General features: G+C 45.6%; 4 protein-coding genes across 4 annotated transcripts in view; 3 read left to right on the top strand and 1 right to left on the bottom strand.

Moving 5' to 3' along the window:
• Positions 1–600: 600 nt before the first annotated feature.
• On the top strand, positions 601–24,089 carry plcg1 (phospholipase C, gamma 1). Its single transcript, XM_084187867.1, has 33 exons — positions 601–891; positions 1,658–1,951; positions 6,007–6,159; positions 6,540–6,633; positions 6,758–6,805; positions 7,495–7,579; positions 7,698–7,781; positions 7,990–8,012; positions 8,098–8,167; positions 8,349–8,450; positions 8,883–9,001; positions 9,891–9,976; positions 15,276–15,396; positions 15,585–15,753; positions 15,920–16,042; positions 16,522–16,623; positions 17,000–17,187; positions 17,483–17,683; positions 17,788–17,907; positions 18,890–19,070; positions 19,208–19,285; positions 19,403–19,506; positions 19,674–19,767; positions 19,967–20,036; positions 20,422–20,585; positions 20,741–20,837; positions 20,925–21,149; positions 21,391–21,539; positions 22,058–22,172; positions 22,572–22,733; positions 22,908–22,996; positions 23,401–23,678; positions 23,825–24,089. The coding sequence occupies exons 2-33, from the start codon at positions 1,735–1,737 to the stop codon at positions 23,865–23,867; spliced, it is 3,954 nt and encodes a 1,317-aa protein (XP_084043993.1). The 5' UTR covers positions 601–891; positions 1,658–1,734; the 3' UTR covers positions 23,868–24,089.
• Positions 24,090–26,766: 2,677 nt separating this feature from the next.
• LOC311149826 (zinc fingers and homeoboxes protein 3-like) lies at positions 26,767–40,253 on the bottom strand. The gene is made up of 7 exons (XM_084187055.1): positions 40,034–40,253; positions 32,490–33,432; positions 32,202–32,321; positions 29,827–31,629; positions 28,753–29,637; positions 27,977–28,268; positions 26,767–27,794 (listed from the first exon to the last, which is right to left on the bottom strand). Exons 2-7 carry the CDS (start codon positions 33,276–33,278, stop codon positions 27,784–27,786), a joined length of 3,900 nt encoding a protein of 1,299 aa, XP_084043181.1. The 5' UTR covers positions 33,279–33,432; positions 40,034–40,253; the 3' UTR covers positions 26,767–27,783.
• A 2,219-nt stretch (positions 40,254–42,472) lies between these two features.
• Positions 42,473–46,017, top strand: rab5if (RAB5 interacting factor). Its single transcript, XM_084186783.1, has 4 exons — positions 42,473–42,783; positions 43,619–43,722; positions 44,004–44,133; positions 44,488–46,017. Exons 1-4 carry the CDS (start codon positions 42,676–42,678, stop codon positions 44,527–44,529), a joined length of 384 nt encoding a protein of 127 aa, XP_084042909.1. The 5' UTR covers positions 42,473–42,675; the 3' UTR covers positions 44,530–46,017.
• A 13,881-nt stretch (positions 46,018–59,898) lies between these two features.
• The window catches only part of dhx35 (DEAH-box helicase 35), a 20,515-nt gene continuing 10,006 nt past the window's right edge, over positions 59,899–70,407 (top strand). Inside the window, exons 1-11 of the mRNA XM_084187237.1 lie at positions 59,899–60,051; positions 60,694–60,821; positions 61,109–61,201; positions 61,762–61,839; positions 62,049–62,153; positions 62,262–62,323; positions 62,462–62,531; positions 63,060–63,119; positions 63,634–63,746; positions 64,195–64,291; positions 64,368–64,526. Of these exons, the coding sequence (XP_084043363.1) occupies positions 59,991–60,051; positions 60,694–60,821; positions 61,109–61,201; positions 61,762–61,839; positions 62,049–62,153; positions 62,262–62,323; positions 62,462–62,531; positions 63,060–63,119; positions 63,634–63,746; positions 64,195–64,291; positions 64,368–64,526 (1,026 nt within the window). The 5' untranslated portion in view covers positions 59,899–59,990. The remainder of the gene's footprint in view (positions 60,052–60,693; positions 60,822–61,108; positions 61,202–61,761; positions 61,840–62,048; positions 62,154–62,261; positions 62,324–62,461; positions 62,532–63,059; positions 63,120–63,633; positions 63,747–64,194; positions 64,292–64,367; positions 64,527–70,407) is intronic.

A 70,407-nucleotide genomic window follows, 5' to 3' on the forward strand; every position in this document is an offset into this window, starting at 1 on the left:
CTTTGCGAGGCATTGACAAACCTCCCTGGTCTTTGTGTTTTAATCTGTGTTTGAAATTCACTGCTCAACTAAGGGATCTTACATATACTTGTATGTGTGGGGTACAGAGATGAGGTCGTCATTCAAAAGTCATGTTAAACACTATTATTGCACACCGAGTGAGTCCATGCAAATTATGCGACTTGTTAAGCAAATGTTTACTCCTGAATTTATTTAGGCTTGGCATAACAAAGGGGTTGAATACTTATTGACTCAATACATATTTTATGAATTTGTAAAAATGTGTAAATACATCATTCCACTTTGATATTATGGGGTATTGTGTGTAGGCAGGCCAGTGACACAAAATCTCAATTTAATCAATTTAAAATTCAGGCTGTAACAACAAAATGTGGAAAAAGTCAAGGGGTGTGAATACTTTCTGACGGCACTTTTAGTTCTCACTGACACTGACCAAAGGCGCGCAGTAATTAGCTATGGTTAGTTAGCCTTCTTCTAGTAAACAGATAATTATGAAACAAAGTAGACTGAGGGGTGGAAAAGTAAGAGCTGTATCTTTAAGAGGCCGATCTATCTGATGCTTTGTTGTACAGACGGGTCGGATGGGGGAAGGGCCCAAACCGTGCATGAGACCGACAAAACTTGCTTATGGCTCTCTCCGTCGATGGGGAACTGTGACAGGACTCAAAAGGAAAAGGGATCTTTCTGCTCACGACTGAAGAGCACGTACACTGTTGGGACCACAATGATATAATCACGAAAAAGGGGAAGACGGGAGGACAGCCGAAGTTGGACCGGCGGAGATGAGCGGGGCCGTGATTGCGGCGATATACCGAGGTGTTGTTCTGCTATTGTTGCGCTGCTCGCGTGTTCCAGTTGGATTTTGAGACGGTAAGACGAAGGATACTAGAAAGGTGACCTAAAATAAAGGCTATGGGGATAGCTAACTGGGTTTGTCTGCGGTGAAATCAGCCATACTTCCTTGGCCGAACAACTGCCCACCACCCTCGCCTTTAGGAAAATGTAGCACGGAATTCCTTGCCTCGCAGTGTATCCGTTCTCCTTTCGCAACGAATGCTATTTTGTATTGGGTGATTTTTTTATTTATTTTTTGCTTGTTACAAAAAGAGCAGAATCGGGGCCCATGGAAATAAACTTTATGGGTAGCTTGGGAAGGAAATAAACAGATTCCATTTAGCTAGTAGGCCAGTTTCAGAGGGTTCAAATCTATCTAATCTACTTAAATGTGCCGCGGATTACAGTTAACCTGTGGATTTCCATTTATTATCTTTGTGAGAAAAGTATTCTAAAATGATGTGAATCAGCATGTATATTCCCATTCCTAGTGTGTGATCAGCTATAGCCGATTGGTGCACATCTGTCATTTTCTCAGTCCAGCACCTGTAGGCCTACTGCACAAAATATGTAGGATCATAGCACAGACTATTGCACAACATATGTCTCAAATAGCATAGGTTTAGGCTTAGGCCTAGACCTAATAACAGGTTTAGGCTTAGGCCTAGACCTAAACTCACCTAGCCTTGTGATTTAGATTGAGCCATCTTTCTAGCAGTAAGGCAATATGCAAGTTTGACAGACCAAATAGATTATCAACTCCTGAGAATAGGTTTTCATGGGTTTTCCCCCTCTTCTGTAGGTATCCCTGTCTCTGTCTAGCCCCGGGCTGTGGAGATTGTTCTGAAAGGAAAAGGACAACAAACGGGGGAAGTGAACATGGCTGGGACCTCGGGCTTCTTTTCCAACGGACCCATTCCGTGGATTGAGAGTGACACCGAGATGAACAATCTTTACCGGGATCTGGAGTTGGGGACTGTGTTGACTCTGTTTTACTCCAAAAAGTCCCAGCGACCTGAGAGAAGGACATTTCAGGTCAAACTTGAGACGAGGACAATTATCTGGACCCGAGGCACGGATAAAATAGAGGGAGAAAGTGAGTATGGCTCGCACATTCGAAAACGTGTGCAATGCATAGGCTGCATGATATTCGGTTTCATCCAATGAATACAATTTAGGCCTATCTGTGTAAAAAATATTGGGTAACTGTGATCATCACGCTGTCACAACTGGTCGTCACTGTCGCACAGCACAGGTTCTGAACGAAAGAATACGATGCCAAACTGGTCTGTTTACCCGCTGTCATAAATATAAATGTTTTTACAAAACAACAAAGCTGTCTGAGACGCACGAGTGTCACACAATAACAAAGAACTTGCTATACCATTTTGTCCCGTAGCTTGTGATTAGACGTGTACAATTACGTAATTGCGTATTTGTTACTACTATTATGAAGCTATTCTGGGATTTGAAGCAAATCCAGAAAGTGGGGCCTATAGTTTATTGAAACAACCTTATTTGGCCATATACTTTCTACATGGCCTACAGCATGTAGACTACATAAACTTTTGTCCCAGTGATAAATAAAGTGTAGAAACACATGCTAGATAGAAGAGTGTCAAATTCATCACAGGCCCTGTGTGTTTTCGTGAAGGGAGCCTTGTGCGTGCGCCGCTCACTCTTAACGGTGTCCCGGGTAGCAGGATGCATCTCGCACAGCTGTACTCTGCTCCGGATGCAGCCAAGGCGAAAGCAAAAAAAGTTTAAACGATTCCCTCCACACACACACTTACCTATGGTTGTCCTCTGTTATGCGTGCCTTTCTTTGTTTGCTTAAATCCATACTTAAAAAAAAAATACATGAAACGTTAATCAAATAGCTACAACCAACAACTGACTGTTTACTTGAGATTCAATTTGCACAGCCCATAACATTTTATTAAAACGTATGGATTTCAGCAAACAAAGGCACGCACGCAACTATAAACATAGGTAAACGGTAAGGGTTTTACATTTTTTTTAAGTATCGACTTATAGCAACTTGAAGGAGTGGGAGGTTCATTTCCAAAACTTCAGTCAGTGCTCAACTCCGTAGAGGAGATTAGGTACTTGAGAACGTCGTCATATGATATCCTACTCATTGCCAGTGAGATGATATTGGCGAATGCGTCTCCTTAAAAATAGCATGGATCGTTTTTACTGGAAGTGTGGGATCATTTGGGAAAGAAGCAGCGCCATGTTAGTATTCCGACCTATCGACGGGGAGATCATTGGGCCTCTATCACATCACCACTGACTCAGCGTTATTGATGCCTGCTGGTTGCCTCCTAGAGAGGCAATCAAGATGATGTCCAATTACCTGCTGTAGGCCTGTGTAGATAATTGTCCCTAGTAAATTATCAAATTTAATTTCCTTATTTAGGGACACTAAATCTGACATGGGAATTTAATACAAATCAAATTGTATTTGACACATGTCCCGAATACAACAGGTGTAGTCTTTACCGTGAAATGCTTACTTACAGCCCATTCCCAACAATGCATAGTTAAAAAGTATGAAAAGATTAGAAAATAAGAAAAAAAAATGAAATAGTAACATAAGAAAATAACAATAACAAGGCTATTTACAAGGAGTACCTGTACCTAGTCAATGTGTCAATACCTCCTTAGTGATTGGTGTGCTTTTGGTCACCTGATAAACATTAGGAATATAATAGGTGATGTAGTAGCATATTAATTGGGACTGGTGAACAGCAGTTCACTTATTTGATGTACACTGACCTCACAGGAGTGAAGTACTAACAGACTACATCACTTTTTTGGTGGGTCAATAACCTATCAAACCCTACCTCAGCCGCCCCACCCTGCCTCCCCTTGAGTGCATCTCAAGCGAAGACCACAGCTTATGTCTAAGTGCACCGCGACAGTTCTAGACGGGTCAGACAGAGACCCAAAACTTCAGTGTGGCTGAGACGGTCCTTTCCCAAACACACATCAAGCACGTGATGCTTCACCTCATCTCAAACCCACCAGACCTGTGTGTGTGTGCCTTAATCAAACCACAGTCATAGCTTGCATCAACACATAAACATCTGGCTTTTGGTGTAGTAGTAGGCAGTATGTCTTTCTACTCTCAGCCAGCCAGGAACATACAGTAAATATGGCTACTTGACAATCTAAACTCTTGTTTGAACAGATGCTACTGGTATTTCTTAACATGTCGCTTGTATGTTATAAGACTTGCTGGTTTAGCTAGTATCACTAAGACTGAAATCCCAGTGTTGGCAGAATGTAGTCCGAGCACTGGCTGAGTGTGACCTGAGAATGTGGACAACATAGGTTCTCATTTGTGCTGACAAGCCTGAAGGCAGCAAGAGTGAATCGAGACATGCAGGGCCCAGTTCTTGCCCCAGACAACTCCATGCCGTTGTTTAGTAAACACAAATCGGTCCCAAGCCACTGCGTAAACAACACTGAGCGAAGCCATTGGAGAGCTATTTTAGAGTCTGTAAGGATCATGCTTATTAGAATCCCACTAATGGAAAGAGGGTTTACTAGACATGAATACAGGTGTTGATGAGTTGGCTACATCAGTGACTTCACACAACAGCATCAGAGACCCAGTAACTGCAGACATACAGTGGTGGCTGGCCTGGTTCCATTCTGTGTCCTTTCTTATAGTTATAGTAACCGTCACTTTGGATAAGATCTTCTGCTAAATGACTACAATGTATGTCTTGTGGTGAGATTCTTTAGATAAATGCTGAAACCGTCTCGGATTTGAGCGAGAGGTGTGTGTGTGTTCCGGAAAATGCACCTGCACACCTCTTTGGAAACTGTCTGTCAGACACTAAATGTAGGCCTATGACATGTCTTTTGATTAGGATTTTCCATCCTTTCAGTACACAAGTCTAATAAAAAAGGACAACCTCTGCAATACCACAGTTAAATATATTCTACATCATGGGGACTGTGCATTGACCAATTAGTTAGTTTAAAGTTCAACAGCTCTGTTCTAATACTTCAGTGTAGTTTGTTATCCTCCCAAGATTCACCCTCAAACGTGCATATTATCCCTAAAGTAAACAAAGGTAGTTGTGCGGCAATGAGAGAAAGGTTAAGAGGGTAGAGGGGGGAGAGAGTAGAGGGAGAGGCAGGGGAGTAAAGTGAAGAGTGAACAGGCAGAGAGGGAGAGAAGTGTTGGTATGTTAGTCAGGATGCCTCCTCTCCTCTCCCTGTGTAAGGTCACACCTTTGGCTAGCTCTTATTTCCTGGAGCTCCACAATAACTCTGCAAATATTTAGACTGACTTACATGTTCTCTCGAATATCAACCTGTCAGATTCACTTAGTCTCAACCGAAGTCGGCTGCATAGATGCACGTGATGCAAAGTAGATGTGGGTGTGTGTAAGATTCTTCGAGATGAAGGTGGGTACATACATGGACACACACAAACACACACACACACACACAGTGTAGGCGGCAGAGCAGCACAGGATGTGTGGTTCAGGCAGGAAGAGGAGCAGGAGCAGAGCTATGAGAAACTGTTGTGTGTGTGTGTGTGAATATCTTATCACCTAACTAACTGCACCAGGACAATCAGTGGACCTCAAAAAGCTGACACTAACAAAATACCACTTTGCTACTCTGTCCATAACTTCAACTCTCCATATGCTTTACAGCTCATTCTTCTGTCCAAATCAGAACTTAAGATGCACATTCATACTGTAACTAGATGTCTTGCACAAATCTCCCATTGATATGATCTACGACGAAGTTCAAGGTATGCAGTATATGCCCTGAAACATGCACTGTATTGGGCTATTCAGATCCGGTTTCTGTTCATTAGCATTTGATCACCATCTGCAAGGCAAAGAAGGAAAGCTCTTGTCTCTCTGTGTGGGGCCCTTATAGTGAGCAGATGTGTGTGTGTGTGTGTGTGTAGCTTGAGGTTGTGGTTCTTTGAAGGTCTGTTACAACACTATGGCTAGAAAGCAGTGTCTTAGTATGCCATGCATTTGTAGCCCTCTGCTCTGCTTGACAATGTGCAAACCAAATTGTGATTGGTGGATACTGTTTAGCTAACAGTAACAGACTGTTTCATGTTTGAGTGACCTGGCTGACCCCTGTATCTGTCCCCCCCTCCTCCAGTTGATATCCGAGAGATAAAGGAGATCCGAGCGGGCCAGAAGTCTCGGGACTTTGAGCGCTATGTGGAGGACTCTACAGCACGGTTAGACCAGGCTCACTGCTTCGTCATCCTACACGGCACTGAGTTCCGCCTCAAAGCACTCAGCCTAGCAGGTAAATACTGAATACACTTGATAAAGAAAAGGAAAGCTGCACACTCTAGGAGCTCAGATGCAATAATTTAATATCCTAATAACCAACGTTTCGACAGACAAGCTGTCTTCATCAGGGTAAATGATTGCATCTGAGCTCCTAGAGTGTGCAGCTTTCCTTTTCTTTTCCAAGTGTTTTACGCCGTCAGCCAGCATCTCGCATAAATAGGTGTGCGTTTCTTTCGCCTTTATCTAAATACTGAATACACACCACAGTATTACCTCCAAAGCCTTCCATTTTGTCAGAGAAAGACACACACCCATACCATAATGTACTCAGTGGAGCTTCAATGTCAGGACTTTGACACCTAACCCTTGACCTCTCCCGCCCCCTTTCCCCAGCGACTTCTGATGAGGAGATGACCATGTGGGTGAAGGGGCTGACCTGGCTGGTGGCAGACACACTCAAATCCCCCACCCCTCTACAGATAGAGAGGTACCCCTTTATTCGGTTGGGTAGGCTGAGTGGGCATTACTTGATGGTACATTGAAAATGGCTATCACACCACTTTGGGTGTCTAAGACTCAATTCTTCAATGTAACTCTCTTTTTTCACCCAGGTGGTTACGGAAGCAGTTTTATGCCATAGATCGCAACAGAGAAGACAAGTAAGTCAAATCAATCAGTGCTTTTGGATATGAACTATAAAAATGATTGAAAAAGCATTGCGTCAGCTTGGAGATAATGGAGAGCAATAATGCTTTTCTTTTGGAGACTTGGTACATTTGCGGTAGTGTATTATCAATAATTTAAAGCAGTACGACTAGCCACCTGCTGTAGCAAATAGCAATATAGGCCAGCCAGAGGCATTCTGGACAGACTGGGGATAAAAGCCAAGCTAGGGAATGAGCACATCTTAACAGTTTTTGAAGAAGCTTCCTACCAGCTCAGGCTGGTGTGTGTACGTGATGTGGAGGTGGCAGGTAGCTTAGTGGTTAAGAGCGTTGTGCCAGTAACCGAAAGGTCGCTGGTTCTAATCCCCAGAGCCAACTAGGTGAAGAATCTGTCGATGTGCCCTTGAGCAAGGCACTTAACCCTAATTGCTCATGTAAGTCGCTCTGGATAAGAGCGTCTGCTAAATGACTAAAATGTAATGTAAATGTAATGTAAATGTAAGGAACCTTTCAGCCACAGACCTGCACAGCTTCCGTGTGTGTGAGAGAGAGTGCCCCCCCCATTCAGAAGCAGCTTCCTTTAAGTAGTCCTGAGCTCATGTCACTACATGGTACTCTTCCAGAAGTGTGTGCCCTGTATGTGTGTATATTCATTTGTGTGTTTGGCGGTGTGTGTATTTTAGGATATCCTGTAAGGATCTGAAGAGCATGCTGTGCCAGGTTAACTACAGGGTTCCCAACATGAGGTTCCTCAGAGAGAAACTTCCGGTAACATCCTCACACTCATCACATTTCCCTATTACCCTCCCCACCTGTGTGTGTGTGTGTGTTTCCAGTATCATCCTAACCCTGTGGTAACATTGCCCCCTCTCACTCTTTCTCTCAGGACTCTGAGTTGAGGAATGGAGACGTGTCCTTTAGCCAGTTTTCCCAACTCTATCGCAGCCTGATGTTTGACGCCCAGAAAGCTGTAAGTCATCTTCACCCTTCTCTCTCCCCCTCTCTCTCTCTCTCTCTCTCTGCTCTCAAATGGCTCCCAAATCAATAGAGGCCAGTTAAAACCCACAGAGCCTCTGGTAGAAACCATTAGGCCGTAGCAGACTGACAGGAGCTGTGTTGTCATACTGAAATGACAAGGTTTATTGTGTTTAATAATTTTCTTTACTTTTGTCTTTCAGATGGAGATTCCTTTTCTACAGAGGTAGATACTCACTCACACACACACCCTGAGCACAATGTTGTACTGTAGATGTGAGTTGTGTAACACAGCTCTCCCTCTGTGTCAGGTTCATTGAGAGACCAGAGCAGAAGATCTCACTAGAAGACTTCAAGACCTTCCTTCTGGAGGCCCAGAAGGTATGCTGGAAGATATAGCATTTCATCTATCGAAGTTCCTATGGATTCAGTACAACACAATGCTTGACTTCTCACACACATTAGTAACTAGTACTCTAGTAAATGTGTTGTTACATGTTAATACACAAGGATATCAAATGACCTGAAATGACATATTTGTGCAACAATGTGATGTGTGTAGGAGCTGTGGGCCACCGACAACAGTAAGGTGCAGGAGTTTATGTTTGGGTATCTGAAGGACCCACTGAGGGAGGTGGAACAACCCTTCTTCCACCAAGATGAGGTACCTTCTCTCTCACTTCTAGGCAATAAAATGAAAGTGCCACTATGATTAACTGTTTTCATGTTACACAGTGGTGAGAGTACGTCCAGGTTTCACATTATATAGCTTTTAAATAACTTAATTTGGAATATAACACCCACATCTTGCTGGTGAGATGAATGTGCCCGAGTTCTGTGGAAAGGAGGTGTTATTAGTTATTGTCGCACCACATAACTTGTCTGACACCAAGGAAGTGCCTCTAGTGTCTACCAACAGGAGAGAACATTTCATGTCTGGCCTGTGGTTAACAAAATAACTATCACTTTAAGTTGAGCACAATTACAAAGGGTGCCTGGTTTTCGCATAGTGGTGCTCGTCATTGGACTGTTTCTCTGTATTAATTAGAACCCCAATATTGATTGCATGTCTTCCCTCCCCCCTCTGTCTGTCTAGTTCCTGACGTACCTGTTTTCCAAAGAAAACACAGTCTGGGACTCAGCCCTGGACCAGGTGTGTCCTGAAGACATGAACAACCCCCTGTCTCATTACTGGATATCCTCATCTCATAACACGTAAGAACAGAGGGAGTGGGGGAGGGAGGAGAAAGGATTACTGTATTTGAAATGTTGTGCTAATGCTGGCTTCACATTAATTGTTAAGAGAGAAAGCATAGTTTCCCAGACATTTTTCCCTAGTCCAAAGGGATTTGTGTCCTACAGTTCTGATGTATATCAGATTAAAGTGGTATTATCTAACAGTCCCTTTTAACAATGAGAACTGGGCTTTGATTCATTTTCCTCCCATGGTTAATGTGATAACCTGATCATTTTCCTCCCATGGTTAATGTGATAACCTGATCATTTTCCTCCCATGGTTAATGTGATAACCTTTTGTGTTGGCTGTGAAACAACACACACAGTTCCATGTTGCTTTGATGAAGTCTGAATTGCCTGGCTGGAGCTGTGCCACTAGAGATCCTGGTTCGAATCCAGGCTCTGTCGCAGCCGGCCGCGACCGGGAGACTCATGGGCGGCGCACAATTGGCCCAGCTTCGTCCAGGGTAGGGGAGGGAATGGCCGGCAGGGATGTAGCTCAGTTGATAGAGCATGGCGTTTGCAACGCCAGGGTTGTGGGTTCGATTCCCACGTGGGGCCAGTATAAAAAGATATGTATTCACTAACTGTAAGTCGCTCTGGATAAGAGCGTCTGCTAAACGACTAAAAAAATTAAATGAGAAAGGGGTGTTTGATGAAGTCTGAATTGCCTGGCTGAATGAGAAAGGGGTGTTTACGCTAACCAACATAGACAGAAAGACCTTTTTCATTCCGTATTCAAAGTGGTTTCACTACCGCCACGGAAGGGGATGTGAAGAACACATGATGAAGGGAAAGGAGGCTTCTGTAGACGGTCTGATGTCTTGTGTGTGTCTGTCTGACGTGTGTTTGTGTGTGTTATTTGTAGCTACCTGACAGGTGACCAGTTTTCTAGTGAGTCGTCCCTGGAAGCGTACTCGCGCTGTCTGAGGATGGGCTGCCGCTGCATCGAGTGTGAGTTTCTATACACACACCCCTACCTCTGCTCTCTCCATAACCCAATGTCTTTCATACCTAAAGCCACTCTTCTCCACAATATCTGCATGACAAACACACCTTGTATACTGTATCCCTGCAGGCTGCACTGGTAGAGGGAACACTGGTCAGACCTGTTTCTAAAGGATCTCAGACTATTTTTAGAGACAGACGCACTGCTGCTCCGTTCAGAAAGGCACATGACACTTTAATATTTCATCTTGATATATACAGTGCCTTCAGAAAGTATTCACACACCTTTACGTTTTCCACATTATGTTGTTACAGCCTGAATTTAATATGGAATAAATTGAGATTTTTGTCACTGGCCTACACTACCCCATAATGTCAAAGTGGAATAATATTTTTTACAAATTAATTTAAAAATGAAAAGCTGAAATGTCTTGAGTCTAAGTATTCAACCCCTTTATGGCAAGCCTAAATAACTTCAAAAGTAAAAAATCTGCAGTAATAGTGTTTTAACATTATTTTTCAATGACTACCTCATCTCTGTACCCCACACATTCAATTATCTGTAAGGTCCCTTAGTCGAGCAGTGAATTTCAAACACAGAGTCAACCACAAAGACCAGGGAGGTTTTTCAATGCCTCGCAAAGAAGGGCACCTATTGGTAGATGGGTAAAAATAAAATAAAAACCAGACATTGAATATTCTTTTGAGCATGGCAAACTTATTAATTACACTTTGGATGGTGTATCAATACACCCAGTCACTACAAAGATACAGGCGTCCTTCCTAACTCCGTTGCCGGAGAGGAAGGAAACCGCTCAGGGATTTCACCAAGAGGCCAATGGTGACTTTAAAACAGTTTGTTTAATGGCTGTGATGGGAGAAAACTGAGGATGGATCAACAACATTGTAGTTACTCCACAATACTAAGGTAAATGACAGGGTGAAAATGAGGCCTGTACAGAATAAAAATATTTTGCAATAAGGCACTAAAGTAAAACAGCAAAAAATGTGGCAAAGAAATTAACTTTATGTCCTGAATACAATGCATTATGTTTGGGTCAAATCCAACACAACACATCACTGGGTAGCACTTCATATTTTCAAGCATAAGGTGGTGGCTGCAATATGTTATGGGTATGCTTGTCATTGGCAAGGAGTAGGGATTTGTGTTTAAATTTGTTTTGCATAAAAATAAACGGAATAGAGTTAAGCACAGGGAAAATCCTAGAGGAAAACCTGGTTCAGTCTGGTTTCCAACAGACACTGGGAGACAAATTCACCTTTCAGCAGGACAATAACTTAAACACAAGTATGTACAGTGGGGGGAAAAAAGTATTTAGTCAGCCACCAATTGTGCAAGTTCTCCCACTTAAAAAGATGAGAGAGGCCTGTAATTTTCATCATAGGTACACGTCAACTATGACAGACAAATTGAGAGAGAAAAAATCGAGAAAATCACATTGTAGGATTTTTCATGAATTTATTTGCAAATTATGGTGGAAAATAAGTATTTGGTCACCTACAAACAAGCAAGATTTCTGGCTCTCACAGACCTGTAACTTCTTCTTTAAGAGGCTCCTCTGTCCTCCACTCGTTACCTGTATTAATGGCACCTGTTTGAACTTGTTATCAGTATAAAAGACACCTGTCCACAACCTCAAACAGTCACACTCCAAACTCCACTATGGCCAAGACCAAAGAGCTGTCAAAGGACACCAGAAACAAAATTGTAGACCTGCACCAGGCTGGGAAGACTGAATATGCAATAGGTAAGCAGCTTGGTTTGAAGAAATCAACTGTGGGAGCAATTATTAGGAAATGGAAGACATACAAGACCACTGATAATCTCCCTCGATCTGGGGCTCCACGCAAGATCTCACCCCGTGGGGTCAAAATGATCACAAGAACGGTGAGCAAAAATCCCAGAACCACACGGGGGGACCTAGTGAATGACCTGCAGAGAGCTGGGACCAAAGTAACAAAGCCTACCATCAGTAACACACTACGCCGCCAGGGACTAAAATCCTGCAGTGCCAGACGTGTCCCCCCGCTTAAGCCAGTACATGTCCAGGCCCGTCTGAAGTTTGCTAGAGTGCATTTGGATGATCCAGAAGAGGATTGGGAGAACGTCATATGGTCAGATGAAACCAAAATATAACTTTTTGGTAAAAACTCAACTCGTCGTGTTTGGAGGACAAAGAATGCTGAGTTGCATCCAAAGAACACCATACCTACTGTGAAGCATGGGGGTGGAAACATCATGCTTTGGGGCTGTTTTTCTGCAAAGGGACCAGGACGACTGATCCGTGTAAAGGAAAGAATGAATGGGGCCATGTATCGTGAGATTTTGAGTGAAAACCTCCTTCCATCAGCAAGGGCATTGAAGATGAAACGTGGCTGGGTCTTTCAGCATGACAATGATCCCAAACACACCGCCCGGGCAACGAAGGAGTGGCTTCGTAAGAAGCATTTCAAGGTCCTGGAGTGGCCTAGCCAGTCTCCAGATCTCAACCCCATAGAAAATCTTTGGAGGGAGTTGAAAGTCTGTGTTGCCCAGCGACAGTCCCAAAACATCACTGCTCTAGAGGAGATTTGCATGGAGGAATGGGCCAAAATACCAGCAACAGTGTGTGAAAACCTTGTGAAGACTTACAGAAAACGTTTGACCTGTGTCATTGCCAACAAAGGGTATATAACAAAGTATTGAGAAACTTTTGTTATTGACCAAATACTTATTTTCCACCATAATTTGCAAATAAATTCATTAAAAATCCTACAATGTGATTTTCTGGATTTTTTTTCTCATTTTGTCTGTCATAGTTGACGTGTACCTATGATGAAAATTACAGGCCTCTCTCATCTTTTTAAGTTGGAGAACTTGCACAATTGGTGGCTGACTAAATACTTTTTTCCCCCCACTGTATATACAGTACCAGTCAAAAGTCTGGACACCTACTCATTCAAGGGTTTTTCTTTATTTGTACTATTTTCTACATTGTAGAATAATAGTGAAGACATCACAACTATGAAATAACACATATGGAATCATGTAGTAACCAAAAAAGTGTTACAAAAATCAAAATATATTTTAGATTTTAGATTCTTCAAAGTAGCCACCCTTTGCCTTGATGACAGCTTTGCACGCTCTTGGCATTCTCTGAACCAGCTTCACCTGGAATGCTTTTCCAACAGTCTTGAAGGAGTTCCCACATATGCTGAGCAGTTGTTGGCTGCTTTTCCTTCACTCTGTGGTCCAACTCATCCCAAACCATCTCAATTGGGTTGAGGTCGGGTAATTGTGGAGCCCAGGTCATCTGATGCAGCACTCCATCACTCTCCTTCTTGGTCAAATAGCCCTTACACAGTCTGGAGGTGTGTTGGGTCATTGTCCTGTTGAAAAACAAATGATAGTCCCACTAAGCGCAAACCAGATGGGATGGCGTATCGCTGAAGAATGCTGTGGTAGCCATGCTGGTTCAGTGTGCCTTGAATTCTAAATAAATCACAGACAGTATCACTAGCAAAGCACCATCACACCTCCTCCTCCATGCTTCACGGTGGGAACCACACATGCGGAGATCATCCGTTCACATACTCTGCATCTCACAAAGACACGGCGGTTGGAACCAAAAATCTCAAATTTGGACTCATCAGGCCAAAGGACAGATTTCCACTGGTCTAATGTCAATTGCTCGTGTTTCTTGGCCCAAGCAAGTCTCTTCTTCTTATTGGTGTCCTTTAGTAGTGGTTTCTTTGCAGCAATTTGACCATGAAGGCCCGATTTCACGCAGTCTCCTCTGAACAATTGATGTTGAGATGTGTCTGTTACTTGAATCTGTGAAGCATTTATTTGGGCTGCAATCTCAGGTGCAGTTACGTCTAATGAACTTATCCTCTGCAGCAGAGGTAACTCTGGGTCTTCCTTTCCTGTGGCGGTCCTCATGAGGGCCAGTTTAATCATAGCGCTTGATGGTTTTTGCGACTGCACTTGAAGAAACTTTCAAAGTTCTTGACATTTTCCGGGTTTACTGACCTTCATGTCTTAAAGTAATTGATGGGCTGTCGTCTCTCTTTGCTTATTTGAGCTGTTCTTGCCATAATATGGACTTGGTCTTTTACCAAATAGGGCTATCCTCTGTATACCACCCCTACCTTGTCACAACACAACTGATTGGCTCATACGCATTAAGAAGGAAATAAATTCCACAAATTAACTTTTAACAAGGCACACCTGTTAATTTAAATGCATTCCAGGTGACTACCTCATGAAGCTGGTTGAGAGAATGCCACGAGTGTGCAAAGCTGTCATCAAGGCAAAGGGTGTCTATTTGAAGAATCTCAAATATAAAATATATGTTGATTTGTTGAACATTTTCTTGGTTACTACATGATTCCATGTGTGTTATTTCATAGTTTTGATGTCTTCACTATTATTCTACAATGTAGAAAATAGTAAAAATAAAGACCCTTGAATGAGTAGGTGTGTCAACTTTTGACTGGTACTGTATACATGCAAATACTGGAGTTGCTTACCAAGACGACATTGAATGTCCTGAGTGGCCTAGTTACAGTTTTGACTTAAATCTGCTTGAAAATCTGTGGCAAGACTTGAAAAGGGCTGTCTAGCTAATCTTTAAAGAATAAGTCGCAAATATTGTACAATCCAGGTGTGCAAAGCTCTTAGACTTACCCAGAAAGACTCACAGCTGTAATTGCTACCAAAGGTGATTCTAACATTTATTGACTCAGGGTGTGAATACTTATGTAAATAAGATATTTCTCTATTTCATTTTCAATAAATGTTTTCACTTCATCATTATGGGGTATTGTGTATAGATGGTTGAGAAAAATAAAGAAGCTATTTAATCAATTTTGATTTCAGGCTGTAACACAACAACATGTGGAAAAGGTCAAGGGGTATGCTGTCCTTCCTCTCTTTTTCATTGGTTTAGATTGAAAATGATTTATCCAATATCTAATTTGTATCCTATATCTTTAATTTTGAGGCTGGTTGTGCAGCCCTAGTCTAAGCCTACACCTGGGATACAAACCACGGTCAATGGAGAATCTCCACTAACAGTGTCTTTTGGTTCAGTAGTATGCTTATCCTGGGAATGTGTAGCTGCCCTTGTAAATGGGAACAGACAGAAACTAGAGTTTGTACTCAACGGGTTAACGAACTAACTAACGTGGTTAGAGCCTACTACTTCCCACTTACCCTTTGTCAACCAACACCCACTCAACTCACCAAATATGCAGACCAGACATCACTACTATGCCATTAAAAAAAAGTGTATGTTTCCAGTGGACTGCTGGGATGGTCCAGATGGAATGCCTGTCATCTACCACGGACACACCCTCACCACCAAGATCAAGTTCTGTGATGTCCTGGCGACCATCAAGGAACACGCCTTTGTGACGTCTGAGTGAGTCTCCATGTGCTCAGATAGTCTTTGTGTTTATAAGCTTGAGTGATACTCAGTAGACCATATCCTTAATCTACTATCCTCTAAAAAGAACATGACATGAAATGTGAAGTTCACCATAGGGGGAAAAAGCCTTTGACTTGTCCTGTTGACCTCTGACCCCTCTCCCCCTCTTACTCCTCCCCCAGCTACCCCATCATCCTGTCCATAGAGGACCACTGCAGCATTGTCCAGCAGAGGAACATGGCTACCTACTTTAAGAAGGTCTTTGGAGACATGCTTCTTACCAAGGCTGTGGACATCTCCGCCGACGGACTGCCCTCACCCAATCAGCTTAAGAGGAAGATCCTCATCAAGGTCAGGGGTCACAGGGCCATTGGGATTTGGAATGAAAGATGTTTGTGTTAGGTTGTCATTTTAATGTACGCTTGGATCAGAGCATCTGCTAAATGACAACGTAAACAAACTGCCAAATAGATGAACTCTGCAGTCTTTTCACTCTTCCTCTCCCTGTCTTGTGCAGCATAAAAAGCTAGCGGAGGGCAGTGCCTATGAGGAGGTGTCCACCTCCACTCCCTACTCTGAGAATGACATCAGCAACTCCATCAAGAATGGCATTCTCTTTCTGGAGGACCCCATCAACCATGTGAGAACTTTTTTTCTATCTGTCTACAGTGAGCTCCAAAAGTATTTGGACAGTGACACATTTTGTTGTTTTGTCTCTGTAGTCTAGCACTTTGCATTTTAAATGATACAATGACTGAGGTTAAAGTGTCCAACATCAGTGCCCGACCTCACTAATGCTCTTGTGGCTGAATGTCGTAGCCGGCCGCGACCGGGAGACCCATGGGGCGGCGCACAATTGGCCCATGGTCGTCCAGGGTAGGGGAGGGAATGGCCGGCAGGGATGTAGCTCAGTTGGTAGAGCATGGCGTTTGCAACGCCAGGGTTGTGGGTTCGATTCGTATGCACTCACTAACTGTAAGTCGCTCTGGATAAGAGCGTCTGCTAAATGACTAAAATGTAAATGTTGTACGGTCCATAGCTCTCTTGCCACTGTTACCTTTTTTAAATAACTTTTTCAAACTTCTAACTCAAACACCATCTCCCCCTATCTCTCTGCAGGAGTGGTACCCTCACTTCTTTGTCCTGACCAGCAGTAAGATCTACTACTCAGAGGAGACGTCTAACAACCAAGGCAACGAGGATGAGGAGGAGCACAGAGAGGTGAGGAAGGCGGTACATAAAGGACAGAACATCACTTTATGTTGCTTAATGCCATAGGAGTTCCAACATTAAACTATCACTCTTTCTCTCTCTTTTCCACTCTCTCTCTCCTTTCTTATTTTTTACATTTTATTTTTCAATTTTCCTCTTCCTTTCCTTTTCTTCTTTTTCATTTTATTTTTCCTTTTCTTTTCTTTACTATTTATTTTCATTTATTTTCATTTATTTTATTTTATTTTCTGTTCTTTTCTTTTCTTGTCTTTTCTTTTTCATTTGTTTTCTTTCCTTTTTATTTTCTTATCTTTTATTTTATTTTCACGTCTTTACTTATCTTTTCCTTTTCTTTTTCTTTTCTTTTCTTTTCTTTTCTTTCCAGGTCTCTAACGGTATGGACCAACATATAGCAGAGAAGTGGTTCCATGGGAAGCTGGGTGCTGGTCGGGACGGGAGGCAGATAGCTGAGCGGCTGCTGTCAGAGTACTGTCTGGAGACGGGCGCTCCCGACGGGTCCTTCCTGGTCCGGGAGAGTGAGACGTTTGTAGGAGACTACACTTTGTCCTTCTGGTAAATCTCCCCACTGTACCCCCCCTACTACCCCCAACTGTACAACCCCCCCCCCCCCCCCGTTTCTGTAAGAGTCAGTCACGGGCTAGGCTGCTGGTCAGTAGCCCTCTCACTCTCTGCTAATGCATGGGACAGGGCTGTATAACTGGGATCATCTCATTCCAAATCAATACTCATCCACAGACACAGAGTGACGTATGCTCTGTCAGACCCTGACATACAGAGGAATATGTAATGGATGATTACCTTTTTGTTTAGCTTCTCTAACCTGGTCTCTCTTTCACTGTCCGCACAGGCGTTCAGGCCGGGTGCAGCACTGTCGTATCCACTCTCGCCAGGAGGCGGGCAGCCCCAAGTTCTACCTGACAGACAACCTGGTGTTTGACACGCTATTCGCCCTCATCACCCACTACCAGCAGGTGGCGCTGCGCTGCAACGAGTTTGAGATGAAGCTGACTGAGCCTGTGCCCCAGACCAACGCCCACGAGAGCAAAGAGTACGTCCAGCTCTCAGATAGTCATTCATTTAAATCTCATACGTGTCAGTGATGACTTTATGAAAGGGGAAGGAAGGAAGTGTAAATGAGTGTGTATGTTCTAGATGGTACCATGCCAACCTGTCTCGGAGCCACGCAGAGAACATGCTGATGAGGGTTCCACGTGACGGGGCGTTCCTTGTCAGGAAAAGGGCCGAGCTAAGCTCCTTCGCCATCTCCTTCAGGTGAGTCCCAAATATAGAAACAAACGACTAAACAAAAATAGAGAATGATATGTGCAGTTTGTTGTAGTTGTTACTGATGGGTAAAATGCAGCATTCTGTTATTGTTTACTTGATATTAGGAAAGTTGACATACATTACCGCCTCACCAGCTTGCTAGAACTTGTTTTGGAAGCAAGACGTTAAGAGTACACCGTGAGCTAGCTCAGAGAACGGTGACCTAGTGCAAGCTTCTATGCCTTCAACCCATCACTTATTTTCTCATGAAAATCTTTAGTCAGTGGTTTTGAAAATATTTTTACTGGTGGCCCATTTTTTTTTTGTCACAGTTTGCAACCTAAGCCACCATATTGTAATATGGGACGTGTGGGCAAGGGCAAAAAAATAAATAAAGGTCGACCAAATTCACATAGAAATGTGAGTTTTATATATCTATTCTACTATGCTTCACGTTCTTAAGTTGAGTTTTTTGCGTCTTTTACTTTCGGTTTTGTACACCAGCTTCAAACAGCTGAAAATACAAAATTCTTGGTTATGGAAAATATATTTCACAGCGGTTTAGATGGTACAATGATTCTCTACACTATACTACCTTATTTTGTCACTTAAACTGAAATTAGGCGAACTATTAGTTTTAGCAACCAGGAAATGGCGGAGCGATTTCTGCATATTGCTTGAGGCATGTGTTCTTTACTGTGTTACACCACTAGTATAGCTCACACAGACATCCACATGGCCTCTCGAGACATGCATTATAGCGTCTGCTCTGGCCTTTCTGACAGGGCTGTTTTGATAATGTACATGGCAGTTGTAGGTCTATTTGCAATGAAAAGCATTTTCCATGACGATGGATTCTTGCCACTGTCGTCTTGGCGTCCTCTTTTTTTTTTAGGGGTTTTTGTTCGTATTGCTGTGATTAACGCAGCCGGATGCACGCAGCAGGACACGTACACGCGTGTTTAACCCTGTGTTGTCATCCCCTCAGGGCAGAGGGGAAGATCAAGCACTGCAGGGTGCAGCAGGAGGGTCAGACGGTGGTGTTGGGGACGTCGGAGTTCGACAGCCTGGTGGATCTCATCAGCTATTACGAGAAACACCCCTTGTACCGTAAAATGAAGCTCCGCTACCCCATCAATGAGGAGACACTGGAGAAGATAGGCACCGCTGTGAGTGGACCGTGCACACACACACACACACACACACACACACACACACACACACACACACACAATTGTACTCACGATTGTTGCTGTAGTGAATGTAAGTGAGTGGGATATCCTCTGAACTATCATGTATTTGTCAGGAGCCAGATTACGGGTCTCTGTATGAGGGGCGGAACCCTGGGTTCTATGTAGAAGCCAATCAGATGCCCACCTTCAAGGTAAGACTGCACCAGATCTCTGATCTCCTGTGGGTTTAGATCCTGTTCCCTTCCCTCTCTTTGCTAATGTAACAAGGGTTGTGGTGTGTGTCCTAACCCCCTCACATCGGTCTGCAGTGCACAGTGAAGGCCATGTATGAGTACAAGGCCCAGAGGGATGATGAGCTGTCCTTCAGTAAGAACACCATCATCCAGAACGTGGACAAACAGGAAGGAGGCTGGTGAGTAACATCACACAGGAAGTCGGGTTCACTATCCATATCTATCAAATCATCACAGAGCTACATGAGTTATCTAGGGCTGGGGGTTGATTATAGAACATCCTTCTAGAGTGAACCCCATTCCCTTTGTGTGTGTCTGTGTGTCAAACTCTCTCGCTCTCACTCAGGTGGAAGGGGGACTGTGGTGGGAAGAAGCAGCTGTGGTTTCCTGCTAACTACGTAGAGGAGATCAGTCCTTCAGCTGTGGAGCCAGACAGATCAGTAAGGCCCTCTACCCTGTAGACGCATACTGGCATACGCAAATGTTACAGCCGCTAGTCTATGCTATGAGAGGGACTTGTCATTTTCTAGCATCGTTTATAGCGACAACGTGTAAAATGCTGCTGTTGGGTTTTTTGATTAGCATTCACGTCTCCTCTCTCTCCCTCTCTAACACTCCCCCATCCCTCCTCCCCTACAGCAGCTGACAGAGAACAGTCCTCTGGGAGACCTGCTGAGAGGAAGTGTAGACGTGTCTTCCTGTCAGATTGGTGAGTGACTCCTCCCCTTCCTTTTTCTATCCTCCTGCAGATAGCACAGTCACCTTGCCTCGGGACGACCTCTTAGATACTCTATCTCCCCATCAATCTCTTTTCTTTATCTCTCCCACATGCTCTCACCCCCCACTCTCTCTCTCTCTGGCGTTATCACTGTTCTATCTCACTCTCTGTGGTGTGTCTAATCTGTATTGATACACTTTAAAGGTTCAATACACAGCCCTTACATTACCACTGGCACATGCTGTGCCATGCACCACTGTTTGTTATGAATGAGCATCAAACAGCCTAACTAGCATGTGTTGATGGCTGCCACATCTCTCTCTAAATCTCTCTCATCTCTCCCCCTCTCTTGCGCTTTCTCTCTGTCTCCCCCTAGTGGTGCGGCCTGATGGTAAGGGAAGCAGGCTGCATGTGTTCTCCCTCCTCCCGGCTGCCTCTCCCAGGGCAGGACAGGTCCTGGACATCGCTGCCAACACCCAGGAGGAGCTCAAGGAGTGGGTCATCAAGATCAGAGAGGTCACCATGACATCAGAGGCCAAGGTATGAAAATAATACTTTGTAGTAAATGTGTAAGAATAAAGAATGGAAGAAGCATTTTCTTTCTTTGAGGAATAATTCCTCAGAAACGAAGCGTGTAAGTAGTGTCAAACTGAGTCTTGTGGTTGTCTGTGAAGTAATGACAATGTGTGTGTCAGCTGGAGGAGGGGAAGATGATGGAGAGGAGGAAGAAGATTGCTCTGGAGCTGTCTGACCTGGTCATCTACTGTAGACCTGTACCCTTCGACGAGGACAGTAAGGACGCGTCTGTACAGCTAAAAACACTCTGACCACACAAACAAGCATATCTCACCCCCCCCATCTCCCCCCTTGCTCCTGTAGAGATTGGGACAGAGCGGGCGTGTTTCCGGGACATGTCGTCGTTCCCGGAGACCAAGGCAGAGAAGTATGTGAACCGGATCAAGGGGAAGAGGTTCCTGCAGTACAACCGGCTGCAGCTGTCCCGTATCTACCCCCGTGGACAGAGGCTGGACTCCTCCAACTACGACCCTCTGCCCATGTGGCTCTGTGGATCCCAACTGGTCGCACTGAATTTCCAGACCGCAGGTACGGAGGGAGGGAGGGAGGGAGGGAGGGTGAGTTGTTGGAGGGAGTTACTGAGTGAGAAGGGGATGGATACACTGGGGTAGTAGAGGGGATTTTTCCTGATTTTAAGAATTACTGGTTTTCCTTACGTTACCTTTTTGAAGATGACACACCGACCCCAGCTGACTGAACTTCTTCTCCCCTCTCCTTTCTTCACTCTCTCCTTCAATCCCTCACTCACCTTCTCCCTTCCCCTCTCCAGACAAACCCATGCAGATGAACCAGGCTCTGTTCATGTTGAACGGGAGGAGTGGCTACGTCCTCCAGCCACCAATCATGAGAGACGACAACTTTGACCCCTTCGACCGACACACACTGAGGGGCCTGGAGTCGGTCACCCTACAGATAGAGGTGTCTGTGGTCTAGGTCTTCTATCCTCCTGGGGACATGAAATCCCCACAAGGATTGTAAAACAAGGAAAATTCTCCCTCAGTGGGACATTTCCCATGTCCCCATGAGGACATTTACATTTACGTCATTTAGCAGACGCTCTTATCCAGAGCGACTTACAAATTGGTGCATTCACCTTATAGCCAGTGGGACAACCACTTTACAATTATTATTATTATTATTTAATTTTTTGGGTGGGGTAAGGGGGGGGTAGAAGGATTACTTTATCCTATCCCAGGTGTTCCTTAAAGAGGTGGGGTTTCAAATGTCTCCGGAAGGTGGTGAGTGACTCCGCTGTCCTGGCGTCATGAGGGAGCTTGTTCCACCATTGGGGTGCCAGAGCAGCTATCTTAAGCTTAGCAGTTAGGGCTACAATTAGGGTAAGGGAAAATATAGTTTTAGGTCCCCATGAGGATAGAAAAATGTGCGTGTGAGGAAAAGGTGAGTGTGAAGGTGTTTAAACTGTCTGTTCTCTCCAGGTGTTGGGTGCTCGTCACCTGCCTAAACATGGTCGTGGCATTGTTTGCCCGCTGATTGAGATCGAGGTGTGTGGCGCAGAATACGACAGTGCCAAGCAGAAGACCGACTCAGAGGGTGAGTAACACACCTGACACTAATACACTTCATTCAACCAATCAGGTTCTTTACATCTAGCTAGTAGTTGGTTAGTTGAACCAAGTGATATTTCTAAGAGAAGGGTCCAAGGTGTTAAGGCCAGGGGAAAGGTGTAGTGATGGGTTTGGAACTAAGCTTGTCATTTCCTGTCCAGTTATGGAAAAACAGAAAGTTGTACAAATAGCTAAGGACTGTGTGGGAACCTGATGGAGAAAACATCCCCTCATCCCCTAGTGTGTACACACACACACACACACAAAACACACACACACACACACACACACACACACACACAAAAACACACACACACACACAATATATGACAATGGGGACTTTAGATGGCTAATCGAGTCTTCTCTCTCTCCATGTTCTCTTTAGCGGATAACGGTCTGAACCCGACGTGGCCTCGGAAGCCCTTCCAGTTCACTGTGTGTAACTCTGCCTTTGCCTTCCTGCGCTTTGTGGTGTACGAGATTGACATGTTCAGTGACCAGAACTTCCTGGCCCAGGCCAGCTTCCCCATCAACAGCCTCAAGACAGGTACGCGTCACACCGCACCAACACCCACTCGGATTGGCTGAGACAAGTATGATACACCCTGACTGGCTCTTTGACTAGCAGGATAGATTGACATTTCAGATTATCATTCTGTTTGCATTAATAATAATAATAATAATAATAATAATAAACTCATGTCTGTCTGTGTGGTGTCAGGTTACCGGTCGGTCCCTCTGAAGAACAGCTGTAATGAGGATCTGGAGCTGGCCTCTCTGCTGGTGCACATGGACATCACCCGGGGCAGGGTATGTACTGGTACACTCACTGGACTGACTCCACCACCACTGTCAGAGTTCCCATCAGCCATCACACATTGGCTGGGACAGTTATTCACTAGGGCCGGGATGATACCAGTATCGCGGTACTCGTTAGTATCCTGGCAAGGAAACAAAACACAAAGTGGATTTAACTTCTTTAGGAAAACAGCCCTAATATTGGAAACAAACATAATTATGTTGTCATCCAGAATTACATTTATTTATTTTCCAAGCAATAGCACACAATATTTTACATACTGCAAGTTTTAAAGGACCAAAGAGTTATCTTTGTGTTTTCATTTTTGCCATGGAAAAAAATATTGCGATACTGGTATCCTCACAGCCCTAATATTCAATCCTCTCCTTCAACTTATTTTCTCTCCCTCTACTAGGCTGAGAATGGGGAGGTGCTGAGCCCGTTCCTGCCGGTAGGAGGTGCCTCTGCAGCGGTGGTTACCCAGACAGGGCGTGAGCGTCTGGGGGAGACAGGCTCCACGTCCTCAGCCTCCTCCATGTCCCCTCTGCCCCAGTCCCCAGCAACCCCAACCCAGGCTCAGACACAGGCCTACAGAGGCAGGGAGGGCTCCTTCGAGGCCCGCTACCAGACGCCTCTGGATGACTTCAGAGTATCACAGGAGGCTCTGCTGGACCTGGACCCTCAGAACAGGAGGTATGTGTAAGGGTGCGTACTTCTATCTATAAACGGGCTACTTTCTATCTATCTGTGTTGGTGCATTTCAGTTTTGTGAGATTTTAGCGTGTTCTTGCTTGCTCTCTCTCTCTCTTACTCTCTCACCCCATCCCCCCCTCCCTCAGGATGATGCGCAGGACCAGAGTGGGCGGAGAGAACCGCATTTAGGCCTGACCAATCAGGGCGCATTCCAAATCCCCCCCCAGCTCCTCCCCGTACCGATGATGTCACTGACTGCTGTGAACACTGTTTCTATGGAAACGCCCACCACCGCTTTGGCCTACATTTCAGGCAGCTCTCCCTTGCTCTGCACTCTTTCTCTCCTCTGTGTCCCCCTCTTGGAGTGAGTGAGTGGGAGGAGGGGAGCGAGAAGACAAAGACAACAACATGAAAAAAAATAAGCAAAGAAGTTTCAGCCCTCGGCTAAGATGTCGGGAGATGGGGAATTTTGACGCGCTCGATTCGAGCGCAAAAGTTTGCAAGGGGAAAGAAGAATGGAAGAGGGGAGGGAGGGAGCTGTGAAGGTGTCAGTTGGAAACTGTTTTCCAGGTTAGGTTATGATTTTTCTCTTCTCTCTGGCGTATATGAGTATATATATTTATTCCTGCTGTGCTGTTGGCCAGACAACGGCAGCAGCCAACCTGCTCTCAAAGAGCTTCTGTCTCCATGTTTTTTTTTATTATTTAAACTTTTAAACGTGATTTTTATTTTTTTTTATTTTTTATGTGTAAAACACGAGGGCTCTCTGTGGAGTAACTCAAGCCTTTACACACACACACACACACACACACAGGCTTTTCTTACTTTGCCAAACATGCATTCTGAAAACGACGGGTCATCCCGTTGCCTGCCTTGTGACGTAAAAGCAGTTGCTCTTAACAGTCTCTAACAGTAGAAACACTCACACTCTTACCCCGTATACACCAAGCTGAAGAGTTACAGATTATGTCATAGAAATATAAAGGTCATTTCCGATTGAGCCGACAAATGCAACGTTTACTGTGAATGCTGTCTCTGCTAAAGCGGGAACATTGCCTTTAAATTTCAATAACGCTGTAAAACTGAACTTCCACGATGCGGCTTGAATAGAGCCCTCAGTCTACATCCCAAATTACACCCCCCCCCCCCCCCCCCAAATATAGAACCTTGTCAAAAGTGCTACCCTATTTGGAGATTAGCGTGTCATTATATGACTCTTTAGGATGCCATACTGCATTGTAGAGTGCCGGAACAGGGCTAGCCTGTCTGTCCCTGAAAGCTGTGTCAGTAAGCACTGCTGTGAGTTCTAATGCTAGTGATGAAGTCACATTCTTAATGTTTTATCTCTGTTTCAATGTGGATATATGGAGGAGAGACGGGGTGCCACTGGATGCAGTGTGTTGTATTCAGTTCTGCCCACACGTTTACAAGACAGGCTTGGTTTAAGCAGACATTCCGGTGCCAGCGCAGAGCGGTTTTTGTTTTAATTAATGTTTTACTGTAGCAAGTGTCTACAGTTTCTGCTCTGGACTTGCCTTTCATTCAAAGTGGAAATGTAATGGAGGTCAATGGAAGACATTAGTTTACCTATGTGTTAAAGTTGTCTAAATTGTAGGCCGTCGTTCCTCTTAAATGTACCGTCTTAACTGGTTTTGAGGGGCTTGCATGTACACGTGTAGATAATCTTAGAGCAGAGAGCGCTAGGAGGTCAACGAACCAAATTAAGTGCAGTATTGCTGGCCAAGAATGACCTAACTGAAATCCTATAGATTGTAAGGCTGTTCTTAAATGTTTGCGTGTAGGTCAGTGGTGCTTGTAGACGTATTATTCAGCTGAGGGGGTGTTTGTCTTTTCCATTCCGTTGTGGCATTCCGGAGATTCCAGATGCTCCCAAAGATTTTCTGAACATTATTTTCAGCGCAGCTGTTTGCAACAGAACTGCTGATTGATCAAGACTTCTGTATTAGACTTGCAGAGACATGAAGGGGTTAAATCACTGTGGTCTGTAGTGACATGACTCAGCCTGCAGGGGTCATAACAGCACATTTTAATGTAATTCAAGTGAGATTAGTTAATTTCTAAATCTCCATAGCAAATCTTACTGAATGTATATCGGTGTTGTTCCTGAAAGCTCATTTGATCATTCCTGACTGATACACTATAGTCTGGCATATACCTCCAGTTGGTGGTTTAATGACAGGTGCCCTCAGAAACCAATCTAAGGTCACGCACTTTTGTGCTTACCCCCATAATGGTTTAGGCTGGGAGTAGGGGACGCCAGAGTCATATTTCACTTGATATGCAATGCCCCTCTTGAGCAGACCATGCACTCTAAAACCAGTATTCAGAATGTTATGCCATGGAGGGAAACTCCTTTTGAAGCCATATGGATTTAGTTAAGTGGAACACGGGGGTTGGAACTGAATACTTAAGGTCTGAATCTTTCCACCTTTCGTTTTGCACCCATCTCCATTGTCAGATTTTCATTGGTTGAGGGATCAAGACTTGGTTGTACACTCTTTCGCTCTGTGTTGTGGAGAGTTGTCCCTCTTGCGCTACATAGCGCCTAATGCTGACCAGTGTGTTTTCTTCCATGGGCCTCTGTCTGTATGTACACAACTATATAATCTACATTGTTGATTCAGAAATCCTGTTGGTGTCTTATGTCATCTCTTGTTTTTATCTAGACAGGTCACAATGGTGACTGAGGGTCTCATTTACAAACCAAGCCTTTCTGTATTGTGCCTAAGCTATGGAGAAAAAGTATTCCTTTTAATTTTGCCTTTCATATGAAACATATTCAAGCCTGAGAATTAAATAAAGTACTTAATCAACTATGATTGGCCTGATCTTATGCATGTATAAACATTCACATGAATACAAGTGTTTACTGAATGTAAAACTGCCATAAAATGCAAGTTTAGTGCACATTCACATCACGTAACTGTAGGCCTACAGTTAACGGAGAAGGTTTGAAGTGTTAATTAGTCAGAGCAAATACACTTTATTGATAGGTTGTTTCAGTGTGATCAGAAAATAAACTTTATCATTGACTTTGAAAATAAGTAGGACAGGAAACCAATTTGTTACATTGTTTATTCTGCAAATATCTGTAAAAAGTATACAACAGGCCTACGTATGTTGGAACTTATTTTACAGTCAGTCAAGACGTTACAGTTTAAGAAAAATATCCATGAAAAGATACACAAAAACAGAAGTCCATACAGAACAAAAGCACTTGATGCTGAAACAAGGACACATCTAATATTCACCTCAGACCTCAAGTCTCCTTTTTTTTTTAAAGACCTGTGCAGTTCATCTCCTACCCCAGTCCCAAAAACCTCTTGGATACAGTTAGTATCTTCCCCTCCCTCACCAGTGATCCTCCCACTGGAGGATTGGCTTGGTCGATATACATCCAGTCAGGATTTTTTTAAACACCCCACCCCCTTCCCCCTCCTCTACCCATGTCTGCTGGAGCCAAAATCCCAACCACACCTCTCCCCTTTTCTCCAAATCCATCTGCCTCGTCTACTCCATTCAGGGGAGAGAGAAACATAGCCCCCTCCTCAGCGAATCCTGCACTTGAGTCTCAACTGGAACTGGTCGTTTGAAGGAGAAAATGGCAGATTAGATGTGAAGGAGTGGGGTGGGGGTGTAGGAAAGATGGAAAGCAGATGGGAGGGGGTGGCCATCTTCAGCATAGCGGAGTGTGTTGGAGGGTTGGGGGTCCAGTGTCCATCCCCAGCAAAGGGGTGGTTGGGGGGAGTTCAGGGTCCATTTCTAGTGATCCAGTTACAATCACATCTGCTGTCATGCACTCAAACACTCCCCGTGCAAAGACCACCTGCATTGTCCCTCTGGACCACCCCTCTCCCCGCCTAGACCAGGGTCTCCCAAACTCGGTCCTGGGGACCCCTGGGTGCACGTTTGGGTTTTTGCCCTAGCAATACACAGCTGATTAAAACAACCCACTCATCATCAAGCTTTGAATCATTTTTTTTTATCAGCTGCGTAGCGCTAGGGCAAAAACCAAAACGTGCACCCCGGGGGGGGATAGAGACTAGGACCGAGTTTGGGAAACCCTGCCCTAGACAAAGGTCCCTCAGTCTGTTCCTGTGACAGAAATGACAAAATTAATACAATAAATAAACCTTGTATGCATAATTACTGTAGTGCTACTTTATATCTCAATTATGACATAAGGTCATAGTGTCATGCGCCAAGATTCTAAATATACATATAACAAGAAAACAAACAAACTACACATCAAATCAAATTGGTGAAAGAAACACTACCTTTTTCAGGATTCACAGCCTTTGTGTCCACGCTCCTCTTCTCTTCCCCATCTTTCATTCCTCCACACACCGACTGTTCCATCTTCTCCTCCCCCCCTCCTTGGACCGGCTCTGATGATCCTTCCTCCATGTGTACCGTGGGTGATGGGTTGGGTGTTATTCCCTCTGGTACCCCCTCCACTGTGGCTGCAACCCCACTGTCCTTCCCCTGCAGCAGTATAGGAGCCTGGGTAGAGAACCAGCGTCGTACCAGCTCTTCTGTCAGCCCACTAGCCTGGGCCAGCTCCAACACCTGGAGAGGACAGACAGTCTTACTAATCACTATTGACAGGCATTCTGCAACTCAACATTTAGACCCAGAGGCAACATGAGTATAGACAATTGCTAGACACACTTTACATCACGGTGCACAAATGTCGTTTCATGATTGTAATTTCTTGGTGTTATTACATGTAACTCCATACTAACTCGAACCAGTGGTTCTAATTCCCGCCCTGAGTTTGGAAGATCAAGCCTCGGCGGAGTCATACCAAAGACTGTAAAATGGGACCTAATGCGTCTCTGCACTCAACATTAAGGAGATAAATTGTGGGTAAGGTCCTGCGATAGACTAGCGTTCTGTCCAGGGGGTGTACTTTCTACATCAAGCTGCCTCACGCTGCAGAAACAGGAGATAGGGTCCTGCTCCTATGAGCTGTTCCAGCTTGTGCAATGCTACTTCAGAATACGAAGCTTAATAGAAAAAGAATTTATCCCAGATAACGTTAGAGTCCCACCTGTTCCTCCTCCAGACTCCCGTGGGCCTCCAGATGGGCCTTCAGCATCTGAGTGTCTCCCCTCTGGAAGTCCTCCTTTAGGACCATGGTCTGGTAGGCCTCCAGCCACTTAAGCTGGCCGTTCTTCTGCACGTAGCGACAGTCCCCGAACCAGCGCACCACCTCAGGCCTGGGCAGCCCTGTGGAAGAGATCAGCTCGTCATACTGGGCTGCGCTGGGCCACTGGGTCCGGACAAACACCTGCTTCAGGAGGTGGAGCTGCTCTAACGTCTTCTTGCCCCGGATAGGGGAGGGTTTGGGGGACGCGAAGGGCTTGAGGGCAGGAGTGGAAGATGGTGCTGCTGGTTTTGGGGTTGTAGAGGGGGAGGGTTTAGGTGATGGCGATGGCTTTGGGGTTAGAGTTGGAATTGTGGATGGAGCAGGGGTAAGGGTGGGGGTTGATTTTGGGGCTGGGTCTGGGGAGGGTGCTGGGGTAGGGGGAGACAAGGTAGGCATGGTGGGGCTGTCTGCCTGCCCTCCCTCAGACTCCAGTTTTCCATCTGACTCAGTCACTTTGAGCATCTTCAGGTTGATCTTAATGGGGTTCACCTTCAGCTCTGAGCCTGAACCATCCTCCTTCTGCCTCTCCTCCCCATCCTCCTCTTTCTTCACCCCAGCATCATCCTTACTCTTCCCCCCCTCCTCCCCTCCCCCTGCCTCCATCTCCTCCTCTTGCTCCGCCCTCTCCAACTCCTCTTTCTTCTTCTCAGCAGCGACTCTCTTCCTGCGTTCAGCGAACCAGCCGTGGATCTCTCTACGGGTCATCTTGGTCTCAGCCCGGAGGCGGTCCACCTCCTCTCCAGAGGGGTCAGGGTCCTGGCTGAAGCTGGCCTCCAGCGCCCTCACCTGGTTAGGTAGAGAAGAGATTAGTGTAGGGTAGACGAGCGTAGGTTTCTCATGTCCCAGTGAGCAATTTGATTGGCAGTAAATACACATTAAAGGGATACTTCACCCATATTATTATTATTTTTAAATCATCTTATGGAAAATTAAGCTGTGTGCAAAGTCAATCATCACAGTCACAGCACCACTCACCTGCTGAGGGTCCCTCTCTTTGTAGCGGATGGCTGTGAAGTCTGGGGAGGGGGGTCTGGGTGGCCGTCTGGACGGGGTGGTGGGGGAGGTGGGTGTCTGTGAGGGAGGGGGGCTGAGGGCTGCCAACCCCTGCTGGGAGGTTTTAGTGTTCTCACTGGGAGTTGCAGTGTCTGAGAGGTCCATGGGGGTAGCACTGTTACCTCTGGGCGTCCCAGGTGTGGTCGTTGCGCTAGCCGACCCGGGTGTGGTTGGAGTGCTAGCACCACCCTGACCGCCCGTGCTCGAACGTCCCCCCTTGAGGTTGCGGAAGTGGTAGCGGCGGTCGCTGAACCACTTACGGACCTCGCGCACGGTCAGGCCGGTGAAGGAGATGAGACGGTCCACCTCTTCCTGGTTGGGGAACTGGTTGTTGGTGAAGCTCTCTTTGAGCGCGCTCAGTTGCTCCACGGTCTTCTTGCTCTTGTAGAAGCCGGGGTCCAGGAAGCTGTTTGGGAGCGTTCTGGAGCTGGGGGTTCCACTGGCGTCCGTGCTCCCGCTCTGCGCCGGGGAAGACGAGGAGGAAGGTTTGGTGGAGGGGGAAGATGCCGCCTCTGTTTTGGTGGTGGTGGTGTTACTGGTGGCGGAAGTAGGGGTAGCTGTGGCAGTGGGGTTAGCTGTGGCAGTGGGGTTAGCTGTGGCAGTGGGACCACTGGTTGTGGTGATTGTTTTCTTGTAGCTCAAGCTGCTGCTGTTAGTATCTTTGCTGCTGTTGGGTTTCTTATCCATGGTGCTTTTAATATCAGCGGTGACTTGACTCTCACTGAAAATTGTACCAATAGTACTGCTGTTGCTGCTGTTGTTGCACCTGCTGTCCGTGCTGCTGCTTTTAACCATGCTGATAGCATTGCTGTTGCTTTTCCCACTGAGATTAGCAATAGCATGGTTGATTTTACCATTGGCGTTGATGACTTTGCCATTGCTGTAAATGCTGTTCCCCCTGTTGTTGCCAAAGCTAAGGTTAATAACACTAGCATGGCTGCTGAAACTACTGCTATTGTAACTACTATGGCTACTGCTGATGGTACTACTAGTACTCCCTCCACCATTACTACTACTGATACTACTAGTACTCCCTCTACTATTACTAGTACTACTGATACTACTAGTACTCCCTCCACCATTTCTACTATTACTACTGATACTACTAGTACTCCCTCCACTATTACTACTACGGCTACTGATGATGATGTTGTTTCCAATACTACTGCTCCCCACCACCATGCTGATCCCCTTATCGACCACCAGGGCACCAGCAGGCCGGGCCTGCATCATAGGGCGGGCCGCAGCCTGGTGCTTGGGTGTGACCGCCAGGGCCATGGGGGCACTGCTGACCTGGATGCTGTTGGCCATCATGGGCTGGGTGACAATCACCCCTCCCTGACCCACCAGCGAGCCCTGGAGGATGTGAGGGATCCCCGTAGGCCCCAGAGAGGCAGGCAGGACCCTGATGGTGTGCTGGGCTGGGCTGTGGTGGGTCTGGGTCAATGGCTGGTACTGGGTGTTAGGGGGCGCTGTCTGTATGATGGTGTTGAACATCTTCTTCCTGGCCTCCTCTATCTCCTCTGGAGACCAGCTGATGCCCTGCTTGAGTCTCTGGGCAGTGAACCAGATGTTGATCTGCTCCTCTGGGAACTTGGTGACCACGGTGAGGTAGCAGAGCTCTGCCTTGGTGGGATAGGGGAACTTACTGAAGGACGTCTTGAGGAAGGAGGAACAGTCCATAGAGGCGCTGTAGGTTGGGATGCTGCTCAGAGGGATCATCACCTGCACCACAGAAGGTAGAAAATATATATTTCATGTAGTACCAACATGTAATTTGTACCAACAATCGGAATTACATTGAATTTACACTACTTCATGTAACTATTTCATATAAACTAGGAGAAGATTTACACTGACAGCTCAAAAGGCACTGAAACCCATGTATTTCCATGATAAATGTAAATACACATTTTACATTTACATTTTAGTCATTTAGCAGACGCTCATATCCAGAGCGACTTACAGGAGCAATTAGGGTTAAGTGCCTTGCTTAAGGGCACATCGACAGATTTTTCACCTAGTCGGCTCGGGGATTAGAACCAGCGACCTTTCAGTTACTGGCACAACGCTCTTACCCACTAAGCTACCTGCCGCCCATACACGTTAGTACCATGTAATAATGTGTACATACACTGTAATTACACTTGAACTGTATATCACATCTTCATAAAGTGGTACTGACACAATATGATCAAAATGGGGAATTGACACCAGTCAATCTCCAGACACAAATTGGTACGTTAAGAGCCGCAGGGCTCCTGGTAAAATGACAGGAAATAAATCAATGTTTGTACCTTGGGCATGTTCTTGGAGGAGGTGGAAGAGGAGGAGGTGGAGGAGGAGGAGAGGGCAGCGGAGACTGTGATGGGAGCTGTCTGATGGTAGATGTTCCTGTTCTGGACCACTGACACCACCTGGTTCAGAGCATAGAAAAACGAACGTTAATGTCCACAGTCGGTGATATAAACTGCATTCAACTCAGAGGAAACTTGTACACATTCCGGCAATGTAATTCAATTAAGTTCATTGAGCACCAATTGTAATTTGCAGTAATGTCAGCAAAGATCAAATGCACTAAGTACCTGTGTGATGGCAGTCTTGAGCATGGGCAGAGCCCCCGAGCCGTTCACTATCTGGATAGCAGAGGGCAGCGTGACCTTGGTGGTTGTGCCGTTGTGCACTATGGTAGGGACGTGGGTAACTGTCACTGTGGGGACCTCTTTTCTCGGCATCTCCTTGGACTTAGAGATGGGGAGGGGGTCTGGGGAGGGTTCATCAGGAGAGGAATGGGACACCACAAACCTCTTGGACTCCGACTTCCCTTTCATCATCCTCATGATGGGGGTCTTGGTGATGGTGATCTCTGTGTCCCTCCCTGTCTCTGACCCTGTCACCAGACTCTGCTCCACCACCACCCTCCTGTCTCTCCTCCTCAGCTGCAAGGTGGTGCACACTGTGCTGGGGTGGACCTGGGCGTTGTGCAGGGCCAGGCCTTCAAACTTGGCCGCTGACACCCCACAGTCCACGCACTGGAAGCTGGGGTCAGCTCTGAAGTCCGGGTGGCCACTGTAGACGTGGTCCAGGAACAGGTTTAGGTCCTGGGTCTCAAAGTTACACGGCCTGCACGTGTAGGTGCCGCACCCGTCTTTGACATCATTGCCCCCCTCAGGCCTGGAGGATTCGCCTGGGGATCGCTCCCGGGGGCTCAGCCCGTTACCGCTCGCGCCCATGGAGGGGTAGCCCTGGTCCCGGGCCTGTCGGAGGAGGGAGAGAGGGTCTGACAGGCACGAGTCCTGCTCCAGCTCCTCCCGGAGGTGCATGGACTTATGGGGGATCATACAGGGTATAGTGGATTTCCTCTTGCTGGCCATGGTTGGCGCGGATGGTGGGGGGGGCGGGGGGTGTTGTGGGAGCCGGCCGAGGAGTACAGCGGTCAGTTTATGGTTCAGTTGGGATCCTGATTATGGACCAGCCATTGGGAGGGGAACGTGGGGGAACATGACCACACGTCTCCGTGTGTGTGCACTGAAAAAAAGATGGAGAGAGAAAAAATACAATTAAGCTTCAAGTCATCATTATTAAACTATACTATATACATTCTGTAAGAGATCAAGTGGGGGGGATGTTATGCCGAGTACCAGAAGCATATTATACTGCGTAATGAAATTCATTTGATACTGACCAAGGAAAGGCCAACATGCTCTGATATGAAATATGTGGTTTAAAGATGTCAGATGTCTTGAATTGTGGTACAATGATCTATCATTTTCAGTGTTGTTTGTTTGTCAATAAATACAGTCTGCTCCTTTAAAAAAAACTCAACTCACAAGCCAAGTAACTCAAAGCTGTGTTTTTATGGCCAATATTGGGTCTTTCTCTCTGCTCCCCTGCTAGTCTCTCACTCTTCTGTAAAGAAGGTTTTTTAGAGAGCTCCTATCCCATGCCACCCCCGCTCTCCTCTCCTCTCCTCTAACTTCCCCTGCTTCATACACAGTACACCCTCAGAGGGAACACAATGCACTCTGGACAGACGCAGCACAGCGCATGACAGATCCACACTCATAGGCTAGCCAAACAATTCCCACCACCAAAGAAAACATTTGTGAATATTTTCAGATCTGTAGTAGGACATTCACTCCACAGGATTTTGGGAGCCTTCATTTGGGAAAGGTGGCATTCGTATTAGGTGTGCGGATGGCACACACACTCACGGACAGACAGACTCAATCTCTCTACAATATCCAAACTTTGCCCCCCCCCCCCCCCCCAACAAAATGGCGTAGCTTCCTACTTACAGTCATGCGTGCATAAATTTGTGTATGGGTGGTCCCGGGGATCGAACCCACTACCTTGGCGTTACAAGCGCCGTGCTCTACCAGCTGAGCTACAGAGGACCGTTTCCCTTCCTGTGAGGTGTGCGACTTTTCCGCCTGCTCCCATCCTTCCCCTCACTTTCTCGAGGCATTGGTGCAATACTGGAGGACAGCTCTAGGGCAATTACTCTCAATGGCACCACACACACCCACTACTACAGTCCTTCAACCCAAAGCCTCCTCCATGAACACAATGAATCCCCCTACCTTATACGGAGCTTACACACCTCTGTCTCATGGCAGACATGTCCACTGTGCAATATAGGTCAGTGCCATCTTAGTGCTATCTAATCCTAGTTCTCTGCATCCAAACACAAACAAATCAACAACAAAAAATTTCACATACACGTGTTTAGCAGATGTTATTGCGGGTGTAGCGAAATGCTTGTGCTTCTAGCTCCGACAGTGCAGTAATATCTAACAAGTAATATCTAACAATTTCACAACATATACCTAATACACACAAATCTAGTAAGGAATGGAATTTAAGAATATATACATATATGGACAAGCAATGACAGAGTGGCATAAACTAAGATACAGTAGAATATTATAGAATAGAATACACACACACACTGCTGAGCAGAAACCATAGTAAGATGAAGTCGGCCCTACACACTGGTCTAAGGCCTGTCGTTTCCCTTCTGATGGCCCGAAGAGCAACTTGTTATTTTCTAGTCCCAACTGACTGGACCCAAACTGCCTACCAAAGTTCCAGAGAGCCTCTGAGCTATTGGTCTAAATGGTCTAAGGGTGTTGTGTTTCAAATCTCTTAAAGGTGCAGTCGCTTTTGGAGGACTGGGGTGGCGGATGTTTTGCGAAGAGGACATGGTGTTTAAATGGAGTTATGGAGAAAAAGCTTGACCAAACTAACCAATCAGCGCTTCTGTATCGATTATACCAATGGGGGAGTGTTGTTCAATAAAGAGAGTGAGTCATGTGTTAACAATACACAATCACTGGAGACGATATTGCGAATGGCAATCTGAAAACAATGTTTCATATTTTGTTGCTACTGTGAGTCTTCTATATACGCTGCAAGCCAATGACCCTTCCGTAACATATTCGCCAACAGAAATATCTTAAAGATTCATCAGAAACCTTTTATTTTTAATGCCTCACTGTGTAGGCCTCAAACTTTGCTGTGTTAAAAGTAAAATTGCTAGTCTGATTGAAAATACTTTCTGGTCTTCTCCAAAGCATAATACCTTTCCTCTACACTGGTGTCTGGTATACGAGTGGTTAACAGGCGGAGCAGGCCTTTGCCACTGTGGGGGGAACGCGATTCCTCCCAACCCCTCCCAGAGGGAGTAACTGCCCTCCGTTTGGGCTATTCTGCCCCCCTCTCTCTCTCCAACCCGCCACCCCCTCTCTCCTGCCCCCTGCCATTCAGTTCTGCATCAGGGGGCACAGCTCTGCCAAGGCGGCCAAGTCACATGACCAACACAAAGGCTTATGGGTGGACAGGCCCTGCCATCCATCACATGGGCCTGATGGGGAGAGCGGGGGTGGGCAGGAGGGTTGGGGTGAGAGAGGGAGGGAAGGGTGTTAACGGTCTCGGAGGAAGCAGTTAGGTGTTTCAGGCAGGAATTTTCTGCCACAATACCCCCCATCCACCCAACCCCCGCTCTCTCACTCCCTCTGCGCACTACAATCACATCAAGTCGTTTCTCCTCCCCCTCCTCCCTGGTCGACTGCGAAGTCTGGAATGTTCCGCCGCAAGCTCTTCAGCCAGTGGACACAACCTGAGAGCTGAGTTGCAGTGTGTGTGTCTGCACATGTGTTTTTCTGAATGTGCATGTGTGTGCACGCCTTTGTGTTGAGTACCACACGCCTTTGTGTTGAGTACCACTCGCCAGCCTCCCTGGCTGGCTACAATGAGCAGTTAAAAGACAAGATCACAAACTGTGTGTGAACCCCCCATTAACACCTCGGAGCACCACCGTTAAGTTAACCACTGACTGACCACTGTGGGTTCACACAACACACCTGGGAGGACAGCTCATTCTCCAGGTGGACTTTTGTTGAGCAGCGTTTACATTACAGTATCTTCGAGAGGAACATTTCACAGAGATTACCTGAACAAAGAATCTGTTTCACAGGAATAGAGTAGATACATTTATCAGTGCAACACTGGTTAACCTCTCCATCTCAGCCTTGCAGATCTCAGACAAGCCCTGTTGACGTAATATGGGAGATCCACTGAAAACTAAAATATGGGTCAGAAATGTTTTTCCATGAGCACAGCGAGACTGACCATAAAGCTTGATTGTGTGTGTCAGTGTGGATGCGCATCAGTGTGCCTGTGTGTGAGCACGCGGGGTATGTGTGAGCTCAGGGGAGTGTGTGTGAGCATGCGGGAGTGTGTGTGTGTGAGCACAGGGGAGTGTGTGTGTGTGTGTGTGAGCACGGGGGAGTGTGTGTGTGTGAGCACGGGGGAGTGTGTGTGTGTGAGCACGGGGGAGTGTGTGTGTGAGCACGGGGGAGTGTGTGCGAGGTTTGACTGTGTGTGTGGTTGTCTGCATGCCTGTGAGTGAGGCTTGTTTACCGAAGCAGTAGGGCGGCCATTTTCCGACACGACACAGGCGGACACCACTTGCTGTGACCCACAGACAGAATGTGGTTGTTGTCCCAACACTCAAATAATCTGTCAGGGGTAGCGCTCTCGAACGGACATGCACACACGTCGCTCTATCATACCCTGGTCTTGCTTCTATACTCTCAGTGTATAGGCCAATAATAGCCCCCGCACACTTGAGACCAACCCTCCAAATAGTCTAGGGGCGTAGCCGACCGCGTACATACGTCATCCCAGCCAGCATTACATCACTGACTATGGCTTCTGTCCCTTATCTCTGCTGCCTGCCTGTCTGTCCATGTGAGTGTCCATCTGTCTGTCCTCTCCGTGTGTGAGAGAAAGAGTGTCCCATATCCCCTAACCTTCCCATGTTTGCTTGCCTGCTCACCCCTCCCCCTTCTCCCGCTCCCACTGTCACCTCTCTCCCTCTCTTTCTGTCCCCTCCCCTTTCTCTGCCCCACTCCCTCTCTGAATAAGTTTGGCCAAGAGAGACAGGTCGGCAGTGCCACTGGTATGTTACTGTCCCCATGGCAACCCCCCCCCCCCCCCCCCTCCCCTTCATTTCACACACACGTTTGTGCATCCACCCACAAGCTCACACCTCAAATGCCATCCAGGTCCTGGCTCTAGTTGGCTTGTTTTTTCCACACACTCCTGTGAGTGGTGACTGGAGAGTCCCTGCCCTGCTCCTATTTCAGTGCCTCACTCACGCGTTGTGCATGTCTTCTAGGTGTGGTCGCCCTCGCCAGCACACGCTATTGGCTGGGGCGAATGGCGTCCTTTCCTTTCCTGCTCTCACACACTCTCTGTACAGACAGATGCCTGGGTCACTTCCCACCATTACTGAGAGACAAGCTGGGAGCACTGAGGACAGTTTTATTTTATTGTTTCCCTATGCCCTTCTGCCCCTTTAAAATATCCATACTCCCACTGTACTACCCCTACAGTTACCCTTCTACATCCCTCCTCACCTCCCTCTAAACCAGGAGTATGTGGTAGTAATCCCTCCTTCCATCGCCGCCTCCTCCTCCTTTTCCTCCTCTGGCGCCACAGCAGAGGCTTGCGTATGTTTGTCTCTGAGGTTTCTCCTCATTCTGGCTGCATCATTTGTTTTTCACTTTTGGCAACAGAAACAAAACCCTAATGATACTGTCTCTACATTGTCACAGTTCAGCTGCTGCTGAATCCCAATTGGGCTGTTTTCAAGTCAGGGAGCGCAAACGGCTGCAAAAAGGTTGCGAAAGCCTGCGTTGCTGTGGCCACTGGCAGTGCAGGCTTTAAAGCTGGATTGTTAGGAGGGCAGGGAGAGAAAAATGGCGGAGCACGACCATGCTCTGTGCTGGCCAACCTAAAATGGCTGACATCACAGGCTGTTAGCCAGGCAGTGCTCTGCCGGTTACTGTTGACCTAAACCTGCTGGCTCTGGACACAGGGACACACACTCTCCTCCTCTCCTCTCTTCCAATCCTCTCCTCCTATAGAAAAAGGGGTATTACAGCAGACAGCCTTAGTGGGGTTTTGTGGAGAATAAGAGTTGAACAGTGGGTAAACATGAACGCAGGCCAACACAGAAAATAGTCCAAATTTAAGTTGAAAAATGAGGATGGGCAAGAAAAATGTAAACTGCTACCCTTGCCAGACATGGTGATGAAGTGCCAACAAATAGTTGTATATGTTTATTTATAAACAAATAAGGGTTTGTTCAAACGTGCATCCATCAGCTAAATTAGTCTGTATAGCCTACATCTCACAACAACGATGCCAATGGGGACACTTTTCAGATCAGATGATAACAGAGTCAATTAGGATCATTCTAATGCAGCCTATACTATATTGAATTACTGTCCATATACAATCAAGCCTTTGTGCCAACACCAGGCCTGGTAGACTGTGCCACAGAGAGAGAAAGGGAGTGTGTGTGTGTGCGTGATCAGGGAGACAGGCACACCACCATGACCTCAGGCAACCCATTCAACACAAAATACAGTTATGGACTAAATGCACATGCACCAACAAACAAACCATGAATAAATAATTTTATGAATCACATCTGAAACACTGTGAGACAACCAGACCCCAGACGTTACACCCCCCAAATCATAAATGACTCGTCTACCTTTTCCTCCCCAACAATGGTATAGCAATTGGCTTATATCAGGGGTGACAACTGTGACATGGCTGATGAATAGATAGCTGGATTAGAGTTGGGGCTCTATGGCTGTTTTATCATGTGGACATCAGACACAAATTAGCCTTTTGGGAACAGCTTTGAACTAATCTCTATCATGCACAGAGAGCATGGCAATGTTGACATGTGGTGGGAGTAACCTAGGCAGCGACTGCTGCATGCATACATACATATAGCCTAGGGCCTAGGCTATCAGGCATATACAGTGCATTAGCCGAGATATGAATGTAAATATGAAGAGACAGAATAGTGAAAACTATATTCTGAGAACATCCTATCATTCAAATACATTTGATAACTAAGCAGGCAATTTCTGTTATAGCTGGAATGAAAAAAATAATAGGCTATTTAGTCTTATTCTCCAATAATTTTAGATTATTGTGATCATTTACAAATTGCATGACAGCGTACTAAACTGCCATGGTCAAACGATTTTATGACATCTAGTTATCTTAAAGTTAAACTTTCATAGCCCATCTTCCTCAAAATCGTGCAACGAGGATGCAATATGATGGACTGATTAAAATAAAATCATATTCTACATAACCCATAACGCCTACAGTGCGTCAACGTAAAGCAAAATAAAGTTGTTATGATGACTAACTACATTAGTTAACTGATAAAACTGTGATCAATTAAAATAGGGAGAGTGATTTTAAGAGGAAAGCCTGCAAGTTACATCCCGTCAATGAGACGGTCATGAAAATTAATTGATACTTTGTAACAAAACTGGCGAGTGTTGTTCTTCCGCTCAATTGCGGAGTGAGCGATAAATTAATAGGCTGGCTACATACATCTTTGTAATATTGTAACCAATTCAGAACAGGGGAAGAGACAAGCCTCCAAAAACTACTCGCCCCTTGCTGTCGCCATTTTATGCGAGCGACATGCAGCTGGCTAACATTAGCACCATAAAGGTAACGCTCGCACAACTTTGCAAAGGTAAAAACTCATTTTAAAGAATAAATTCACAAAAACCTTACTCACCTTATTTGATCCAGGTGGAGCTCAGATTGTGGGGCAAAAGTCAACAATAAACCTAAGCATATGTAACAAAATAAATAATGTGAGATTTGGGGCTTTGTTGATGCCAACTTAGGTAGGGTGGTACCCCTCTCTCTCTCTCCCTCCCTCGAATGGTGATAAACGTGATACTGGCCACTTGGGCTAGTGACACAATGGCCCCCGTCGCTCTTGTTTATCTGGAATGGCTCTCACCGCTTCTGGAGGCGTGTGGAGAGGGAAATACGACGCACGTAGTCAGCAATAGAGACAGGCACGTGGTACAAAACGTCATTACCGACCTCATATCGTCTTGAGCTTAGAGAGAGAGAAGTTTCATAATAAAGAAAAGTGAACTTCTCCCTTCAATAACAATTTGGTAAAATTATGAAAATGTCTCCTGTTATAGGACTTCCTGCCAATTAGTATAGGCTACTCTATACCTCTGTGCCACAGGAGGTTGGTGGCACCTTAATTAGGGAAGATGTGCTCGTGGTAATGAATGGAGCAGAATAGGTGGAATGGTATCAAATACATCAAACACATGGTTTGATGCCATTCCATTTGCTCCGTTCCAGACATTATTCTGAGCCGTCCTCCCCTCAGCAGCCTCCACTGCAGTACTGAGTTTGGCCTAATGTGTTTTCATACATAATATAATATATAATATGCCATTTAGCAGACGCTTTTATCCAAAGTGACTTACAGTCATGCGTGCATACATTTTGTATGGGTGGTCCCGGGGATCGAACCCACTACCTTGGCGTTACAAGCGCCGTGCTCTATCAGCTGAGCTACAGAGGACCACATACCCTAGGTTTTTAGCCTAGGTTACTTTTCTGTTATTATTTGTCATTTACATTTTAGTCATTTGGCAGACGCTCTTATCCAGAGCGACTTACAGTTAGTGAGTGCATAATTTTTTTTTTTTTCATACAGTGCTTCATGGGGTGTGAATGCGAAACAGCTCTGATCATGCCGCCACAGCCTCATGGTTATCGGACATATCAGACAATATTTCCAGTTGCATGTGAACTCATGCACACATCACTTTCAATGTGGTGGATGGGCCAGAAAATCTGTAGCACAGTAAGGTCCAGATGATCAAATGCTGGAACAGGCCTACCTTTAATGGCTGATTGTTTTTACAAGGATGTATTTAAGCCTTACTTTACTCTATCAAGATTCTGCAAATGAAAAGCACACAATCTCAGATTCTCTAGTGAATTGATTGAGACCGTTCATCTATGTTGTTCTTGTAATGAAGCCTTCAAGGCTTACACTCAACCTTGGAGGCTATGACATTTACAATCTGCCTCCTTCCTGGTCTTGACCTTTATGCACAGGTGGTACAGTGCTGTGTAGTGTTGTGCAGGTGGTTCACAGGTGGTACAGTGCTGTGTAGTGTTGTGCAGGTGGTTCAGAGGTGGTACAGTGTTGTGCAGGTGGTGTAGTGGAGTAACACGTTACCTTAGACTTGCAGGACTCGTGTCTGCTCCCAGAGCCTGATGGTGGCCTAACACAGTCTGAGTTTCTAGTTCCACATAATGCACAGGTTATATACTAGGTCGTTACACTGGCATTGTGATCCTAATCTCACAGTTGATGTCTATCAGCTGCTGGGGTTCATGCAAAGAGATGGAGGACAGGAGGTTACTCATGGTAGCTCCTCTGACCAAGCTTAATAACTGTAAGTCGCTCTGGATAAGAGTGTCTGCTAAATGACTAAAATTTAAAATTTAAAATGTTTAATATCTAGGGTTAAGCTCAATGGGCTAACACAGGCTCAAGTCCCTCAAACATCCCAAGTTTGATACCAAATCGGTCACACTAGTTGCCCTCTAACGGTTGGTTGCTCCCCACTACATCGGTGGGGGTTGTAGTGGTATGTCTGCAGTCTATGTAGCAGTTTCCCTTGTGGGTTGGATGCAGACCTGTCTAGGGTATGTGTAGCTGCCTATATATAAACTCTGTCTTTTGCTACGAGGTCTGGACCTTTATGGCAAATATGTGTTTGCCCTGAGTCAGTGGTTTAACTTCAGGCATAGTCTTGTAAACCGACCCTAGGCAAGCCAGAACTTGAGAGACTACTTCAAGCATTTTTATCCATACATTTCTACAATTGTGATACATTGTGAGTTGCATGTAAGCTTGAGCCTCCAGTATCTATTCCAAAGACTTCCACATTGAAGAAAGGACACCATCCATCCCATAATCTACAATAGCCATACTCAAGGACACTGAAAATACTGCTCTGCATCTATGATTAGAACACAGCTCTATCATTTGAAAGGCCAGAGCAGGCGTACAACAAAAAAGAAAGAAGCAATAGCATAACTCCACCTCCAGGGGGCGCTGTATTTTATTTTTGTGTGAAACTTGTCGGGCGGGTGAACGTCGCATTTTCTTATTGGCTGTTCCGACAGGCTAATTTCGGGTCAAGTCCTTCCTGCGCATGAAGTCTGTTGGGTCAGCAGTGCTGTGGTTCCTTAAGCCCTTTCTAAACGTTTGACACTAATAATCGATTGAAATATACGACGGGAACCGTATAACGATAACATTATTGTAAGGTTTGTTGCACGTGGATTTTATTTAACGTCTGCAGAACACGGGGGTAACAGCAGAGAATGACGAACGGTTCAAAGAGGAAAGAAGAAGTTCATCTCGCCAATGGGGGTGTAAAGCAGTCCACATGGAGCAAAGTCTTAAACAGTACCGCTGTATGGGAAGATAAGGTTGGTTTAGCTCATCTGATTATAACTATATGGTTGTTTTTAATGTATATTTTGAACAAAGCTGGATATTTAGCGTTTTCATATTGGGCCCTCCTCGCTTGATTAGCCAGACAGCTAACTTTAACCAGCATGCTAACGGAGCTAGCCACTTGCTGGCTGTCACCAGGAATCAGGATCGGGTAACGACGGGGTTAGCTAACATTAGCTATATTAGGCTGGGGGATCTGATTGCTCTGTCTCAAGTGCCAACGATAGTTGTGACTCCTATGATTTTGTATTTTCCCAAGTGTCTCAGTCAGTGTCGACACGACTTAACTAGCTACATTGACATTGTCAAGATACGGCCCGGAAGTTGTAGTGGCCTTTGTTACAGTCAAGATTAACGCAAATAATGTATCTCAGTTGGTAGAGCATGGCGCTTGCAACGCCAAGGTTGTGGGTTCGTTTCCCACGGGGGGCCAGTATGAAAATGTATGCACTCACTAACTGTAAGTCGCTCTGGATAAGAGCGTCTGCTAAATGACTCAAATGTAAATACTAATTTGTCAGACCCACTGGTCTTTGAGTAGCCATTAGCTTCACCCCTACTCAGTGACTTCTTCCTCGAGATTAATCAAACTTTCGCTTGGTTGTCGGCACTTAGCACAGCAGCTCTCAAACGTACCACTGTTTACACTACAGTCGTACATGGATTTGTGTAGATTTCTGGCTACTGTCTGCAGGGGAAACTTGCCAGTGGATGAATATAGGATACTGTATCAATATGACTGTATGGCATTACTTGCTCCTCTTTGAAACAACTTATGTGTATCCTTTTCTTCTGCTTACTCTCCAGGATGAGTTTTTAGATGTGATCTACTGGATTCGACAGATCATCGCTCTCATCCTTGGAGTGATATGGGGCGTTGCACCACTAAAAGGCTTCTTAGGAATAGCCATGTAAGTATCTAAACGCCGGCTCTCCTTTTGCACTCATTGTGGGCCTGCAGGGCACTGGTTCAATGCATCTCTCTCCACGATACATCCCCTTAAAACAACAACCTCTTGCAGTGTTAATCACTTCTTCTACAACTATATTTATTTTACAACAGTAACATCTTTGTGTATAGCATCCCTCTCCCTTGTTCCCTTCCTGGTTGTTCCCAAACAACAACAACTGTGCCTTAACTTCAATAACAACAATGACTCCATCTCTGTCTAACTACCCTCTCGTCCTCCAGATTCTGTGTCATCAACGCGGGGGTCCTGTATGTGTACTTCAGCAGCTTTCAGCAGGTGGACGAGGAGGAATATGGAGGAACGTGGGAACTCACCAAAGAAGGCTTCATGACATCCTTTGCATTATTCCTGGTACGCACACAATCATTTGTTGAACCTCTGTGGAAGTAATTGTCCAGGCAGTATTTATTTTGTGGTCAGTGGTCACTATCCCTGGTCATGGAGAGTTTCTGCCTGCTTTTGTTCGAGGTGGGCAGTAGCACTAACACATCTGATTGATTACTAAAAATGTAAATGTGAAAATATACATCCTTTGAGCGTTTTTGCATGGATTCGGTACCCTGATATGGTTCTGAGAATTAAACAAAAACACTGTTTTCACAAGAACTGAAAATAGCCAAAAGTCTCTCAATCTGCATCTGAATCAGTTTCTGATACTGTATGTGAAAATGTCCTTTATCCATGGCTAACCCTCTCTCCTTCCAGGTGGTGTGGATAATATTTTACACAGCGCTTCATCATGACTGAAGACCTGAGGGGAATCCAATCCATTGGAGACAAATATGAACATTTCAGTTGAAGTTAAAATGTCAAGACATGAAGTGTTTAGAAATCGTGTTTTTAAGACAACTCGGAACCTCTGAGTTAAAATGTACATACGTTTTTTTTGCGTAGAGCTTCCTATTGGTTGATTCTGATATTTTCCAAGTGGGAAACTCTGAGCTCATTTTTCTGCAATGAGTTTCCAAGTTGTTTTGAAAGCGGCAAAACTCCACGATTTCAGGTGTGTCATCATCCACACCTAGGACCCGTCTGTATGCAGTGCATCGTGGGAACCATAGTTTGATATGAATGACCTTGTAAGACCATCAGGTTACCGTTAAGTTATGGCTCTGTTCGAATACTTTTATTGGTGCATCTCAATAGTTTAACATAGCTTGCTCTCTTCATCTCCTTTCCTTTATCTGAACTGACCTGTAAACACAGCACTGGGGAGGGAATGTGGAGGATGCCATTCTGACATTTCCTCTCACCTGTCCAGTTATTTCATATCAATGCAGATAAAGTAAAGGAGACAGGGAAAATATTTTTTTTTTAATACTATTGAGATGCAACCTTTCAATCCATCTTTATTTCCCCCTTAACTTTCTAGAGTTGATCACTGATATGACAGAAATGGGTTGGTGAAAGCAAGTGCTCAGCCAGATCGTTTCAGCCTACCCATCCCATAGAGAATGATAGAGGCCTCTAGTGGCCAAACGGCTGTATTTTGCATGAGCATCGCCATGGACTTTCACCATTTTAATGTAGTCAATTGGGTGGGACTTTTAACTTCATTGGCTGATCCCTCTTGGTAACTCTGTTGGAGTCATGTCCAACCGGGTCATCAGAAGGGATCAGCCAATTGTAAAGAAGAAATGACTACTTAAAAATGGAGATGGCCTCAATGGCGCTGCCCATGCTGTCACAGACACAAAATGAGTCCTCTGTCTATCTCTATGACCGACCCAGCCTAGATCAGTGTAATCTTCATGGAGAGATGGAAGGAAACCTGCATCTCTGAAGTGTTGGAACTGTCCAACCTTTAAGCTGAAACTGTTCTACAGACATAATGTGTTATTGTTTTTCTTTTTCCTTTCACTCAGTAATGGCAGTAATTGTATCTAGCAGTCAGAATTGGTTTTAATTAAACTTTTTTTGTGTTTTTTTCCCTCACACATAGTTCCCAGATCAAATAGTCTTACCTAATGTTCTGAGATTATTAATTTAAAACGTCTGTAAAAATGTTCCCTTTTCTCAAAATCCGCATTGTATTAAACTGATTTATTTGTATTACTTTGTTATATCTTGATGTAACATATGTTTCAGTATTTTATAGTTAATTATTTTTTTGTGCAAGATGGCTGTAATGACACTACTGTACCAGGTACATGGTTGGTTTCTGAGAGTATTGTATTTTCTGATTTGGGAATAACATTAAACATGGGCTTTGTTTATCATCCAATTTCAAAGAGATGCTGTGTCACTGTGATTTAGTATTTGTTAAGCGCATGTCAACTCTTTCGCTGAGTAAAATCCTCCGCATTCACACGGGTACAGTTCTTTAGACATTAAATATTGAATATGAATGGTACAGGTGACCGAGGTGTGTGCACATCCTTGTCTCTCCAGCTAGTGAGTACATATTGCACGCATACATGCTGTCAGCAGCATATTAAAAATAGCATGAAGAAAATATTGGGAGACTAAATTGCAAGTCCTCGCCTCCTTCTCAAAACCCATTGGAGGAGAAGGTCAGAGGGGTGGGACCAATGGGTTTTGAAAAGGAGGCGAGGAGAGAGGATGTGAGGAGTATTAAATTGAGATTAGCCCATTGTATTATTAGTATAGTATTTTATATACATCCATACTCTTAACCAATGAATTACAGTGCCTTCAGAAAGTATTCACACCCCTTGACTTTTTCCACATTTTGATGTGTTACAGCCTGAATTTAAAATGGATTAAATTTAGATTTTGTGTCACTGGCCTACACACAATACTCCATAATGTTAAAGTGAAATTAGGTTTGTAGAAATGTTAAACATTAATAAAAAATGAAAAGCTGAAATGTCCTGAGTAAATAAGTATTCAACCCCTTTGTTATGGCAAGCCTAAATAAGTTCAGGAGTAAAAATGTGCTTAACAAGTCACATTAGTCGCATGGACTCACTCTATGTGCAATAATAGTGTTTAACATTATTATTGAATGACTACCTCATCTCTGTACCCCACACATACAATAATATGTAAGGTCCCACAGTCGAGCAGTGAATTTCAACCACAAAGACCAGGGAGGCTTTCCAATGCCTCGCAAAGAAGGGCACCTATTGGTAGACAGGAAGAAAAAAAATACAGACATTGAATATCCCTTTGAGCAAGGTGAAGTTATTAATTACACTTTGGATGGTGTATCACACCATATCGAACCGTCAATACAGGACTAAGATTGAATCCTACTACACCAGCTCTGACGCTCGTCGGATGTGGCAGTCCTTGCAAACTATTACAGACTACAAAGGGAAACCCAGCCTCGAGCTGCCCAGTGACGCGAACCTACCAGACGGGCTAAATGCATGTTATGCTCTCTTCGAGGCAAGTAACACTGAAGCATGCATGAGAGCACCAGCTGTTCCGGACGACTGTGTGATCATGCTCTCCGTAGCCGATGTGAGCAAGACCTTTAAACAGGTCAACATTCACAAGGCCGTGGGGCCAGATGGATTACCAGGACGTGTACTCAGAGCATGCGCGGACCAACTGGCAAGTGTCTTCACTGACATTTTCAACCTCTCCATGACCGAGTCTGTAATACCTACATGTTTCAAGCAGACCACCATAGTCTCTGTGCCCAAGAAAGCGAAGGTAACCTGCCTAAATGACTACCGCCCCGTAGCACTCACCTCGGTAGCCATGAAGTCATGGCTGTTCATGGCTCACATCAACACCATCATCCCGGAAACCCTAGACCCACTCCAATTCGCATACAGCCCCAACAGATCCACAGATGACGCAATCTCAATCGTACTCCACACTGCCCTTTCCCAGCTGGACAAAAGGAACACATATGTGAGAATGCTGTTCATTGACTACAGCTCAGCGTTCAACACCATAGTGCCCATAAAGCTCATCACTAAGCTAAGGACCCTGGGACTAAACACCTCCCTCTGCAACTGGATCCTGAACTTCCTGATGGGCCGCCCCCAGGTGGTAAGGGTAGGCAACAACACATCTGCCACGCTGATCCTCAACACGGGGGCCCCTCAGTGGTGCGTACTTTGTTCCCTCCTGTACTCCCTGTTCACCCACGACTGCGTGGCCAAGCACGACTGCAATACCATCATTAAGTTTGCTGACGACACAACGGAGGTAGGCCTGATCACAGACAACGATGAGACAGCCTATAGGGAGGAGGTCAGAGACCTGGCAGTGTGGTGCCAGGACCACAACCTCTCCCTCAACGTGAGCAAGACAAAGGAGATGATCGTGGACTACAGGAAAAGGAGGGCCGTACACGCCCCCATTCACATCGACGGGGCTGTAATGTAGCGGGTCGAGAGTTTCAAGTTCCTTGGTGTCCATATCACCAACGAACTATCATGGTCCAAACACACCAAGACAGTCATGAAGAGGGCACGACAACACCTTTTCCCCCTCAGGAGACTGAAAAGATTTGGCATGGGTCCTCAGATCCTCAAACAGTTATACAGCTGCACCATTGAGAGCATCCTGACCGGTTGCATCATCGCCTGGTATGGCAACTACTTGGCATCCAACCGTAAGGCGCTACAGAGGGTAGTGCGTACGGCCCAGTACATCAGTGGGGCCAAGCTTCCTGCCATCCAGGACCTATATACTAGACTGTGTCAGAGGAAGGCCCAAAAAATTGTCAAAGACTCCAGTCACCCAAGTCATAGACTCTTCTCTCAGCTACCAAATGGCAAGCGGTACCGGAGCTCCAAGTCTAGTTACAAAAGGATCCTTAACAGCTTCTACCCCCAAGCCATAAGACTGCTGAACAATTGATCAAATGGCCACCCGGACTATTTACATTGAACCCCCCCCCCCTATCTATGCATAGTCACTTATGTACAAATTACCTCGACTAACCTGTACCCCCTCACATTGACTCTGTATCGGTATCCCCTGTATATAGCCTCATTATTGTTATTTTATGTGTTACTTTTTATTTATTTGTTTACTTTAGTTTATTTAGTAAATATTTTCTTAACTCTATTTCTTGAACTGCATTGTTGGTTAAGGGTCTACACCTGTTGTATTCGGCGCATGTGACAAATACAATTTGATTTGACTTGATTTGTCATTACAAAGAGACAGGCGTCCTTCCTAACTCAATTGCCGGAGAGGAAGGAAACCAGTCAGGGATTTCACCATGAGGCCAGTGGTGACTTTAAAACAGTTACAGAGTTTAATGGCTGTGATAGGAGAAAACAGAATGGATCAACAATATTGTAGTTACTCCACAATACTAAACTAAATGACAGAGGGAAAATAAGGAACCTTGTACAGAATACAAATATTCCAAAACATGCATCCTGTTTGCAATAAGGCACTAAAGTAAAACTGCAAGAAATGTGACAAAGAAATACATTTTTGTCCCGAATATGTTTGGGGCAAATCCAACACAACACATTACAACAGTATCACTCTGGCACTCTTCATATTTTCAAGCACGTTGGTGGCTACATCATGTTATGGGTATGCTTTTCATCGGCAAGGACTAGGGAGTAAAAAAAATAAAAAAAAGTAACAGAATAGAGCGAAGCTCAGGCAAAATCCTAGAGGAAAAACTGGTTCAGTCTGCTTTCCAACAGACACTGGAGGCTGGTGAGGGCAGGACGGCTAATAATAATGGCTGGAATGGTGTGAATGGAATGGTATCAAACACATGGAACATGCATTTAATGTGCTTGATACCGTTCTATTGATTTCATTCCAGCCATTACTAGGAGCCCGTCCTCCCCAAGTAATGTCTCACCAGCCGCCTGTGCTTTCAGCAGGACAATAACCTTAAAACACAAGGCAAAATATACACTGCAGTTGCTTACCAAGATGACATTGAATGTTCCTGAGTGGCCTAGTTACAGTTTTCACTTAAATCGGCTTGAAAATCTATGGTAAGACTTGAAGGCCCCAGGCAGAGACCAGTCTGAGGTGTCGTTTTAGCCAGACAGCATCAGATACTTGGGCTACACATGTGTGCTCTGCCTTGACGATGATGGCAGTATTATCAGCAGCACCTGTCTTTTACTAAAGAAATGTGTTAACTTAAGTAATTTATATTTTCTCTGCCCCGCTGTGAAAGTGCCTCATTGCTGCAGCTTAATTTCAACGAAAGTCACGTTTGCAATCATATCGCATAAAATAATGCACGGGAACTTTGTCAGGGTGGAATAGTCCATTATTATGAACCAACCAGTCTGTGGGGGATTCATGATACTTAAAATGGCACTTAATGCCTTAATGACACTTTCTAGTGTTATGAGAAAAACTTGGATTATATTCATATTGATATGAAATATATGTACAGTGCATCCGGAAAGTATTCAGACCCCTTGACTCTTTCCACTTTGTTACGTTACAGCCTTATTCTAAAATTGATTAACTTATTTTTCCTCATCAATCTACACACAATACCCCATAATGACAAAGCAAAAACAGGTTTTTAGAAATGTTTGCACATTTATAAAAAATAAAACACTGAAATATCACATTTACATAAGCATTCAGACCCTTTACTCAGTACTTTGTTGAAACACCTTTGGCAGCGATTACAGCCTCAAGTCTTCTTGGGTATGACGCTACAAGCTTGGCACACCTGTATTTGGGGAGTTTCTCACATTCTTCTCGGCAGATCCTCTCAAGCTCTGTCAGGTTGAATTGGGAGCGTCGCTGCACAACTATTTTCAGGTCTCGTTGTCTTGGCTCTGTGTTTAGGGTCATTGTCCTGTTGGAAGGTAAACCTTCGCCCAAGTCTGCGGTCCTGAGCAGGTGTTCATCAAGGATCTCTCTGTACTTTGCTTCGTTCATCTTTCCCTCAATCCTGACTAGTCTCTCATTCCCTGTCACTGAAAAACATCCCCACAGCATGATGCTGCCACCACCATGCTTCACCGTAGGGATGGTGCCAGGTTTCTTCCAGACGTGACGCTTAGCATTCAGGCCATAGAGTTCAATCTGGGTTTCATCAGACCAGAGAATCTTATTTCTCATGGTCTGAGAGTCCTTTAGGTGCCTTTTGGCAAACTCCAAGTGGGCTGTCATGTGCCTTTTACTGAGGAGTGGCTTCCATCTGGCCACTCTACCATAATGGCCTGATTGGTGGAGTGCTGCAGAGGTGGTTGTCCTTCTGGAATATTCTCCCATCTCCACAGAGGACCTTCTCCCCCAATTGCTCAGTTTGGCTGGGCGGCCAGCTCTAGGAAGAGTCTTGGTGGTTCCAAGCTCCTTCCATTTAAGAATGATGGAGGACACTGTGTTCTTGGGGACCTTCAATGCTGCAGTCATTTGTTGGTACCCTACCACAGATCTGTGCCTTGACACAATCCTGTCTCAGAGCTCTACGGACAATTCCTTCGACCTCATGTCTTGTTTTTTGCTCAGACATGCACTTCAAAAGTGGATTAATCTTTTGCATTTTAGATTATCCTAACCTGCTACATTAATTCTCCACACTTGCTGTGTAAGTTCTCCTAACCTCCTCTGACATGCACTGTCAACTGTGGGACCTTATATAGACAGATGTGTGCCTTTCTAAATCATGTCCAATCAATTGAATTTACCACAGGTGGACTCCAATCAAGTTGTAGAAACATCTCAAGGATGATCAATGGAAACAGGATGCACCTGAGCTCAATTTCGAGTCTCATAGTAAAGGGTCTGAATACTCATGTATACAAGGTATTTTTTTTATATTTTTTTTATAAATTTGCCAAATATTTTAAAATAAACTGTTTTCGTTTTGTCATTATGGGGTATTGTGTGTAGATTGATGAGAAAAAAATTATATAAATCAATTTTAGAATAAGGCTGTAATGTAAAACAAAATGTGGAAAAAGTAAAGGGGTCTGAATACTTTCCGAATGCACTCTATATGTATGGAAATAAATAATTGATTGATTTTTATTTTACTTCTGCTCTTTTTTTCTCAACACTTTTTTGTTGTTTTATTTTACTTTTTTATGAAAAAATAAATGCACTGTTGGTTAAGGGCTGTAAGTAAGCATTTCACTGTAATGTCTGCACCTGTTGTATTCGGCGCATGTGGCCAATAAAATGTGATTTGATTTGATTTGATTGATCTGTTATGAATTATTATTCAGCTGTATGGCTGTATGGACTTTTTTTAGGCCTTTTCTGTCAACAATGTGGCCTTATGAACCTGGGCAGTGGTCTCGAATGGAATGCCTTGAGCGGAGCATGGGGATGCCTCAAGCGGAGAAAATATATTTTTTAAATGATTACTAGTATTATTATTTTAAATTATGCCCAGCTCAAGAGGCCCCTTGATGATGTGAGGCCTGAGGCAATTGCCTCTTTTGCCTAATGGTAAGTCCGCCACTGCTTGACAGAGCCTGAATTTTTTTTTTAATAACATTGTACAATACAGGTGTGCAAAGTTCTTAGAGACCCAGAAAGGCTCACAGCTGTAATCACTGCCAAAGGTGATTTTAACATGTATTGACTCAGGGTGTGAATACTTATGTAAATGAGATATATCTGTATTTCATTTTCAATCAATTTGCAAAAAGTTCTAAAAACGTGTTTTCACTTTGTCATTATGGGGTATTGTGTGTACAGTGAGGGGAAAAAGTATTTGATCCCCTGCTGATTTTGTAAGTTTGCCCACTGACAAAGACATGATCAGTCTATAATTTTAATGGTAGGTTTATTTGAACAGTGAGAGACAGAATAACAACAACAAAATCCAGAAAAACGCATGTCAAAAATGTTATAAATTGATTTGCATTTTATTGAGGGAAATAAGTATTTGACCCCTCTGCAAAACATGACTTAGTACTTGGTGGCAAAACCCTTGTTGGCAATCACAGAGGTCAGACGTTTCTTGTAGTTGGCCACCAGGTTTGCACGCATCTCAGGAGGGATTTTGTCCCACTCCTCTTTGCAGATCTTCTCGAAGTCATTAAGGTTTCGAGCCTGACGTTTGGCAACTCGAACCTTCAGCTCCCTCCACAGATTTTCTTTGGGATTAAGGTCTGGAGACTGGCTAGGCCACTCCAGGACCTTAATGTGCTTCTTCTTGAGCCACTCCTTTGTTGCCTTGGCCGTGTGTTTTGGGTCATTGTCATGCTGGAATACCCATCCACGACCCATTTTCAATGCCCTGGCTGAGGGAAGGAGGTTCTCACCCAAGATTTGACGGTACATGGCCCCGTCCATCGTCCCGTTGATGCGGTGAAGTTGTCCTGTCCCCTTAGCAGAAAAACACCCCCAAAGCATAATGTTTCCACCTCCATGTTTGACGGTGGGGATGGTGTTCTTGGGGTCATAAGCAGCATTCCTCCTCCTCCAAACACGGCGAGTTGAGTTGATGCCAAAGAGCTCCATTTTGGTCTCATCTGACCACAACACTTTCACCCAGTTCTCCTCTAAATCATTCAGATGTTCATTGGCAAACTTCAGACAGGCCTGTATATGTGCTTTCTTGAGCAGGGGGACCTTGCGGGCGCTGCAGGATTTCAGTCCTTCACAGCGTAGTGTGTTACCAATTGTTTTCTTGGTGACTATGGTCCCAGCTGCCTTGAGATCATTGACAAGATCCTCCCGTGTAGTTCTGGGCTGATTCCTCACCGTTCTCATGATCATTGCAACTCCACAAGGTGAGATCTTGCATGGAGCCCCAGGCCGAGGGAGATTGACTGTTCTTTTGTGTTTCTTCGATTTGCGAATAATCGCACCAACTGTTGTCACCTTCTCACCAAGCTGCTTGGCGATGGTCTTGTAGCCCATTCCAGCCTTGTGTAGGTCTACAATCTTGTCCCTGACATCCTTGGAGAGCTCTTTGGTCTTGGCCATGGTGGAGAGTTTGGAATCTGATTGATTGATTGCTTCTGTGGACAGGTGTCTTTTATACAGGTAACAAACTGAGATTAGGAGCACTCCCTTTAAGAGTGTGCTCCTAATCTCAGCTCGTTACCTGTATAAAAGACACCTGAGAGCCAGAAATCTTTCTGATTGAGAGGGGGTCAAATACTTATGTCACGGTTTCGGCCGAGGCTGCTCCTTCTCCTTGTTCGGGCAGGCTTCAGCGGTTGTCGTCTCCGGAGTACTAGCTGCCACCGTTCTATGTTTCTATGTTTGATTGGTTTTGTCTGTTGGTTACACCTGTTCCTTGTTAGTGTTCATTATGCGTCCTATTTAGTTCTCTTGTGTTTGGTCAGGTGTTGTGTGTAATTGTTCATTGTCACGTTGTGTGCTAGTTCGTTTATTCTGTTCTCTCTGTATTTTTGTGTTTGAGAGAGAGTTCCGCACTTTGTGCGCCTTTAGCATACTTTACCGTTGTGCGTAAAGTTCGCCTGTAGCCTGTTGCCGTGTGTGGCTTGTTTTTGGACTTTACTAAAGACGCTGTTCGAAACCTCTGTGTGTCCTGCGCCTGATTCTACACTACCTCTACACTCAACCCTGACATAATTACAAACCATTTCAATGGAATCAGCAGGAGCAACCGCACCCACGTAGATCATCTAGGAGCGCCTTCGTGGACAGGAGGACAGGATTAACCAAATCGGGCACGCCCTGGACAGAGTGATGAACACCCTCCATCGATGGGAGGCCAGCGGGGTACCCACACCCCCACCTACCACACCATCACCATCGGTCAGCCCGCCTGTCCAACTTCCGGAACCCAGTGGGATTCGGCTCTCGCTCCCGAGGGCGTACGACGGCACCGCTGCCGGGTGTCAGGGGTTCCTGTTGCAAGTTGAACTCTACCTCGCCACCGTACACCCGGCGCCCTCGGGACACGAGAGCGTTTCCGCCCTCATCTCCTGTCTCACCGGCAAGGCGTTGGAGTGGGCCAACGCCGAATGGAGGAGAATAGACGCCGCAACTATCACCTATGCGGAGTTCTCCCGCCGCTTCCGTGCAGTGTTTGACCATCCACCGGAGGGGAAGGCGGCGGGGGAGCGTCTATTCTACCTCCGGCAGGGGATGAGGAGCGCTCAGGAGTTTGCACTGGAGTTCCGGACTCTAGCGGCAGATGCAGGGTGGAATGAGCGGGCACTCATAGACCACTTCCGCTGCAGCCTCCGGGAGGACGTCCGCAGAGAGTTGGCGTGCAGGGATACCACGCTTTCATTTGACCAATTGGTTGACATGGCCATTCGGCTGGACACCCTGCTCGCTACCCGCGGGCGTCCCGGGTGGGGGTCGCCCATTCCACCCTCCAGCACCTCCGAGCCGAGCCCTATGGAGCTCGGAGGTGCTGGCGCTAGAGGAAGGAGGAGAAGGAGCCCGAGGGGGGCCGTCCCCTGCACCAACTGTGGCCGTGGAGGGCACACCGCGGCTAGGTGCTGGGGAGGGTCTCCTGGTGGAGGAGAAGGCAGGCCACACATTGGGGCGTCCTCCCAGGTGAGTAGGCGTCCCACTTACCCAGAGCTTTCTGTCGTACACATAACCATACCTGTTTGTTTTCCACAGGTTGCACCTCGTTCCCAGCATAAGGCGCTAGTAGATTCAGGCGCAGCTGGGAATTTTGTAGATCGCAAATTCTGTGTAGAGTTAGGGATTCCCCTCCTTCCGGTAAATAATCCTTTCCCTGTACATGCCCTAGATAGCCGTCCGTTAGGATCCGGGTTGATTAGGGAGGTCACAGTGCCACTTAGGATGGAGACGCAGGGGGGTCATGAGGAGACGATTCAGCTCTATCTGATCGACTCTCCTGCGTATCCGGTGGTGCTGGGGCTTCCCTGGTTGATTACACATGATCCTACTATTTCGTGGCGAGAGAGGGCTCTTAAGGGGTGGTCTGCTCAGTGTGAGGGGCTATGTCTGGGTGTTTCCGTAGGGGCGACCTCGGTGGAGAGTCCGCACTGCACATTCCTCCCGAGTATGAGGATTTGGCACTCGTGTTTAGCAAGACGAGAGCGGCGCGGTTGCCACCTCATAGACAGGGGGATTGTGCGATAGACCTCCAGGCAGGAGCTGCGCTCCCGCGGAGCCATGTGTATCCTTTGTCACAGGAGGAGAAGAGGGCGATGGAGACATACATTGCCGAGTCTCTGAGACAGGGATACATAAGGCCCTCCACTTCACCCGCGTCCTCAAGCTTCTTTTTTGTGAAGAAAAAGGATGGAGGTTTGCGCCCGTGTATTGATTACCGCGGTCTCAATCAGATTACTGTGAAATATAGTTATCCACTCCCTCTGATTGCGACGATGACGGAGTCATTACACGGGGCACGGTTCTTCACAAAATTGGACCTCAGGAGCGCATATAACTTGGTGCGCATTAGAGAGGGCGATGAATGGAAGACAGCATTTAGTACTACCTCCGGTCATTACGAGTATCTCGTCATGCCATACGGGTTAATGAATGCTCCATCAGTTTTCCAATCCTTTGTAGATGAGATTTTCCGGGACATGCAGGGGCAGGGAGTAGTGGTGTACATAGACGATATTCTGGTGTACAGTTCTACCCGAGCCGAACATGTAACCCTGGTGCGCCGAGTATTGAGGAGGCTGTTGGAGCATGACCTGTATGTCAAAGCAGAGAAATGTCTGTTCTTCCAGGAGTCGGTCTCCTTTTTGGGTTATCAGTTGTCTGCGTCAGGGGTGAGGATGGAGGTTGACCGTGTGTCAGCCGTGCGTAATTGGCAAACCCCAACCACGGTTAAAGAGGTGCAGCAGTTCTTGGGTTTTGCGAATTACTACCGGAGGTTTATCCGGGGTTTTGGACAGGTGGCAGCTCCCATAACGTCCCTTCTGAAGGGGGGTCCGGTGCGCTTACGGTGGTCAGCTGAGGCGGACAGGGCTTTTGGGAGACTGAAGGACCTGTTTACCTCGGCTCCAGTGCTGGCGCACCCGGATCCCGCTTTACCATTCCAAGTGGAGGTGGACGCGTCTGAAGCCGGTATCGGGGCCGTTCTCTCACAACGGTCCGGCACACCACCTAAACTCCGCCCCTGTGCTTTTTATTCGAAAAAGCTCAGTCCGGCGGAGCGTAATTATGACGTAGGGGACAGGGAGCTGTTAGCCGTGGTACAAGTCCTAAAGGTGTGGAGGCATTGGCTTGAGGGGGCTCAACACCCTTTTCTCATTTTGACTGACCACCGTAACCTGGAATACATTCGGGCAGCTAGGAGACTGAATCCTCGCCAGGCTCGGTGGACTATGTTTCTAGCCCGGTTCGTGTTTAAGATCACTTACATCCCTGGGTCCCAGAACGGGAAGGCAGATGCCCTGTCTCGGCGGTATGACACGGAGGAGAGGTCCGTTGAGCCCACTCCCATACTACCTAAGTCTTGTCTGGTTGCACCGGTGGTATGGGAGGTCGATACGGAGATCGAGCGGGCGTTACGCACCGACCCTAGCCCTCCACAGTGTCCGGTGGGTCGGACGTACGTCCCGCTCGAGGTCCGTGATCGACTCATTTATTGGGCTCACACGTCACCCTCCTCTGGGCATCCAGGTATTGGCCGGACAGTGCACTGCCTTAGCACAAAGTACTGGTGGCCAACGTTAGCCAGGGATGTGAGGATTTATGTCTCCTCCTGCCCAGTGTAAGGCGCCCAGACACTTGCCCAGGGGTAAGTTACAACCCCTGCCCGTTCCACAACGACCCTGGTCTCACCTCTCGGTGGAATTTGTTACAGACCTTCCCCCCTCACAGGGGAATACCACCATCCTGGTCGTTGTGGATCGGTTCTCGAAGGCCTGTCGTCTCCTTCCCATGCCGGGTCTTCCTACTGCCCTACAGACCGCTGAGGCTCTATTTACCCACGTCTTCCGGCATTACGGGGTACCCGAGGATATAGTGTCTGATCGAGGCCCCCAGTTTACCTCCAGAGTCTGGAGAGCGTTTATGGAACGGTTGGGGGTGTCGGTGAGCCTTACCTCGGGTTACCACCCGGAGAGTAATGGGCAGGTCGAACGTGTCAACCAGGATGTGGGTAGGTTTCTGAGGTCGTATTGCCAGGGCCGGCCGGAGGAGTGGGCGAGATATGTTCCCTGGGCCGAGATGGCACAGAACTCTCTCCGCCACTCCTCCACTAAACTAACCCCTTTCCAGTGTGTGTTAGGGTACCAGCCGGTTCTGGCACCTTGGCATGAGAGCCAGATCGAGGCCCCTGCGGTGGATGAGTGGGTGCGGCGCTCGGAGGAGACGTGGAACGCTGCACACATCCATCTGCAGCGAGCCATCCGTCGACATAAGACGAGCGCCGATCTCCACCGCAGTGAGGGGCCAGTGTACGCACCTGGAGATCGAGTCTGGCTCTCAACCAGAAACCTGCCCCTCCGCCTGCCCTGCCGGAAGCTGGGTCGGCGGTTTGTGGGGCCTTTTAAAGTCCTGAGGAGATTGAACGAGGTGTGTTATAGGTTACAACTGCCCATTGATTACAAGAATATTAACCCCTCGTTCCATGTGTCTCTCCTCAGGCCGGTGGTAGCTGGTCCACTCCAGGACTATGAGATAGAAGAGACTCCTCCGCCCCCGTTGGACATCGAGGGGGCTCCGGCGTACACTGTTCGGTCCATCCTAGATTCGAGACGCCGGATGGGGGGTCTCCAATATCTCGTGGAGTGGGAGGGGTACGGCCCGGAGGAGCGGTGCTGGGTGCCGAGGAGGGACATCCTAGACCCATCTCTTCTGACCGAGTTCCATCGTGGTCATCCTACGCGCCCTGCTCCGCGTCTTCCTGGTCGTCCCCGAGGCCGGGGTCGGCGCACGGCTGGAGCCGCGCGTCAAGGGGGGGGTACTGTCACGGTTTCGGCCGAGGCTGCTCCTTCTCCTTGTTCGGGCAGGCTTCGGCGGTCGTCGTCTCCGGAGTACTAGCTGCCACCGTTCTATGTTTCTATGTTTGATTGGTTTTGTCTGTTGGTTACACCTGTTCCTTGTTAGTGTTCATTATGCGTCCTATTTAGTTCTCTTGTGATTGGTCAGGTGTTGTGTGTAATTGTTCATTGTCACGTTGTGTGCTAGTTCGTTTATTCTGTTCTCTCTGTATTTTTTGTGTTTGAGAGAGAGTTCCGCACTTTGTGCGCCTTTAGCATACTTTACCGTTGTGCGTAAAGTTCGCCTGTAGCCTGTTGCCGTGTGTGGCTTGTTTTTGGACTTTACTAAAGACGCTGTTCGAAACCTCTGTGTGTCCTGCGCCTGATTCTACACTACCTCTACACTCAACCCTGACAACTTATTTCCCTCATTAAAATGCAAATCAATTTATAACATTTTTGACATGCGTTTTTCTGGATTTTTTTGTTGTTATTCTGTCTCTCACTGTTCAAATAAACCTACCATTAAAATTATAGACTGATCATTTCTTTGTCAGTGGGCAAACGTACAAAATCAGCAGGGGATCAAATACTTGTTTCCCTCACTGTAGATGGTTGAGATTTATTATGTTTTATTCAGGCTTTAACAATAAAATGTGGAATAAGTCAAGGGGTATGATGAATACTTTCTCAAGGCACTGTATATACTGTATAATTCATATATATATATATATATAGTATAAATCATTGACTCTAACCCGTGGTCATTGGCGCCCAATTGTGGTCAAAATAATAAACACTCAAGGAATCTCGCTGTAAACATGACGTCATACTCCTAACACCCCGTTTTATGTTTGTTTGTTTGTTTTTTATACCGCTTTCAAAACAAGAACTAGGAATTGAGTACTCGATTTCGACTTCCGACCTCAGTGCGTTCAGGACAACTGGGAACTCGTAATAACGAGATCCGCCTGGAAAAAATGTTTTTTAAAGGTCATCCAACTTGGAATTCCAAGTCAGAAACTCGGGCATCCTTCTAGAGCTCCCACTTTCTGACCTGACGTCTTGATTTGATCTCGTTTTTTTCTGAATTCGTGTTGTCTTGAAAGCACCATTGTGCCTCATTCAAAAAAACTGGGAACTCAGAACAATACGTGGTCAAATCATGACGTCAGTGATCTTCAGGTCGGAAAGTCAGCTCTCGAAAGAGGCCCGAGTTCCCAAGTTGGAATTCCGAGTTGGATGACTGTTGAAATCGATTTTTCCCAGTTGGAACTCGTTTTTTTTCTTATTCGAGTTCCCAGTTGTTTTGAACGCACTGAAGTCGGATGTCGGAGATTTCGATTTCTGAGTACCCAGTCCCCAGTTGTTTTGAACGCGGCAACAGCTCCGACCTGAAAATCACTGACTCCATTATTTGCCCTCGTATTTTTCCGACTTCTCAGTTGTCGTGAACGCACCATAAGGCTAGAAAAAATGTGTGACGTAGAAGCCAAGATGGCGGCCCCCCTCTCCACGATGAAATTTTGGAAACCGGGTAAGCACAATATTGTTAAATTAGGCAATAATTGCATGCGTATAGTCGTTTCACTTAAAAAGTATATTAATGTGTGCATGTGAATTAGTGCGTAAGACATTTATTGCAGATAACCAACGTGTTTTCCCGCCTGAGTTGTGTTATGATCGCCAACGTTACTGCTGTGGTCCATTGTCATTGATACTAACTAGTTATAACGTTAACTAGCTAACGGTAGTAGCTAGTTACTGCTATCTTGAGGATTGTGAACGTATTTAAATTGCCCAGCATGACAGAAAATATACGTTGTCAAGCCACATTGGTTATGATGCAAAGGGAAGTAGCTAACTAGCTAGCTAGTTACTATCATTCGGTTCCCGCTCGGTTATGCATAAGCCGGTAAGGCCAGGGGATTTTGCACGTCCCTTTGCAGTAAAAATGTATCTATAGCTAGATTGGCCTGTCATCATATCAGGCGTTAGTTAGGTATACGTTAGCTGAATCCAAGCTGTCCGCAGCATTTCACTCTGCAGAGAAACAATCTGGTATTAGGTAATCTTATCAATGTTGTATTTGTTTCGTTGCGGCGTTGATTATCGTTGGTCATGAATCTACGACGATCTTTGATTCCCCTACTCTATTACATCATCGTCTGTCTTTAAGGTTCGGAGGCCCCCGGGATATCGGAGGAGCGGGAGGTCACGACAGAAACGACTGGTTCCCCCATAATTTTCAACCCTCACACCGCACTGTCCATCGAGAAGCAGCGGCAGAAACTACCTGTTTTCAAGGTTGCTCAACCTCATCTTTAGGCACCTCATGTAACTAGTAGATGAGTAATATGGTTATAGCTTCACCTTGCCCCCCTATCCAATCCAATCAGATCTGGCAGCCTATGTGGGGTTGAAACATGCAAGGGCCACTAGGCCGAAGTTGATGTCTTCACTGACAGATAGATAATCTAGATGCAATCAAATGATTTACTTTTATCATCCACTCTCATTAGTATAGTGTTTTTTATTGTTTCTACTAAATCATAGGAGTCCCGTTGACATGTTGTCTGCCATGTTGTTTTCAGCACAGAAACAACATCCTCTACTTGGTGGAGAGTTACCAGACAGTGATCATCGTAGGAGAGACAGGATGTGGGAAGACTACACAGATCCCCCAGGTTTGGATAAGCTTCCCCTTTGGCGTTCATTGTAGAGGTAATATACAGTAGCCAGGCTTGACAACGACAGAGTTGGCTCAAGCAGCAGTTCATATCTGTCTAGTTTTAACTAAATATGAAGGATTTTGACTATTCTCATGAAATAGGACTGATTTAAAATAGAAGTTGGTGTAGGGGAACACTTGACCCATTACTGTGGAGAATACTAAGGACACACCAGTCTTCCACTGTAGCCAAGTTGAGTTGTTGTGCAGCCAGTAGAACAGCCTCCAGGCAGGACACTGCAGCAGTGGACTGATACCCTTCACACAGCCTCCTTCCCATGGAGAGGGAGAGTGACCTTGTCCGCTGCTTACTAGCCTCTTCTCTTCTATGCAGCCAGAGTTCGGAGCAAATCAAGTGGGACTTAATTTCTGCTGAGTATGCTGTCCTAGACTTTATATTGATGCCCCTCGCTCTCTTGCTCTCTCACGCTCCCCCTTGTCCTCTGTCTTTCTCTTGCTCTTCTGCACCCCTCTCTTCCCCTCTCTCTTACCCCTTCCTTTCTTTCTCCACCTCAGTATTTGCTGGAGGCTGGCTGGGCAGCTGAGGGGAAGGTGATTGGTGTGACACAGCCTCGTAGAGTGGCTGCTATATCAGTAAGTACTCCTATCTCGCTCACACTCTCCTTAAGCTCTGCTGGCCCTGTGGACTTCTTAGCTGCCCTGAATATCAAATAGTCCCCTTCTATAATTTTAAAGAGTTGCAAAAAATGATGTAACTTACTTTTATTAAAATAACTGTATTTGGGTACTTTTTAAGAGACAGTTCTGCCTGACTGAGGTTGTTTCCCCTCTCTTCCTGTCAGGTAGCCAACCGTTTGGCAGAAGAGCGTGGAGCCCTGTTGGGGCATGAGGTGGGCTATACCATCCGCTTTGATGACTGCTCTGATCCCCATGCCACCCGCATTAAGGTACTACAGCCAGCCTGTCGTCATGTCCCCTGACACATAGTGGTACCATCAATTCCTTTTATTGGATGTTTTCCTTACAGGAATTTTCTTTATTTCTTTCTCTCTCAGTTCCTGACAGATGGGATGCTGGTGAGAGAGATGATGGCTGATCCTCTACTGAAGAAGTACAGGTAAATAACTACACTAACAAACTGAGCTAGTATTGGCTACGCAATACTAGCCTCAGACTGAATATCAATGGTGGATTCAATGTCTGGGTTCATCCTGTTGTAACCCCAGGGATCTGTCTGTCTATCTTTCCTCCTCAGTGTTCTAATGCTCGACGAGGCCCATGAGAGAACCCTCTACACGGACATAGCCATCGGCCTGCTAAAGAAGGTAGCTTCTGTGCATGTCTCTTTAATGCTGGAATCCTTAATTGAAACGATAGCAAAGCGGTTACCCTGCCTATGTTTTGGTAAAAAGCTGAGGGATGTGCCTGGAGAAATGTAACCACTCTCAAATTCAAAGCCAGAGCTATGTATCCAAGGACCATGATATCAAAATTAGAGTTTTAACCATGTTTTGAGGCTATACAGTGTTACATTGACTTTGTTTACAAACATTAGAGTATAACAAGCTTATATTTTGGGTTTCTGATGGGGTACGACAGTTGAACTAAGCTCTTCAGGCATTTATAAGTTATCTTCAAGAATCAATGGGTGTATATATAAATAATTTATAAGTTAAAAATGGTATGTAGCAGCTAGGGATTCACAGCTTTAACAGCTCTATATCTTCACTCGGATTGGACCGGGTCCGCTGTAATGTATTTAAACTGACAATGCATTCGGTTAGGCTTACAATGCATCTGAAATATATTACATCCATGAAATAAACCTTTCTCCTCGTTTCATCCTCCTTTAGATTCAGAAGAAGCGCAGAGACCTCAGGCTGATAGTGGCCTCAGCCACCCTGGATGCCAAGGTGATTCTCTGCTTCATTAAGATGGACAGATATGCTTCAGTACAGAGAAACAAAGGAACAGAAAGAGAGGGAGAGATGAGCTGATGTCCTGAGAGACCACAGTGCATTGACATCTGAAATGTACCACAAAGACAGTGCAGACAGACAGACGCAGTTGGCTCATGACTGCGTCACAGTCAGTCAACAAACCAGATGGGACATCGGGCTGTATTTATTTTTTTATCTTGTGCTGAAATGTTTTTTATGTTTGCCAACTCAGCAATTTTTGCTTCATAGGCATTCCTCAGAAATGTTGTAGTAATACTCTTCCCTGTGTAGCGCAGCCAAATCTCAGCTAAATCTTGCTTTAGTGACAGAAAAAGTTACATTTCACATTTGCAAATACAGTTGGATAAAATATGTATTTTGTCTTCTTTAGAAAATAACAACTCCTTTGTTGTGGTCATGCCAGTGACAAGCCTGGTTACCTGGCTACGTCTAACCCACTCATATGTTGTTATCACATTGGCTGCAGAAATTCCAAGAGTTCTTTAACCTGAATGAGACTGGAGATCCTAACAAGGATACGTGTGGAATTCTGACGGTGGAGGGACGCACCTTCCCTGTTGACGTCTTCTACACTGTCAGGTATTCCATGGAATTCTGAGAGTCTCTTCTGTCTCCAACCCTGTCACAGACTATCACATTCTACAGCCCCACATCGTTAATGTTTCATTGGTGTCAGTATTAATGAAGCTCAGGACAGACCGAGTTGAGCATCTCCTCACATTGTCTCCTTTCTCTGTCCCCAGCCCAGTCCTAATAGTGTCTCCCCTCTCTCTCTGTCCCCAGCCCAGTCCTAATAGTGTCTCCCCTCTCTCTCTGTCCCCAGCCCAGTCCTTATACACTGTGTCCCCTCTCTCTCTGTCCCCAGCCCTTATACACTGTCTCCCCTCTGTCCCCAGCCCAGTCCTTATACACTGTCTCCCCTCTCTGTCCCCAGCCCAGTCCTTATACACTGTCTCCCCTCTCCCTTTCGCTCTCTCTCTTTGTGTGTGTGTCTAGTCCTTAAACACTGTCTCCCCTCTGTCCCCAGCCCAGTCCCAGACTATGTGAAGGCCACAGTGGAGACGGTGATGAAGATCCATGAGACTGAGGATGATGGAGATGTTCTGGCCTTCCTCACTGGACAGGTGTGTTTCTCTTAGGGTTTGATTTTGAGCTGGGTACTTTTTGTCATGTGACCTGTGTGTGTTACCTGTCCTGTAGGAGGAGGTGGAGAAGGTGGTGTCTCTGCTCCAGGAGCAGGCCAGAGCTCTGGGCCGTCTCGGCATGAAGAAATACCTCAAGGTGCTGCCCATGTACGCAGGTCTGCCCTACGCTGACCAGATGAAGGTGTTTGAGAGGACGCCCCCTACTGTCCGCAAGGTGAATCTCAATCTGCGTCTGTGCGCCGTCCCAATGTCCCTACCCAGTGGTCATCAACCCTGGTCAGTGGAATGTTAAATTAGTTGTTGTTACTGGGCTGGCACAAATGCCTGCACACCTTATAGTTCTCCAGGACCAGGGTTGGTGAGAGCTGGTCTAGGGGGACTGCATATGATGCATGTATCACAATCAGCATCATAAAGAGATGCAGGGTCCAACATAAACGCTTGTCCTCTTGTCCAGGACAAGAAGAAGAAAAAAAAGTTGGACAAGAATATAGATTTAGGTTGTCCAAATATCAAACAATTACTCCGATCAGAGAGGCTTACATTGAAATACATTTTTCATGTACATAAATAAAAATGCCTACAGTGCCTTCAAAAAGTATTCACTCTAGTGGTCTTCACAGATCCAAAAAGTTGGACCGGTTCTGAAATGGACCTGGGGCTTTCCCACCCGGACCCGATATGCATAATTTTTTTAAATATAGAGACCCATTCCGAACGGACCCTAGGACCTCTAGACCCATTCCGTATAGTCCTAGGAGGACCCGGTCCAATCCGAGTGAAGGAAGCAGCAGAAAAGTAGTCTTTTTTAAATCAGATTTTTTAACTGGAGCTGATAAAGCGCGAGAGCAGGGAGAGAGGTACCGCTCTAGCAGGCGGGGAAGGGGCCGTACTGTGAGCGAGTGACATGGGGAGGAGAGAGGGAGAGACGGCAACCAACCAACCAAGCAGTCTCGCGTTATAGTAGACTAAGAGCTGCCGTAGCTAGGTTATTTATCATCAAATATGATTACATAGTACCTGTCTTGGACTGCATCAAACCTGGAGAAGCTAGCTAACATTAGCTAGCTAGGCTAACTGAGGCTGCAGTGCATGCGCTTTCTCATCTTAGTTACAAATAACTACTCCATTCAGAATATTAAGTAGCAGCCTACCTGTTGGCTCTTGGTCATTGTAGCCTATCCTTCTCCTTTAACTTTTTATTCTTTCATTTTAATTCCATCTTCCATTGATTAGATATCTCCTAACTTTAGCCACACATGGAGGCTCTATGACTGTAGCCTATTACCGCTTTGATGACTTATGATTGGCCAAGAGAAAGCGCCACACTCCACTCTCATGAAAAGCAAGAGCAGCAGCATAAATGATAAAATGTCTCTCTCTACTGCAGCAGTCGCGTTCGGATCTGTACGGGCCATTCCGGACAAGTCAGTTAAAATTACACATACCTGAGAACCGTGACAAGCATATCAGATCCGACCCAGACCCGTGACATTATTTCGAATTCTGCATCTGGACCCGGTCCCGGATCGGGTCTCGGGTATTCGGGTGCAGGAGGATCCGTGATGACCTCTAATTCTCACCCCTTGACTTTTTCCACATTTTGTTGTGTTACAGCCTGAATTTAAAATGGATTAAATTGAGATTTTGTGTCAGAGGGGGGAAAAGCATTCATTGAATATCCCTTTGAGCATGGTAAAGTTATTAATTACACTTTGGATGGTGTATCAATACACCCAGTCACTACAAAGATACAGGCGTCCTTCCTAACTCAGTTGCCGGAGAGGAAGGAAACCGCTCAGGGATTTCACCATGAGGCCAATGGTGACTTTAAAACAGTTAGAGTTTAATAGCTGTGATAGGAGAACTGAGGATGGATCGGATCAACAACATTGTAGTTATTCCACAATACTAACTTAAATGACAGAGTGAAAAGAAGGAAGCCTGTACAGAATAAAAATATAATGACGCACTAAAGTAAAACTGCTAAAAATGTGGCAAAGAAATGAAATGTATGTCCTGAATACAAAGCGTTGTGTTTGGGGCAAATCCAATCCAACACATCACTTAGTACCACTCTCCATATTTTCATGCATGGTAGTGGCTGCATCATGTTATGGGTGTGCTTGTCATCGGCAAGGACTAGGAAGTTTTTTATGATAAAAATAAATGGAATAGAGCTATGCACAGGCAAAATTCTAGAGGAAAACCTAGTTCATTCTGCTTTCCAACAGACACTGGGAGATAAATTCACCTTTCAGCAGGACAATAACCTAAAACACAAGGGCAAATATACAGTCGTGGTCAAAAGTTTTGAGAATGACATAAGTATTGGTCTTCACAAAGTTCGCTGCTTCATTGTTATGAGATATTTTTGTCAGATGTTACTATGGTATACTGAAGTATAATTACAAGCATTCCATAAGTGTAAAAGGCTTTTATTGACAATTACATTAAGTTTATGACAATATTTGCAGTGTTGACCCTTCTTTTTCAAGACCTCTGCAATCCGCCCTGGCATGCTGTCAATTAACTTCTGGGCCACATCCTGACTGATGGCAGCCCATTCTTGCATAATCAATGCTTGGAGTTTGTCAGAATTTGTGGGTTTTTGTTTGTCCACCCGCCTCTTGAGGATTGACCACAAGTTCTCAATGGGATTAAGGTTTGGGGAGTTTCCTGGCCATGGACCCAACATTTCAATGTTTTGTTCCCCGAACCACTTAGTTATCACTTTTGCCTTATGGCAAGGTGCTCCATCATGCTGGAAAAGGCATTGGTCGTCACCAAACTGTTCTTGGATGGTTGGGAGAAATTGCTCTCGGAGGATGTGTTGGTACCATTCTTTATTCATGGCTGTGTTCTTAGGCAAAATTGTGAGTGAGCCCACTCCCTTGGCTGAGAAGCAACCCCACACATGAATGGTCTCAGGATGCTTTACTGTTGGTATGACACAGGACTGATGGTAGCGCTCACCTTGTCTTCTCCGGACAAGGTGTTTTCCGCATGCCCCAAACAATCGGAAAGGGGATTCATCAGAGAAAATGACTTTACCCCAGTCCTCAGCAGTCCAATCCCTGTACCTTTTGCAGAATATCAGTCTGTCCCTAATGTTTTTCCTGGAGAGAAGTGGCTTCTTTGCTGCCCTTCTTGACACCAGGCCATCCTCCAAAAGTCTTCGCCTCACTGTGCATGCAGATGCACTCTCACCTGCCTGCTGCCATTCCTGAGCAAGCTCTGCACTGGTGGTGCCCCGATCCCGCAGCTGATTCATCTTTAGGAGACGGTCCTGGTGCTTGCTGGACTTTCATGGGCACCCTGACGCCTTCTTCACAACAATTTAACCCCTCTCATTGAAGTTCTTGATGATCCGATAAATGGTTGATTTAGGTGCAATCTTACTAGCAGCAATATCCTTGCCTGTGAAGCCCTTTTTGTGCAAAGCAATGATGACGGCACGTGTTTCCTTGCAGGTAACCATGGTTAACAGAGGAAGAACAATGATTTCAAGCATCACCCTCCTTTTTAAAGCTTCCAGTCTGTTATTCTAACTCAATCAGCATGACAGTGATCTCCAGCCTTGTCCTCGTCAACTCTCACCTGTGTTAACGAGAGAATCACTGCCATGATGACAGCTGGTCCTTTTGTGGCAGGGCTGAAATGCAGTGGAAATGTTTTTTTGGGGATTAAGTTCATTTTCATGGCAAAGAGGGACTTTGCAATTCATCTGATCACTCTTCATGACATTCTGGAGTATATGCAAATTGCCATCATCAAAACTGAGGCAGCAGACTTTGTGAAAATTAGTATTTGTGTCATTCTCAAAACTTTTGACTACGACTGTACACTGGAGTTGCTTACCAAGACTACATTGAATGTCCCGGAGTGGCCTAGTTAAAGTTTTGACGTTAAATTGGCTGGAAAACCTATGGCTGTCTAACAATGATCAACAACGAACTTGACAGAGCTTGAACAATTAAAAAAGATAATGTGCAAATATTGTTCAAATTCCAGGTGTGCAAAGCGCTTACAGATTTACCCCAAAATACTCACAGCTGTAATCATTGCCGAGGGTGATTCTAACATGTATTGACGCAGGGGTGTGAATACCTATGTAAATTAGATATTTCTGTATTTCATTTTCAATAAATTAGCAAAAATTTCTGATAACATGTTTTCACTTTGCTGTTATGGGATATCGTGTGTAGAGTTTCTTGGCAATTTTATAGCATGGAATAGCCTTAATTTCTCAGAACAAGAATAGACTGACGAGTTTCAGAAGAAAGTTATTTGTTTCTGGCCATTTTGATTCTGTAATCGAACACAAAATTGCTGATGCTCCAGATACTCAACTAGTCTCAAAAAGGCCAGTTTTATTGCTTCTTTAATCAACACAACAGTTTTCAGCTGTGCTAACATAATTGCAGAAGGGTTTTCTAATGATCAATTAGCCTTTTAAAATGACAAACTTGGATTAGCAAACACAATGTGCCATTGGAACAGAGGACTGATGGTTGCAGATAATGGGCCTCTGTACGCCTATGTAGATATTCCATAAAAAATCATCTGTTTCCAGCTACAATAGCCATTTACAACATTAACAATGTCTACGCTGTATTTCTGATCAATGTGATGTTATTTTAATGGACAAAAAAATGCTTTTCTTTCGAAAACAAAGACATTTCTAAGTGACCCCAAACTTTTGAACGGTAGTGTAGGCAAAAACGGCAGTCATGTTTGAAAAATATAATGAAGGATAATGAACATTAACGTCTAAAGTCTTGATTCTGTCAACATACTGGAGGCATGGTAGTGTTCAGATCAAATGGTCACATTAGCGGAGGCAGTCAGCATTTTGAAACTGTTTAACCATAAACGTAATTGTTTAAAACCTGGATGTTTTATGTCATTTTTTGATGCATGTCTTATTTTATTTCAAAGTAGCCTAGCCAAAACACAACCATAGAAATGTTGAGGGAATTACATTACATGGCCAAATGTATGTGGACCCCTTTCAAATTAGTGGATTCTGCTATTTCAGCCACACCTATTGCTGACAGGTGTTTAAAATCGTGCACACAGCCAGGCAATCTCCGTAGACAAACATTGGCAGTAGAATGGCCCGTACTGAAGAGCTCCGTGACTTTCAACATGGCACTGTCATAGGATGCAACCTTTCCAACAAGTCAGTTCGTCAAATGTCTGCCCTGCTAGAGCTGCCCCGATCAACTGTAAGTGCTATTATTGTGAAGTGGAAACATCTAGGAGCAACAACTGCTCAGCCACGAAGTGGTAGGTCACACAAGCTCACAGAACTGGACCGCCAAGTGCTGAAGCGCGTAAAAATCATCTGTCCTCGGTTGCAACACTCACTACCGAGTTCCAAACTGCCTCTGGAAGCAACGTCAGCACAATAACTGTTCGTTGGGAGCTTCATGAAATGGGTTGACATGGCCGAGCAGCCACACACAAGCGTAAGATAACTATGCGCAATGCCAAGCGTCGGCTGGAGTGTTGTAAAGCTCGCCACCATTGGACTCTGGAGCAGTGTAAACGCTTTCTCTGGAGTGATGAATCACGCTTCGCCATCTGGCAGTCCGACGGACAAATCTGGGTTTGGCGGATGCCAGGAGAACACTACCTGTTCGACTGCATAGTGCCAACTGTAAAGTTTGGTGGAGGAGGAATAATGGTCCTGGGGCTGTTTTTCATGGTTCGGGCAAGGCCCCATAGTTCCAGTGAAGGGAAATCTTAACGCTACAGCATACAATGACATTCCAGACGATTATGTACTTCCAGCTTTGTGGCAGCAGTTTGGGGAAGGCCTTTTCCTGTTTCAGCATGAAAATGCCCCCGTGCACAAAGTGAGGTCCATTCAGAAATGGTTTTTCGAGATCGGTGTGGAAGAACTTGACTGGCCTGCACAGAACCCTGACCTCAACTCCATCGAACACCTTTGGGATGAATTGGAACGCCGACTGCGAGCCAGGCCTAATCACCCAACATCAGTGCCTGACCTCGCTAATGCGCTTGTGGTTGAATGGAAGCCCCGTGTAGCTCAGTTGGTAGAGCATGGCGCTTGCAACGCCAGGGTT

This window comes from Coregonus lavaretus (assembly GCF_964263955.1).
Source record: "Coregonus lavaretus genome assembly, chromosome: 22".
Classification (NCBI taxonomy): Eukaryota; Metazoa; Chordata; class Actinopteri; order Salmoniformes; family Salmonidae; genus Coregonus; species Coregonus lavaretus.

What these genes read in the sequence shown, in the direction of transcription:
- plcg1 (XM_084187867.1), top strand. Translation starts at nt 1,735, where the DNA reads ATGGCTGGGACCTCGGGCTTCTTTTCCAACGGACCCATTCCGTGGATT. An exon ending in ATGAGGAGGAGCACAGAGAG is followed by an intron (nt 16,624 to 16,999) that starts GTGAGGAAGGCG and finishes TTTTCTTTCCAG; the next exon opens with GTCTCTAACGGTATGGACCA. An exon ending in GACTACACTTTGTCCTTCTG is followed by an intron (nt 17,188 to 17,482) that starts GTAAATCTCCCC and finishes CTGTCCGCACAG; the next exon opens with GCGTTCAGGCCGGGTGCAGC.
- LOC311149826 (XM_084187055.1), bottom strand. Translation starts at nt 33,278, where the DNA reads ATGGCCAGCAAGAGGAAATCCACTATACCCTGTATGATCCCCCATAAG. An exon ending in TCAAGACTGCCATCACACAG is followed by an intron (nt 32,322 to 32,489) that starts GTACTTAGTGCA and finishes GCTCTGAACCAG; the next exon opens with GTGGTGTCAGTGGTCCAGAA. An exon ending in CCTCCAAGAACATGCCCAAG is followed by an intron (nt 31,630 to 32,201) that starts GTACAAACATTG and finishes TCTGTGGTGCAG; the next exon opens with GTGATGATCCCTCTGAGCAG.
- rab5if (XM_084186783.1), top strand. Translation starts at nt 42,676, where the DNA reads ATGACGAACGGTTCAAAGAGGAAAGAAGAAGTTCATCTCGCCAATGGG. An exon ending in CCGCTGTATGGGAAGATAAG is followed by an intron (nt 42,784 to 43,618) that starts GTTGGTTTAGCT and finishes CTTACTCTCCAG; the next exon opens with GATGAGTTTTTAGATGTGAT. An exon ending in CATCCTTTGCATTATTCCTG is followed by an intron (nt 44,134 to 44,487) that starts GTACGCACACAA and finishes CTCTCCTTCCAG; the next exon opens with GTGGTGTGGATAATATTTTA.